General features: G+C 38.4%; 3 protein-coding genes and 1 non-coding gene across 5 annotated transcripts in view; 2 read left to right on the top strand and 2 right to left on the bottom strand.

Annotated features, from left to right (window-relative positions):
* The first annotated feature begins 13889 nt into the window (after positions 1 to 13889).
* Positions 13890 to 13996, top strand: LOC145782638 (U6 spliceosomal RNA). Its single transcript, XR_014290866.1, has one exon. It is a non-coding gene; the product is annotated as a U6 spliceosomal RNA (small nuclear RNA).
* A 1303-nt stretch (positions 13997 to 15299) lies between these two features.
* Positions 15300 to 33472, bottom strand: LOC145782142 (cyclin-dependent kinase 17-like). The gene is made up of 12 exons (XM_082593897.1): positions 33338 to 33472; positions 32404 to 32645; positions 30675 to 30731; positions 30335 to 30449; positions 24843 to 24937; positions 20617 to 20679; positions 20381 to 20442; positions 19591 to 19773; positions 18737 to 18886; positions 17739 to 17835; positions 17437 to 17527; positions 15300 to 17015 (listed from the first exon to the last, which is right to left on the bottom strand). Exons 1-12 carry the CDS (start codon positions 33444 to 33446, stop codon positions 16912 to 16914), a joined length of 1368 nt encoding a protein of 455 aa, XP_082450023.1. The 5' UTR covers positions 33447 to 33472; the 3' UTR covers positions 15300 to 16911.
* An 11922-nt stretch (positions 33473 to 45394) lies between these two features.
* LOC145782476 (WD repeat-containing and planar cell polarity effector protein fritz homolog) lies at positions 45395 to 58693 on the bottom strand. The gene is made up of 14 exons (XM_082594272.1): positions 58565 to 58693; positions 57388 to 57605; positions 57056 to 57167; positions 56648 to 56752; positions 56094 to 56238; positions 55050 to 55125; positions 54532 to 54674; positions 53925 to 54159; positions 53353 to 53514; positions 52789 to 52912; positions 51643 to 51733; positions 51238 to 51434; positions 49978 to 50079; positions 45395 to 48830 (listed from the first exon to the last, which is right to left on the bottom strand). The coding sequence occupies exons 1-14, from the start codon at positions 58620 to 58622 to the stop codon at positions 48775 to 48777; spliced, it is 1824 nt and encodes a 607-aa protein (XP_082450398.1). The 5' UTR covers positions 58623 to 58693; the 3' UTR covers positions 45395 to 48774.
* A 10383-nt stretch (positions 58694 to 69076) lies between these two features.
* LOC145782226 (uncharacterized) overlaps positions 69077 to 72089 on the top strand; it is a 4526-nt gene continuing 1513 nt past the window's right edge. The window contains exons 1-3 of one of the 2 annotated variants that reach the window (XM_082594002.1): positions 69077 to 69441; positions 70382 to 70436; positions 70598 to 70675. In XM_082594002.1, coding sequence (XP_082450128.1) covers positions 69119 to 69441; positions 70382 to 70436; positions 70598 to 70675 — 456 coding nt within the window. In that variant the 5' untranslated portion in view covers positions 69077 to 69118. The remainder of the gene's footprint in view (positions 69442 to 70381; positions 70437 to 70597; positions 70676 to 72089) is intronic. The other variant, XM_082594001.1, reaches the window with a different exon arrangement.

Here is a 72089-nt window from a genome sequence, read left to right as displayed (position 1 = left end):
TTTTTATTATTTCTATTGTAACTCCAACTGTGAACAATATCGATTGCGTACCTGAGTGATGAGGACGTTGTACCGCTCTTCAAAATGTCTCGGTTTGACACAGTGACGAATCCAGCTGGGGGGGGGAGGGGCATCACTCCCCGAAAACACAGAAAGTAAGTTTATTCATGGTGAATTTGCAAGGTCGGATTAATGGAAACCAACTCATCATTTTGCTTTGTTGAAATCGCTCCCATCTCCTAAGGCCACTCTCTGGATTCACTTCTGGTTCGACACCGCTCAAAAACACGTGCAAAACCCTGACAAGTCATCGTAAGTCGCAGCTGACTCGATGATTGCATTGCCTTTTGCTGCTTTCAGTTGTCTGATGCGTCGACTCTTTGATTCATTGATCTAGATGTCGTCACAATAGGCATAAAATAAAATTATTGCACAAAAAAAAAACTTTCTATCGAGCTATTTGTTGTTTCGATTGGTTTCGGTTTTGATATGACGTGGTGAAAACCTCATGCAGTTTCACAAAATTCTCGAGTGCACGTGCCTCGTGACTTCCGGGTTTCTAACGGCTATCGTGGCGTGTTAGCTTTGTTTCTTCTTGCCTGATCTAAAACAGGAAATTTTAAACTAAAATTTTGAAGGATATTTTTAGCTTAGGAATGCATTTGGTACTAAAAGGTATCACGCAATAAAAAATAAATTATGCTGGTATTATAGGCTTGGCGTCATGGTCTAAGTTTAGCCTTGTGCAAGTGAAACTATGTTTTAAATAAAAAGAATAATAGGGGATTTGTTGAATCATAAGTAAACCAACGAGCATCGTCATTAGTGACGTCACTTGAAAACCTCATGAGAGTGCATTCAGTGCTTCCTACACTTGATGCCAAGCAACGGTGGGAGTGAAGATAAGATTCAAATTCAGCCCATTAGCCTTTGGCATATCCACCCAATTTGTTACACTTTGGGTAGAGTGAATGTTTTTTTTTTCAAGAACCAGCTGATGGCGTGTGTCGAATCAGGTCAGTAGTGGGTTTGGAAAAGGGGGCAAATGGGGTGATTGCCCCCTAAAACATAAAAAAGTAACTGTATATACATTGTATTGGCAAATTTGGGTAAATGTAAACTACACATCATTGTGATATGTTGAAATCGCCCTCTCCTCCCATAGGATAATTGCAGGATCCGCCCCTGAACCCCTGAACCTGAACCAGGATCGCATGAGTGGAATGCGAGCGACGTAGCCGCTGCGTAATCCGAATAGGTAATCTATTTAAGTTGTAATTACTGTGGATGATTTTATTTTACAACAGAAACTAAAGTAAACCTGGAAAGAAAATATATGTAGTAATTCTGCGGATACTAAAGTAGCCTATTCATAGAATGTGACTAGAGCCAAAACTGTAAAAAAAATTTAATCTCATTTCTTTTTTTAAATATTTGTTGCAAATTTACTTTTGGATTAAATATAGATTTTTTCAAAACTATGGAAATTTAAATAAGTATTCCTGATTGGATTGAAAACTGGAACTTTTCTATCGTAATATTCCGTCAAGAAAGCTGTCGCACTGCGTGGTTGAATGAGCGTGCAATTTTGTATTCTTCTTCTAGTTGTTTGTTTGTTGAGCAATTTGACCTTCTTGACAGGATTGACGTTGAGAGCGTCTTGAATCACAATCAACAGTTTTGAATCACAATCAACAGTCTTGAATCACAATCAACAGTCTTAAATCACAATCAACAGTCTTAAATCACAATCGACAGTCTTGAATCCCAATCAACAGTCTTGAATTAACAGAATTGTCAACCAACAGCCGGGTTTTTGAAGGAGTCCTTCTTGTTGTCCGAACGCAACTCGTACTGAGATTGTGCAGCACGCAGGAGAGCGGGCTTATTCCCTGACACCGAGAGCAGAGTGTTCAGCGGTTGTGAACGACGTCGGGGAAGTACCTAAACCCATTCCTCTGCTGAGTACCAAGCAGAAATGAAGTTTAGCGCCAATTTTAAGGTGTTTGGTATGACCCTACAAAATTTCATGGAAGGATGAAATCACAAACGAGAGAGAGAGAAAGAAAGCGAGGCCCCTTTTATTTTGTCTGCTGCGAAAAATAGTATACTGTACAAATATAAACCGGTACAAATATATTCAACCACAGACAGGAAGCAGCGAAAGACTATATTAGTCATCGAGTCAGCTGCTTTACGTGTTTTTAATGTGACAAATGTCAAACATCGGCATTACGTTGAAACCAAGATATGCGTTAAAAACAGGATAAGCTTAAGTTCCGTAAAAATGTAAACAAAAAGTGAATTCCTGTGGTTTTATTTAAACATAAAAAAATATCATGCCCTACAAAAGTAGTAGGCCTATAAGAAAAAAACAAAAAAAAACAAAGAGGAAAAAAACACCTATGCAAAAACAACAACTGATAACTGTGCTAATATAAAGGAAGAAGCAAAAACACTAAAAACAGGCCTATCGTAGTTTATAACTTCATACTTTAACAAAATCAGGCAGTTTATAGGCTGACTTGAGTACAGTTAATAAGATTGCAGTCGTTAATAAGTAGTAGCCTATGTAGCATCAGTTTGTGAGTAGTAGGCCTACGTAGTAGGCTACCAACAATGTTCAATCCCAAACAGTCGTTAATGTTGTAACAATAAAAACAGTCACGGACCAAGTTTATTCATATAATAAATTTTAAGTTTTTTAGTAAAAGTTTTAATACTCGTAGCCCCAATTCTGAAGGTAAAGCATTCCTTTTTTTGGGCCTAACAATTTCAAACTGCCTTGACCTTTCTTCAGCTGACAGTACGTAAGTGGAAATTATTTTTTTGAGAAGCTCTCGCGCCATGGCAATGTACATCAGTAATTTCCTGAAAGTAAGGTTCAAAGTAGCCAGGTAATTGCATATTTTTAAATTTAGAGACAAATTTAGAAATTTCTAATTTATGCAAATTACTGATAGGAAGTATGTCGAGATCTTGGTACAGTAGTGAAAGTTTTGCTCTTCTGTTACTAAACGTTGTTGTGCGAATGATTCGATTTTGCATTGTTGAAATTTTCTTGAGCAGTTTTTGTGTGCTTGAACCCCAACATAAAATGCCATATTGTATTATTGAGCGTGCAAGAGCATAGTACAGTGTTAACATGCTTTGTTTGTTAGTGTAGATTCTAAGTTTATAAAATATTCCAGATATTTTCGCCAATCTCCCAGATATAGATCTTCAATGTGATAATTCCAACTTAATTTGTCATCAAAAAATATGCCAAGATATTTGATGTTTTTTGTTTTTTGAATTTTTGTGTTGTTTAAGACTACATTTAGTTTAGAAGTTGATCTCCCTTTTTGTTCAAGTAACTGGTAAAACGTCTTCGAGTAGTTGATGCATAATTTGTTTGTATTGAACCAATCAGTGATACGCTGCATCTCAATTTCAATGTTTTGTTGCAATTGCAAAATAGATGTTGCTGAAGTAAATAAAACAGTGTCATCAGCAAATAGCTGAGAATCGAAAGTTGTTATAAGAGGCAAATCATTTATGTGAAGCAGAAAAAACAATAGTCCAAGTACAGATCCTTGCGGAACACCACATGTAATATTTTCATGTTTTGATTTGAAGCTATCAGCAGAATGCACTATTAAACGAAGATGTACTAACTTATTTCGAATGCAAACCAACATGAAAATTCTAAAAACAATTAAAACAAGAAAACTAAAGTATTTTGGCCATATGATTCGCAATAATTCTATTTAAAGACAACTACTTGAAGGAAAAATGATTGAAAAAAAAAATTGGGGCAGACCACCAAGAACTTGGACTAATGATGTTAAAGATTGATGATGTCAGGATTTGATTACAAAACTGCAAAAGAAAAATCTCAAAACTTGGCGCTTCATTGCCTTCAACCCTCGACTAGAGAAAGGACCTTTATGATGATGATGGTATGACCCGATGGAGAATTAAACCAGGGGCAGATCTACCGGGTAGGCCTGATTGGTACAGGCCCACCCAGATTGACAGTGGGCCCACCCAAAATCAGATTCTTAAAAAACATATTAATGTTTAACGCTAGAACAACCAAGAGGCACTGAAATGTCTGTGGCATCACCATTTCACAGCATTTGCAAGAGATATTCGGTAACACTAAGATTTTGCATGCTTGCCCGCCGTAGCATAATTGGTGAAGACCCACCAAGATATTTCCTAGGCCCACCCATAAATTACGTTCTAAATCCGCCACTGAATTAACCCACATCTACGGACACAAAGGCGGGCACTCAAACCACCAGATTATTGAGCCGGTTACGCCACTGTAGCTTCGATGCACTGGTATTTAGGCTATGTCAATGCCAAAGATGTGATAAACATCGCAACAAAAACTATAAAATTAGTAAAAATTAGACTCAAAGAGAAATAAGTTTGCGAACCAAACTCGTTGCTAAATGAATTTGAATTCTGAAACATCGATTCTCAAAATAAGCATGTTGGCCGAAGTCGGGCCGCGCTTCTAACCTACTTATGGTCATTTGCCACAATGGGCAAGTGCGACAACATGTGACCCATTCGATAGTGAAGTAACTTTAACTGACCTAATTTTTTTAATAAAGTATGTTGGTGATACAGTTAGTAACGTTTATTTTGCGTTATGGTCATTGCCTAGTGCATTGCACCGGGTCACGTGCACTTAATTACGTCGTGCCGCCCTGTGGCTGTGAGTAGTTGGTAATTACGCCAGCAGGACTTCTTGGTAGCTACACAATGATTTGTCCTTAGTTCATTCTAGACCAGCTCAGTGGCCGAGTGGTTTCGCCTTCGGCTCTAGTGCTGGTAGATCTGAGATCGATTCCAGGTCGGGTCAAACCGAAGACTTTAAAAACGGTACCGATTGTGTTCTATCCTGCACAGCGCAGTGAGAATGAGTCGGGTAATAATGAGATAACATCGTAAACCTGATACAAATTAAAAATGAGCCCTGTCGCTAAAAGACCTTAGCTGTTGTAGAGCGACAATAAATAAAACCATAACATTATTATTATTGTGAAGAAAGGCGTTCTTCCCGGCTATCAGCACAAGGCTGATTACTCACTAGCACAGCGAGCAGTAATCAGCCTTGTGCATGATATGATTATCTGATAGCCGGGAAGAACGCCTTTCTTCACATTGACCTACCCCTGGCACGTGCTGGTTTTGTTGGCTCTTTCTTTCCACAAAGATAAGAGTTAAACTGACTGGTAAAGCGGCGGTCGATTACTCAAGTGGCAAGAATACGGTGCGATACTGATGAGCCCAGCCTCATGGGCGAAACACGTGTCTATCGCTGTCTATTCGATGCTACAATCGGCTGCCAAAAGCTTAAATTATTATTATTATTATTAGTTTATTCTAGCTCTACTCGTGTTGAGACCTCTTTTCAATTCCTTTACGTTTACCTACAAGCGTAACAGTGGTGTCAGAAGTAAAATAGAATCTACGTTGCAGTTTTCTGAAGTGAGAAGATTATTACATTGTCGCAGTGGTTCCTGCACAAATTAGTCATGGAAGAAACAGTCAACTTACTCCAAAATATCCTTATGTTTCTATGCAGAACATCGGACAGGCAACTTCTAAAGCAACGATCAGCGCACTTCAACAAATCTTTGCGATAGAAGGCTCTCCGGGCACGATTGTCTCAGACAACGGAAGCCAGTTTACGTCCGGAGTGTTCAAGACATTTTGCATCAAGTTAGGAATACATCACATCATTGCATTGAGTCCCGCGTTATTCAAAATCAACTCAGATGGTGCGGGCATGTAGTGCGAATGCCAGATCAGCGTCTCCCTAAGCAAATGTTCCACTCGGAATTGGCTAAGGGTAAACGTTCGGTAGGTGGACAAAAGAAGCGGTATAAAGACTCACTGAAGAGTAATCTTAAAATGTGTAACATCAATTATACAAACTGGGAGGAAACCGCAGAGGATAGGCTGCTTTGGAGATCTGCCACTCGTGAAGGTGTTGCCACGTTTGAGAAGAGCAGATCTAAAAGGTTAAAATAAAAATGAATGCAAAGAAAAGAACGACAATTACACCCACAACCAACTCTCCCAAAGGATCTTAAATGTACCAAATGTAACCAAACGTTTAAAGCCAGGATTGGACTCATTAGCCATTTAAGAACTCACCGTTAGCTTTTATTTTATTGCGAAGGCCATCATCCTCGAAGACGAGGGATAGCCATCATCATCACATCACATCACCTCGCCAGTGTTCCATCCTGCATCAAATGGCGAAGCGGAACGCTTCGTCCAAACCTTTAAAAGGGCGATAGAAAAAACTATAAGGGAGAAGTGAGCAAGCAAGATGCTCATCTCTTAGTAGTCACAACGTACAGAAGCACATCTCACCCATGCCTCGACTGGAAGACTCCAGCCGAAGTTCTTCATGGGCGCCAGCCGAAAACGCTATTGTCCTTGTTCTCGCCAAAGGAAAAAAAGTAATTCAAACCAAGAACCTGCATCTCATAAGCGAAGCTATGAAGAAGGTTCATTAGTTTATGCTCGAAACGATGCATCTGGTTCGAAGTGGCTACCGGGTACGGTAATTAAAAGACGGGGACGTGTCCTGTACATTGTACAACGTACGAACGGAACAAGGCGTTTGGAAGAGACACATAAATCATCTTCAGCCCAGGTTTCAAAACGTTCATACTGAAAATAAAAGTGATTTTTCTGATTCAAGTAAAGTTAAGGTTGCACCAAGTCCAAAGAAAGATTCAGAACCGACCGATACCAATGAACACTCTGGGCATAGTAAAGCTGTCCCACAGAGACGCTATCCAGTTCGAAACAGACGCAAACCTTATTTTTATCAGGCTTAGTCGATACGTTTGTTAGTCGTATGTGCTTCTGACCCTAATTGTAATATGACCATTATTGCAGTGATCTGTCAGAAGCACTATATATATTGTGTATGTTAAGTCGTAAATACTTGGTTAGTATCACCCTCCCTTAGCTGTAATGTTTTATTTCTACTGCTAAGTGTTAATTTATAAGGGAGGAGTGATACAGTTAGTAACGTTTATTTTGCGTTATGGTCATTGCCTAGTGCATTGCACCGGGTCACGTGCACTTGATTACGTCGTGCCGCCCTGTGGCTGTGAGTAGTTGGTAATTACGGCAGCAGGACTTCTTGGTAGCTACACAATGATTTGTCCTTAGTTCATTCTAGCTCTACTCGTGTTGAGACCTCTTTTCAATTCCTTTACGTTTACCTACAAGCGTAACAGTTGGTTTTACGACGATCCACATCGTGGCCATACAATCAGTCCAGCAAGCTCTTTGGGACTATCTAGCTAGCCTCATCTCAAAGCTCTCCGCCAACGAACAGGGGTGTGAAGCCGGGCAAAACATCTGCGACTCCAACATTTCGGTTAACAACTGGCCGATTTCGACTCTGGACACGCCAAAATCCCTCCGACTCCTCAGCAGCTCTGCATCAACTACTGACTAAAAACTAAAAGCGTTTATCACCCAAGGCCATCACAAATAAAAAAACATTATCAGAAAAATCCATCATTTTGACGTCATAACGTCAAAAAGAGGAACGTTTGAAAGTGAACATGCCACAAACTAAAAGAAAGAAAAGGATTGAAAAGGAAGCCAAAGTTTTATTTTTGTGAAATTCTATGGATAGGCAAGGTTGACACAACAGAAATTAGAAGGAAATAACCAAAGCAATATTTTAAGGTAGCAGGTATGCAGACGCAAACAACAGAATAAACGATGCCACTGTGCAGCCAAAACAGAAGATAAGGGATTAAGAGGCATTTGCTCCTAAGCAATATAACGTGTTCTTCTAAATCTACAAAGTAATGTCTACGTGCAATCACACCATCTTTGCTGCAGCTTACGAAAGTCGATCACTGGATGTGAGTTATAGGCAAATATCCCTTTTTTTTATCGGAATGGTCAGACGAAGCCAAACGCAGTGCAGTGAGCCATGAACTTCAAACTAACCAGGAAAGCAGTTTTAGGAGAAATGTTGTGAACTTTCGCTATGGTAGGAGGAGCGACACAAATACCAAAAGGAGCGACACAAAATACCATCGCCACGCGATTTTCTCGCTTCCGTCCCTATAGTATAACCTATGACGTCTGTCGATGAATTTTAAGTTTATTTTTTTTAAAGAGGAGTGGAATTATACAAACCTAAAAAGATGTAGGGCCTTATTTGCAACAAAATTTCAAAGCACCACCGTATAATATCAAGTTTCACTTTCTCTATGGGCGACAAATTGTGGTGACATTAGTGGCGAAGGGTGACCATTTGTTTAAGTGCTTACTTTATCAGTAAACTTTAAGCATATAGTTTACTTGAATTAAAAAACAAAAACAAGCAGTAGCCTACAACTGACTCGGTGGAACTGCACCTAGGGCATATTTTTAAATACAAGTAAACTAAATTTTGGGATGCCGCAGCGGATAAGGCGCTCGCTTTCCAATCATGCAATCCTAGTTCGACACCCAGCCTAAGCTGGTTGTTGATAAACACCGCTCACCTCTACCCAAGGGGGAATAAATTAGATTGGGCAAAGTTTCTGAAAGAAAGGCGGTCAAGAAAAGAAGCCCATTATCATCCAAATTCGGTTTTGTCCCCATCTAGTTGGGATGGCCAATTTTTTCCTTGTAGGCTAACTAGCTATCATATTTTTGTTAGTGTCGAAAGCTTGATATAACAACCTAATTTTCTTATTCGCATCATTCCGATGCTTGGATTCAAGTTTTGGACTCATCTTGACTAAAACGTGCTAAAAAACACATAAAAAATGGTCACGCTACACCACTGGGTGAAACCCATCAAGGCAGGCACATAGCCCACAGAGGCGGGGTAGTGGGTACTGATGATTCCCTTTAACCGGATTGGTCTTATTATTATAATAATGCGTGTTTTATACTGTATAGAGCTGAAGGCTATTTATCGCACATGCGTTGCTCTTCAGCGCTTTACAAAGCAGACAGTGTTAGTGCTGCCCCATGGTGGCCCAACTGAGTACATTATTATCCTGAATCTATTACTTTAGTTGAGTACATGCAGAAACATGATTCAGTACCACTTTTAAAAAGTTATTGGTATGATCTGACAGGGTATCGAACCCATGTTTATCGATTCAGAGGCGGACTCAGAGAATGGATTTCAGAAGTGCGCGATGGATTTGAATATAGATTAACTTCGTGTAGTGTGCGCTTTAGCAACGCATTTCAAGGACAGCTCCTCATTCACCGGCACCTAGTGGATGTAATTATTCACAAACAACAACTATCGGATAATTCACTCAGCCAACCTCGGCACCGGGTCTGCGTCAGTGGTTCAAAGCCGTTACAAAGCAAATCTGGAACTGTCAGAATGAAGGCTTTTTTCATTCTGAGAAAAAATATTTAAACCAACCAGCGTCATCAAACACATATGGACTACTTGCCGGTTGCGCGGTAAGAGCGTCTGCGGGACGATAGAAAAGACGTCAGTTCGATACCGCTCTCGAGCACGCGTTTGTGTCTGTGCAGGAAAATTAATGGCATGCTAAAATAAATGGGGGCAGCTGACTATTATTATGTCCCTGCTCTCTTTACTGTTGTATTGCGTTTATAATTGCAGTGTTGTATGTAGTCACAATGGGTGTAAAATGAAACATTATTTCCCGAAAAGTTTAACCTGCTTGCCTTTTTAGTCGTTGAAAAGCAATCACAGGCACTAAAGAATGCCAGCCGCCCGCAAAACACCACACGTAGCAGGCATAAGGAAAGAAACTAAACTGCATACGTGCGCAAAATATTGTTGTGTAGCAAGAGCAGGCAACGTCACCACACGAAGGTAGACTAAGTGCTCATTGTGATGGTATCATATGATGACACAACAACAGTGAAACTCATCGGAGAAGCCCCGCACTTTGCAAAAACATAATCCCAGACGCATATGACAAAGCGAGTGCAAAACTTCAAAAAAATATATTTAAGAAAAATGTGCGACAAGTCCAAATTAACATATATCAAGTTATTTTGTTGTGTAGGCTATCGCGATTTCGAATGTTAAATTCTCTTCAGCACAACTTTTTAACAGGCATAGTAAAATCTTCAGTAGGTCAGTTTAAGAATGCAGCAGTTACGTTTAGAAAAAAACCAAAAATAGTGTTTTTCGGTTGCTAAGAAACAAATAAATTTAGTCTGCGAGCAGTAGTTACAATATTATGTACATTATGAAGGGAATTAAGTCATACATTCGTAATACGGAGTGACAATGTTGTTCTTTTGCGTTATATTGCCTTTTTCATTATTTTTGCATAAAAAAAAATAGTTCAAACGGAGCCGAAAATGTAGAAACTCACGTTGAGTTTTAAGAAAAATGCACCACATCCAAAGAATACACGGCATTGTTTTCAATTCAATTCAGTTTTCTTTGTCAGAATCATGGGCGCCGATCGCTCTCTAAAATTGGTGGGGACATTTACAAGGAAAGGTAGGAAGAGGCGACGAGCGAAGCGAGCTAGGAAGATGGGGTCTGTTCTGACAAACAAACAATTACAGTAGGTAGGCTACAAGTCTAATGCGATGTAAGCTATATATTATATTTTATTTGTCAGTGCGAATTTAAAACTTTGATGTGCACATGGCAGACCATTGTATGATTTAGCTGTTTCTGTGTCATGGTACATCGTAACCAAGTTTTGATACGTCAGAAAGTTGAAAATGACCGTTCAGCTGAACACGAGCTGGCTGGTGAAATGAGCAAAAGTCGTACAAAAAGTTCCACTTGCGGAAACACATGCTGAAGAGCGGATGGCATCTTCTTGAATACCATTCGAAAATCTTCCACAGACTTTCCATTGTACTGCTTTCGAAAAAAGCATAGTTTGGTTGGTTTGGTTTTGAATCTTTATCCTCGGACTGACAAAGCCTTGATAGGTTATTCCTGGTACTTGTTCGCATACTTGTAGAGGCACTTGACGCAGGGCCGGTTACCGAGATTGGCAGAGTGAAGTTTTCCGATTGTTGAAGTCTTGTTGCCGAGAAATTATTCCATTCACTAGGTGCCGCTGAATGGAGAGCAGTCCTGAAATGCGTTGCTCAAGCGCACACCCCGAGAGTCGAACCAGCGCCGTGTGATCTTGAGCCCGGCGCGTAACCACTGTTCTTGTGCAAGGGACTCGTGTCAGAGAACTCAAGATAATCGTCTACCACTCTACCATATGTGATTGTACAGTAGCTTTCCACTGAAGAGTAAACCTTGTAGAATTTTGTAGTGCTCAAGATCGGTTGACTTGAAATAGTCAGTAAGATTTTGTTGCGCGCTGTCAATGACTGCAAATACTCTGACCGATATTTCGTCTCTGGTGTTTGAAGTTGAGGAGGCTGACCATGGCCATATTCATTATCCATCCTGAAGACGATTTGGGATCTTTTTGAGACGTGTCAGTTTCAATGACTCAAGGTTGCAATCCTCCATTAGCCTCTCAGGCTTTACAAAGACACGATGAACTTCTTCTTCACTGCGTAGATGGCGGAGTTCAGCACTATAACGTTTAGCACCTTCAAGCATGCCAGCCACAGTCACCGCGCAACCGTGCAAGGCTTTGTTAAAACGTTCCAGACACTGAATGATAGACAATGCCGCTAATTATCCAAGTACACTCGAACCACGACAAAAGATTTCATAAGCCAATTAATAGTTGTTGCTACATTTGAATCAAATTGACTCACGGCTGCTTCCAAGGCTTCCAATACTGACTTAAAATTATCAAGCACTGCTTTTACAGCAGCTGCACGTGTGAGCCATCTTGTTGGACAAATTGGTTTCAGTTTTAATGCAGCCTGAGGCAAAGACTCTTCAGAATAAAGATTCAGGTACAGGTGCTTGAATTTCCCAGAAACTTTGCATAGCTTTCCAAGTTCTTGTGTGGAACTTAAAGCATCTCCAATAAATGGCGAAGCTACAATAGCTTTTGATATAGGCTAGTTGGATTAGTAATATGTGCATAACATTTCTACTACGGTTGGGGTTTCTTCGCATAAAACAAAAATGTTGTAGGCTACCCTCCTTTCAATAGATTTTAAACGTCTAACTAATAAAATTGTGACATTCGGTTAATATTTTCCCTTTTACGTTGTAAAAATAATGTAAAAAGATGGTGGGGGCATGTCCCCACTGTCCTGTAGGGATCGGCACCCATGGTCAGAACGCATAAAAAATGATATTGTGAAAAAGAAATACAGTAACAAAACCAACAAAAGAAAAAGGTGGCAAAGACGTGCATGAAAAGATCTAATTCTATGGTATATGCATCGATTGATATAGTTAAGCACGGCCACCAAACCTGATACTTTAGTTAAGAATTTTCAAGTTCTCGGTCCCTTTGGACAGGTTACGGGCCTCTAAATGATCTCGGCCGCGGATCTAAAAGTACCTCCGTGTCAACGCTATTGTGAACATGAGTTTAGTGCCTACTACATTTTGGGCTCTTTATTTTTTGAGCTGTAGAAGGTTGTGGGGAATCGGGAGCCGAAATTGACTGAACGGATGATGATATGTCTGACTATTTTGCTTCGAAGGTAGGGGTGGTAGAAGTAGGGGATTGCTCACTCAAAAAGAAGGTGGACAACTGAAGGGTCATAATGTTATGACAAAATTTGGTGCAACTACAGCTTGAGGTCTACCGCCATATGTCGCATACCCAGGTGCAGCGCATGTGATCTGCCTGCATGTGTACAAAGTGCGTACGGTATTGCCAAAATAAATGCATGAAAATATATGATATCATGTTTATGTAATGCTATACTGGTCATAATAATGCAGCAATAGATTTCACGCTGCAGTGGTAACAGTAGTTAGCCTCACACTGCAGTAGCAAGGTTCTGCCGATGTTCTAGCATCCCAAACCTCAGGTAAAATATAGCATTTCATTTGTTAAAAACGAATTTACCCAAAAGCAAAGAAAACTTTTTGCAGTTCTGCCAATTTTTAAATTTCGCAGTGACCCTCCAGCTGTCCATATTGTAAGAAAAATCAATAAAGCGAGTCGTCCCTATCCGAAGGTCAATTGTTCTTCCAACTTTACATGTTTTGCAGTATCCTTGTGTGAAAGTAGAAAGATTTTTAAGCGTTGTTTAGCAACAAGGGCACAGTTGAAGAATGTCATTTTCATACAGATCATGTTTAGCCAACAAAAAAATCGTGTCTAAGTCAGGGGTCACCAACCTTTTTTGCATGCGGGCCACTTTGGCACTAAGGAGAGCTGTGGCGGGCCGCACTATTAAAATGATAGGTAGGTTGACGCTTATGCTAGAAAAGAACGCATTTCGTACCCAGTATCTAGCGTTACATGTTGTTCATACTTATGTTCGAATACCGCAGCAACAAAATTAATCGAACAACGCTAATGCCAGGCCAAGCTCTTTTTACAACACTTTTGACTTTTTTAACAATGCCTAATAAACGAGGCCACTTGTTTTGTGCACTTATAGCGAGGCGAGCGGTTTCATGAGAATATTCATCGCCAAGCAAGAGTGGTGTTGTTACTTTATTTCGCAAAAGGTATCTTGCAATTAACAGTTTCAGTGAACAAGGAAATGGTTGACACATCGCAATACAGGCAACAATAGTGACCTGCAAACATATCAGTGAAAAATAGGCTGCAATAACACGGAAAAAGAAACCAGGTACCATGAAACAAATGCTTGTGGAAATCACCGAAAAATCGTAATTCTATCGTAATTCATGAACAGTCTTTCCTCTAAAAAAGCAATGAGTTGGTTTTTCATCCTTTTTGTGAGAGTCTATAAAACCGTCTTTATTTTATTATTGACAACTCTCACTTACGGTGCTTATCAGCATGGCAAGAATTGTTGATTAACAACATTTTGCAGTACTTGCTTCGGCAGAACATATACTAAAATTGAAACGATACAGAGAAGATTAGCATGGCCCGCGCGCAAGGATGACACGCAAAATCGTGAAACGTTCCATATTTCTTTAAAGAAAAAAAAATTTTTGCAGTACTAAGCTAAATATTTTCATAATACAATCAGAAAAAGTTTTTAAATTTATATATAATATTTTGCCAATTTATTATAAATTGAGTTGGCACACAGACCTATTTTGCCAACAAAAACTTGCATAAAGGGAATACTACTCGTGAAACACAATAACGGTGAAACGCACATTAGTGTTTACAGGACATTTGCAAACTTAAAATAAGCAACCCTATGCTCACAGACAATTTCAAAATTCGAAAACAGACGTTTTAATCAACCACCGGGACAGTGTGGCTGGACATCGCATTGGAATAACTTTAAGCAACCCCCACCTAGAACTATAATCTGATTGGTCGGTCTGTGGAATCGTATGCAATGCGAAAATATGCTTCCCGGAAAGTATTTTTTGCCTTCATGCTCATTAACTCCTCAAGAAAAGTATTTTTTGTTTTACTTGTACGCTGATACCTTTCGCGGGCCGCAGCGATACAGCGTGGCGGGCCGCATGCGGCCCGCCATTTGGTGACCCCTGGTCTAAGTGAACTGATATTACAAGCGGCTCATCAGACCAATGTTCCAAAACTTGTTGGCAGAAAATTGCCCAGTTAGGTAAATGCAACTATCCGTTACACGGATGCAACTATCCGTTACACGGATGCAACTATCCGTTACTCGGACGGTTTTATTTATTGAAATCTGAACTACTGTAATTCTCGTTCCAAACAGGATCAGTGAATTTCCTTCATTGCCAAAACGCCATAACCGTTGTACGGGAGGTTATAGAATATAAGATCAAAAGCAGTTATCCAGACAAAATGTAAAAAGCGTAGAAAAGCTTAAACCAGGGGTCAGGCTATTTTGACGACCGCAACTGACTCGCTAAAAGTTTTATCTTAACTTTTCATTACAATTTAAAGCTGAAAATACGCTCAGAATGCACAAAATTAAATGTAATTTTTCAGGGGGAGGTCCGCCCAGACCCTCTGCTGTTTTTCCCGTCTTCATCGAATACGTGGTCCCACTTTTATGACTCATCACCTGCCACTACATCTTAGTTGCTTTAAGTGTTAAAGCATTATATGGCCCTCACGGAAATACATTTCCAAAAATTTAGCTTTTTAGGCTCTCTCATTTAAAAAGGTTCCTGGCCCTGGCTTTAACAATCTTCCAGTCTGCCAAAAACAAGAAAAAGTTGCAAAAATTTTATACTTTAAATAGAAGAAGGCTGGTCTAACGGTTCAACAAAACGTTTTTTTGAGATATTCCTCTTGTCCATGAAGCGCAACAGAGAAAGATATCGGGGCGTACTTTATTACATCATAAAAAGCATTATGCACCAAGCATCAAGTAAAGATCTAACTAACACAGCTAGTGCGATATTTTTGCGTTGATTCTACATACAAACAGCGCAATTACAACAAAACATGTTCGCTGGGCGATCTCTGTCGGCAAATGACGTCACAATTTGATGAAAGCACTCAGTGACGTTACAATCCGCCGACAGGGTTGAAGGACAGTGGTGAAGGAATTGGCGGTGATTGCAAGTGAAAGCATATCAGGCAGCAAATTTTACCATTTTTACGTCGTTTTAACGTCAGAAGATGCAATTTTTAAATTATTTCAACGTCGTTAAGTGCCATTTTTATATGTTTATTGTCAGATGTAATTGTACATCATTCACAAACGACGTGTGTAACAGTATAAAAATGGAAAATATTTGCTGGCTGAAATATAATTTTAATTATTCAAACAGCACTGAGAGATAGACATAAAACATTAAAACAAACAAAGTGATTTATGTTTACGATTATGTTGCAAAAAATGAAAAAAATAAGTTGGAGCACTTAAGCGTACGATTAAAAATAACATTTGGAAAATCACACACTTATGATAGCACCTGAAGAATAATTTGACTTTTAATAACTTTTTCATTCTTTTACTGAGGTAAAAAGAAGATGCTCAACAAAACATTGAAAAAAAAACAAGACTTTTATATAAATAAAGTAACTAAAACCTTAAAGGTGAAAGAACAGAAAAACATTCGTAAAAATCACGACGTCACGTGATAAGACAACTTCGCTACAGCGATTGAAGAAGGCAAGTAAACTTCATTAAAGTTTTCTTGCTAGCAAGGAGCTAAGTGTTGGCGCAACCCTTAAGTATTAAACCTTTGCCCCCTTTTTGGGCCTACGCGTCATATACATTTTGAGGCAGGATGCTGAATACTATTAAAACGACACCGCTCGCATATATTACACTTGAATCGATGTAGTTCTTGAAGTGTCGAAGGCGTTTAATAATACCCGAAAATGATCGACAATTATGTAAAAAAAAAACAGTAACAAGGTGACAACCCTGCTCTATGACGTCACAGTACAAAACAAACACGACAAATCCATCCGCCCTATGTTGCTACGTCATATCCGGTCAGATCGCACTTGAGAAGCATCATAATTGGGAAGCGACGCATCGATTCTGACGTGACGACATCCACAGCATAAGGTTGGAAATGAAATGATTGCATTCCCAGACACCATAATCCGTCAGTTTTACATTGATTCAACGTCTGCAGACGTTGAATCAATGTAAAACTGACGGATTATGGTGTCTGACTTGATTGGCAAACTATAAGAGATTGAAGACAAGTCATTTCATTGGTTTGTGATTAGACGCAGAGTCAAAACAGTGACGTTCAAAAAGTCAGCATGTCAGTTGTTTTTAAAGTTGATTTAACGTTTGTAGACAGTGAATCAATGTAAAAATAACTCGTTTTTTATTTAGACAACTAGAATAGCCCAAGAGCGAAGGCTCCAAGAACACATTTTGCATCGCTGAAAAAAGTCAAAGAATGGCAATGCTGAACTTTGACCCGTGCCACGTCACGATTGCGTCATGGCGATCCATACAAAAGTTTTAAAACAGCATCGACTGGCGACGTCCTTTTTGACCAGACATGTAAGTCCGGCTGCCCGGGTTCTTTGTCAGCAGCACACCAGGCAAAGTGAAGATGGACGTGCCTAAAAAATGAATGAGGCGGTTAACTTTGTCCAACTCAAGCTGCTTCTGTCGCATTTAAGCGTAAGCCCAGTTGGAGATTCTCAATAGATTGAGCGAAAGACAAAGAAACCATTTTAGTGTCCACCTTTAGGTGTGTCATTGTCATTAAGTGTCTTAAAAAATACACGACCGTATGCTCTCGAGCGGGTTCAAACTGGCGTCTTTGGAGCGTCGTACAAGAACACTCATTATTTGGTCATGTGGTCGACCATGACAGAAGACAAGAGAGTCAGTTCGTGTCTTTTCAAGAATATTTACCAAAATTATAGCACTAAAACTCATGTGATTGAAGATAGATTTTATAATACTTTTTCCCGGGGGTCACGCTCACAATTTTTGCAAAAGACAAAAAAGATTTGTAAATTCATCATAAACACTCACTGTCCGGCAGCTTGTGAACGTTTGGTCCCAAAACTCTAAAAAACTTGTGGTGCAACGCTTCAGCAGCTGTCATTCGGTTTTTCGGATTAAACTGAAACATAATTGAGCTATAATTTATCGATAATAAATCTAATAAATTTATTTAATCTTCTTAGAGCAATGTATCTAATGTTCCTGTAAGTTCTACACTTATGTGAGCCAACCGCAATATGCAGACAGTTTGCCTGGATTAGGCTCTCAAGGCAACAGGTACTATTAAGTTATTCCAGCAGGAATGTGAAGTACCCGATCAATGGTCTCACCTCAAGAAGTCCAGATAACAGTTCGACACCATCCTGCTCCAGCCTAGGGGCGATGCTTCGGAAGGACTCACCGGGGTAGATGCGAGTTGAGTGGTTTCTGGAGAGATAAGCGATTACAGCTAATAGTTATCGTGTTACAGTTATACCATTGTTATATTATTATTACATTACAACTGATAGCGCGGTCGAAACTTCGACACCAAAAGAAACAAGCCTTGGAAAAAGACGGTTGTGATACATGTATTATCATACAATGATATTAATTGCTGTGTGTTTGAACTTCATAATGCAGGCTCATCAAAAGCTACATGTTGGATTTATTTCTTACCCTGCCGCGTAATTTCAAGTTTGTGGTACAATAAAGTAAAACCTATGCAACGGATTAATCTAAGATTAGATGTTCGGTAGACATGGACAATCGTATATTCAGGTTAAGTATCATCCAAAGAAAGTACCGTGTGATTGAATGAATTCGAAGTGAGTAAATCGATAAAAATTAATAATTTAAAACGTATACTTCACATTGCGCAGATTGAATGTGATCAGACAAAAGTTCTCAGGTGGCTGAGATCAAGCAGACAGGAAGTCAATGGAGTGTTTTTATTTGTATGTTGCCAAGGTACCCCGGAGGCACGATTGAAAGGTGTGAACGTCCCTCTGGCAAACTGAGCAAAGGCGTTTTCCTCTTCTTCGCGTATACGCTGTGTCAAAACTTTTATCAAAATGAAGCTAGTAGCAGTTTTAACTGCTTAGCTCCTTGGCCAGCTTCCAGTGCTGTCACTATGCAGTTCTAGTCAGCATAGAACCGACAAATATGCGCACTCTGCTGCCATCATTCGGCAATCCAAGTTATTTTTGTCTTATTCTGGCATACGTTCGGTGGTTGGAGATTTAGATTAAGTGGACAGAATGCAAGGAAGGCAATCTTTGTGTACATTATATGCTCTTGGGCGGTGTCGAACCTGCGCCCTTCTGTGTGCCCTACTTATACAACTTACTTATACAGAGAGAGCTGCGATACGCCTTTCCATGAATCTTCTGTTGGGGTTCCTAAGGTCTTGAAGATCAACTGTAATTGGTCATTGACTGTCGACCCTGGGAACAAGGGGCGACCTGTGGCCATTTCAAAGAAGATACACCCGACCCCCCTGGAAAGTAAGAAGTGCAATTAAATAAACAATCTCAATCTCAGAATAAATTAAACAAAAACAAATGGTATAATTTTTAATAGGTGCCAGCATTCCGAGAATGGCAGGTGGATCCACACTTTGGCTGCACATAAACTTACTAGTACAGTACTCAGAATATGGACACCTAACCCTTTTCCCTGTATGTGAGTCGATGACCACTGATTAACTCGATCAAGAAGTCCTATTTTTGACTGAACAACAATGATCTAACGTCAAAATATGTTTTTATTGCGTTATATCCGGGTTAAGAACGTCTATCAAAGCCCATATCTATCTTGGGGGAGTAAAATTTATTACAAAAAGATAGTGGAGCATTTGTATTACTATCTACTGGAAGGGTCTTGATTGATTGATTGTGGCAATTTTTATGTTAGGACTGAGAAAGCCTTTTCAGAAGTTCAATCCTGGCACCTTCGCATACTTGTGGAATGTAGAGGCTTTGAACCACTGACGCAGGCCGGTCGCCGAGTTAGTTTCCTCTTGTTGAAGTGTTGTCTTGCACCGGGTACCGCTGAACGAAGAACTGTGCTTGGAGTGCGCTGTTTGAACGCACATGCTGAGAGTTAAACCAGAGTTTCTTGTTCATTCGATTGTTTCGACCTTGTAGCCTGGTGAATTCCAGCTGAAAACAACCACAAACAATTGATGCATGCAACACCCACCACATATCTATGGACGCGTTGTATTCTGTTGACCCAAGGAGGACATCTGGGGGACGGTACCACAGCGTCACTACTTCGTTGGAATAAGTCTTGGTAGGAACTGACTTCGCTCTAGCGAGTCCAAAATCGGCGAGTTTTAATTCTCCTTTGTCGTTGATTAGTAGATTTTGTGGTTTTAAGTCTCTGCAACAAACAATAGACGTCAGATCAGATATGACACTGAAGGCCAACAATGCTTAAAGTGTTACTCTAAAGACCACGTTGCGTTTAACAAAGCTCAAATAAAATGAAAAATTTATTAAGAACTATTATTAAATTTGTTGGCAAATTCAAAATAAAAGAAATAAAAAAAAATTCCAGCAAAATTAATAATACTTGGAAAGATAATGTTTATATTGTGCCATTAATCTCAGTGGACAAACCCCAGTTCCACAAGAAGGAAGGCGAAAGATCAACGCACGACAGTTCGACTCCCGGGGAGTGCAGTTGGAAAGTCCAAACAACAGACTACTCCCCATGCAGTGGCACCGAGTAGGCACTAGGTGAAATTGCTTATACTTTCACTCCACTGAAGAAACTTCAAACTGTCTAAGTCGGTGACCGAACCTGAGTCAGTGGTTCAAAGCTTCTCAAGTTGATGGAAGCTAAACCACCTCGATCATACAAATAAGGTCTCTTCAGTCAGAGAATGATTATTCCTTTAATCAATATTCCACATAATCAAATTGAAAACTTATTTATTTTAATGCTAAATTGAGATTCAAACAATGGAATCATCGGTACAACTCACCTATGCAGCACCCTTCGTTTGTGGCAATAGGATATCCCTCGGAGTAATTGGAAGAGGAACAACTGTAAGATAAGGGGTTGGTCAATGGTGATGTTCCAGTGAGCAGGCCACTGTACGAAAAATGACCATTGTACAGTAAGTAAAGCCTCTGTCTCAGTCTGCAAAATTGGTCCTTTTTTACTTTGATTTAACGTCTGCAGACGAAATCGTTGATATGGTGAAAACTATCTACTCACCCGTACGTTGGCCATACTCAGAATATTCCCACAATTTTCCATGTATTGCTTTAAATCTCGGTCCTGAAGAAAAACACGATGACAGCTTAATACAAATTCAATGTCCACTGACGTCATATAAGCATGTACAATGCACATACGTTTAGATTCTTTTCATACGTTCTTTAGCGAACAAAGCATTCTTTATAGTTACCTTAGCAGCCTGCTTCACCTTTAACGGGGTCATCAGAAAGTGGGATACCGTCCCATATATCACATTATACGTAGCCTTCGCTTATATACGTAGGCTACACCTTTCGAAGATGACACCAAGGGTGAAACAGACTGTTAAACTTATTTTAAAACAATATTAACTATATTTGCTTTAATTTGATTTGCATAGTTTTTGCTTGGCACTGAAACCTCGTTGTGTGGTGCTGATAATATTCATTGTTTGTATTTATGAAGTATATACGTATATGACGTAATATACGATTGTTCAGTTTGTAACAATCTCTTTCTATCTATTCTTGCGTTTAAAGGATATCCTAGATAAGCTGTGGGTGCAGAGTTCTGGGTATGTAGGATGTGAGGAAGTTCAAACGCAATAGTGACAAAACAAGCGGGTGTTCTAAGCCACATAAATCAACTGTGAAAAATGTAAAGCACAAAACTTTTTAGTACATCAATTCAACGTTCATTGCAATGAGTAATCGAAACTGATAGTTATTTTATTTTTATTGGCAAATTTTTGTTCACTTTTTGCAAATCTGAATCATTTCAATCAACAAAGTACGTGGCGGAAGCTTAAATACTTCACTTTGGAATAAATTTAACCTTTCAGATTCAATACCAACACTTTTAGCCATTTAAATAGCTCCATCACTGTGCATGCTTTAATAATTTATAGTCGGCAAGTTGTTGTAACCCACGTACGCTATGAACGAATGAATGCGGGGTATGCGTCAGGAGTCAGCGGCAAAGCATAAAAAGTACAATGATGATTATCAAGGCCATTGACTTTAAACCAGTGGTCGCTTCGTCTGGTGAAAAGCGGCGTTCGTCAAACCGCAAAAGATTTCTTCGCGGAGTTAGCAACAAACTCTACATGGGTATGTTGGCTAGATCAGGATTTCCCAAACTTTTTTGGGCTATGGACCACTATTTGTGAATTTTTTTGGGCCACGGACCACTAATTTTTCGTAAACAACATTTTAACTGCAACAAAGGTGCAACAAGTAAGATTTACGATACTGGATATAGCAAAAATTTTCGCAATCATTTAAGTTGTAAAGAACTGCGGCAATTATCTTTGACAGGGTACGTAACTGTACAACGTAACTTATATGTGTGACTTTTTAATTTCTTGTCATATCACCACGGACTACCTGTGCAGTCGTCGTGGACCACCAATGGTCCGCGGACAACAGTTTGGGAAACCCTGGGCTAGATGATTGGTTGTTGAATAGCCTAAGTGACACACTTTGAATCAGCTGTTGGGTTGTTTTATTCAGAAAAGGCTAGCTTAAATATTCTGTGTTTAAAAGTGAATGTTATTGCCCAAATCTGCTTTTTGAACAACCCTATGATTAGTTATCATTATAAACGACAATTAGCAAATAAAATCACAAAAATTGTATTCTAGAAAATTTGTATCAAACAACACCCATCGCTTTTTGGTAAAACCGACATAACTATTATACAGAGCAAGCAATGCACTGAAAATATGAATAATCCTTGTCGGCTGCACGAAGGTGGTGAGGAGTGAGGACCCTTGTTCAACGCCGTTCAAAAGCATAAGTGTCTTTGGCAGGACGCTCAAAGACATGCCTGATGGTGGACAGTAAACACGGTTTGGCTTCCTTGCTTTCCCGTCCACTTAATCCAAACCTTTAAACCAGTGGTGTCCAAACTAAGGCTGCGGTCTAGTTTTTACTGGATGACGGTAATTTTTAAAATATATACAATTGAATATGGCCCGCACAAGAAGCTTGCAAATCTGTTGCACTTCTCACTTTTAACACCTGATGAAGCCAGCCATGAAACAGTGCTTCGTAACTGTTGCCGCAACTAAACAAAATTAAGCAGAAAAAAGCTTTTACCGCGAATCACCAGAAATGGCAGCATCCAAAAAACGAAAATTAGCGAGCGTCCTTTATCGGTCATTGATCGATTTTTTAGCAAAATGTCCAAAAAAATATAGTCAATTCGGTCAAAATGTCCGAAAAAAACAATGTTTCTCAGCCAAACTTAATGTTGTAGCTAGTCACTTAGTCAAGAAGCGCAAATTTTGGTTTGTATCAGCTACTTGAAAGGAAATATTTTCATCAGAAAAAATGACCGAAATAAATAAACAATGACCGAATTTTTTCAAGTCATTTCGGACAAATGACCGAAAAGTCTTAGCGAAAAAAAACCCGAGGTACTAGCGAAAAATGCTCCGATTAAGCGGCGTTGATCGTGTATACCTAAAAACGTTTCGTGACTGCCTTCCCTACAATGTACAGTCTTGAAGCTAAGACTGAATTTTAAGGACAAAAATGAGTGAAAAATGTAATGCGGCCCGCCAAGACTCACGAATAGCAAAATGTGGCTAGTGGCTAAAAAAAACTTTGGGCACCTTTGCTTTAAACAAACGCTCGTATAAAAGCATTAACCACAATAAGCGATATACCAGCACGTCAATGAAAGAGGCAAGAGGGGTAACGAGATTTGAAAGTGAGACAATTTCATGTAAAAAAAACAGATATCGATTGTTTGTGCAATGAAGAACCTAAAGAAAACCGTTGATCGACAAACCGCGATTGATCAAACGTTATGTGCTGCGATGGCAGGTGATGTCGCATTGTCGCAAGGACAATGGACGAAGAACTACAGTGCACCTTGAGATTGGTTGATTTTCGTGTGTACATTATTTAGCCCATAAAATATTTAATTGAAAGTAAAAGAAAATCCAAACTAGTAAATTATTGATTCCTGACATTTTCCCGCTGGAGAGCTGAAGAGCATTGTGGGTAATGAGGCATGGGAAGAAATACCTAGACAGCACAATCCATCATTTTGCATCAATTCAACGTCTGCAGACATTGAATCAATATAAAAAGGATTTTGCTGTCTGGGCTGAGCTTGGAATGTCACAAATAAGGCAACACAATGTCTTCATAATGTAAACCAATGTAAACTGGAAGTTTAAACTACTTTGGGTACTTAAAAATAACTATATCGGATAATCCTCACTTTCCAAACATCAGAAAGACACCGAGCGCCATATTCTTGCCACACAAATAAAGAAAATTCCCCGCCCAATAATTATGATTCAGTAAGAAATTCGAAGGCTATGTCAATTACATTGCCTTCGTGCAAGTGCATTAGCTTAAGAAATGAAACTTCCTTGTAAGCTTAAAGAATTGAACGCCGAGACATATTTAATTAAATGACAATCTTGAACTTGCGGCAATGGAAATGTTTGACTTAAGTAGTTAAATATCTATTGACAATTTGAACTTAATTCATGAGCAAATATTGATACTGTTGAAATAAGTTCAGACAATTCCATAAGTTAGTTTGTGCAAACTGATTGGATGGTACGTTTAATAAGCGGAATGGCCCGTTTCGGTGAGTCCGATCCCTTAACAGGGGATTTTTTCAATTTTTTTTTTAAATTATTGGGTACCGTAGCCTAATTATCATTGCCGTTTTAGGGTTAGGGGTTAGAGGTTAGGAACTCAACGAATCGGACTCACCGAATAGTAGCAGACCCTTTAATAAGCGTCATCTCAATAGACGGCTTCACCGTATTACCAGGCAATAGAAAGTTAAGTGCAGCCAACCAGTGCAACATTGTGTCACAATATTTCTTGTGGCTACTGTTAAAATTATCCACAACCATTAATTGATCATTAATAATTAATAGATTATAATAATAAAAGATCATTATTAATTATTAAACAGTCTATAATGTTCTTGCATTCTAGGGCAGATTAGAAAAACGAAGCCGGCGACAACAGACCCACATTCTAATTTCTAAGTGTGACAAATCAAGTCCTCTCGTCTTCAATGAATTGTGGACCATTTTGACGCAACAGTTGTACTACTGAAGATGTTTTACCGACGAAAACAGAACTTTTTGCGTTGTGTATATTGTTTGAGCAAACATCACAAAATCTTGAAACACTAGTGTAAAAGTATGCACTAAAACTTCAAAATTGTGTGATTTTAAAAGCTACAGAATCGTATTCATGACTCACCAAGTATTCGAAAACGAGAGTCAAGGTCTTTTCGGTGTGGACGATATCGTGCAAAGTCACTATGTTGGCTTGTTTCAAATCTTTCAGAAGTGAAACTGCAACAAACATAAGCTCAGCACGTGGAGGTTGTGCCACTGTACCATAGTGGATGAAACTTCAAACAACATTGACAATTGCACCCAGACAAATAGCTGATCCACTTGTGGTGCGAGTTTCACCAAACACAATGACTGGTTGTATCTACAAAGCAACTACAGGTCTGAAGATGTTTTTGATTCTCGAGGTTTTAAGCTCAAGATAGATGCAGAGGAGTAGCAGGATAAATCAAGCAAAAGCATTGAACACACAATGCTGCATAAAAAAATATATATTATCGACGTTTACCCTTAAAAAAAAATATGAAACGTTTTGTTGCACGAATCGAGCGTAAGAACTTACTGAGATGACAATAAAAATGGCGTGCAGACAGATAGTAAGAGAACTATAGAGAAGATGATCATTAGGGTGTGGCTGATGCCCTTATGTTATTCAAATCAGCTCTTCTTTTAGTATACTCTGTGGATGGGTGATACAAACTCACCTGCAAATTTTCAGCTGATTTCGACAACATTTAGGTGTAGCACACGGGATTTAAAGATTGCACAATCACGCAGCACCAAAAATAGTCAAAAATCGCTTCTTTTTTCAATAATACAAGCATATTTTCAACTATAAAATGTATTATTAGCCTATGTCAAATAGGGTGGTCCTTAGTTGTACACTAAAAAAATTATTTGGGAAAATTGTTGGTCTGACCCTGCAAAAACGTTCCTTTTGGTTAAAAAACACCATGTGTTAAATTTCATTGATATTCATTAATGTTTAGAGGTGGCTCAATGGATCCAAAATTCCACCCAAATGAGGTATAGAACACATAAGCACTTCCAAAGTTGCTCTCTGCCCAACGCTCGCATGCCTGGGTCCTCCCCATGTGTTCCTTAACAGTGGATATTAGCTGCTCATAGGCAGGGGTGTCATGATGGCAAATATCACTTGATGTTGCCCAGTAAGGTCTGCTTTAGGATGTAAGGGAACTTTTTACGGTGGTCAGCAACAACTCTCAATGCAAACTGCAGTTGCTCCTCGTCATTTGTGAGAGGGCCACAGAAATCCTTAACTAAGGCAACGCCACGTTCAACGTGGTTATTGGTGACAGCCAATGTGCTGATGAAGCTTTTTGCAGCAATGAAGCTAGGCTGATCCTTCCACTGAGCTACCAGATATTCAAGGAAACCAACCAACCAAGTTCTTAAAAAGAAGTGTTGAGTTCCTCATCGTAAAGTCGATTACAGTCTTCTCTTGAATGAGTCTTAAGTCGATAATTGCACGCTTAAATGGCTCTTTCTCCACTTCTTTCTCTTTCTTAGCCAAAACCATGTTGTCCAAGCCATTGTCCAAAACGTCATCAAACAACGCCAAGCCAACCAACTGCTCAGAAAGGAACCACAGTTGGCTTGCAATCTTTTTCACTGTAGTGTTGGATATGTCAGCATTTATCGTTTGATACTTCTGCAATTGCTTCAGCAGCTTTAGGTCCTTTCTTGGGGCCTTTACAGCAATGCTCGCTGTTGCCCGTGCTTCAACGTAGATGTGGGAAAAGAATATGCAGACTGCAGAGTTCCTGCAGTCCTCTATGCTGGCGTGCTGTCAATTTAAACTGTGAAAGAATAATCCAGACTTTGAAAGTGTAGATCCCATTTGCCATCCATTGGCGCATGGCTCCGGGAGCTACAAAGTGGATGCCTTGAGGAGGGACAGCTCAAATAAAAATAATTACCAGCTCCAGTAGTTCTATGTCATCTCTTGGCTGAGTGACTTTCACAGCCGTCTCCAAGACCTTCACCATCTCATTGTTGATGTCAACCACAACACTGGCTGTATAATCATCAGTTGACGAGTCTTCAAATGCAGCCTGGTCAATAAACTGCCATCTTGTTTTGAAGCGCTTGAACAAGAGAACATTAGGAGCTGATGAAGTCCCCATGGCTTCAGAAAAGGCTAAAGCAGCAATCAGAAGCATTCAGAGGACCAAATTACACTTTATTTAATCGCTTTAGAACAAACTGGGACAGAATTACAAGTCAGGATTTTGCGGAATTGAATGTTTTCAATCGGAAAGATGTTAATAATGCAGATTTTTTATACGACTGTAAAGCACAACCAATTGAAACAGCTAGGGGAAGGTATGAACTGATGAGCCACTTTTTCACATTAAAAGCTATAGTTGGTTAACTAATCACTCTATGATGACGAAACTTCCACACAACATAGTGTGATCACTTCAGTATATTGTGTAAAAAATTCAACCACATATAATTATAGGATCAACAAAAATATTTGACAACATTGACGGTGATCAGAGTGGTTCAAGGGTGCAAACGCGTTTGGACCCTTGAACCACCAGGTATGGACCCTTGAACCACTCTGATAAGTTTGACCTTAAAGATGTTTAGAGCAAACTTTTATGATACAATAAATACACTGTCAAATGCGCACACTGCTAACAGTTTGCAGAAATAGATTAAGCAATATTAAACTGCGAAAAGTCGGTTCAAAACTTTTTAATGTTAACTGTTTGTTTTGTCGTTCCTGCAAGTGGTGGGGGGAGGACAAAAACAATTGATGAGGCATCACCAGCTTCGCTAGTCATTTTATAATGCTTTACACTCCACTTACAATACACAATAATTTCTAAAATAAAAAATAAATGAAACATGTCTATTGTCCCTCAATTAGGCATTGTGCTAACCCATGAACTATGTGGTTCAAGGGACAACACTTTTGGTGGATCATGGGTCAGAACTGTTGGTGACAAAGTTCCATCTTAGCTTTACTTAATTAGAATGAAGTAAAGTCTAAATGAACTGTACTAAATCCTGCACTATATAGCCCATTACAATTTCTGAATTTTATATCTTGATGCTAGCTGTATTTAAGTTTCTGTAAAGCTCCAAACGCAAATGAGAAATTTTACTAAAACACCTCAAAATCACACCCCGCCCTCTAACTTGCAAAATTTTAAAAGATTCAATCTAATACTTTCCAAGAAATACTATTGAACTAAATGCAACTTATTTAATTGATAAAAAATCTACTATAAGGTTTTATTTGAATTTGGAAGGGAGTGGTTCATGGGTCAGGTATGGTCATGGGTCCATACCTTCCCCTACCCATCTCTATGATGGCTGCGAATATGAGGTTTCGGTGCAGGGATGACTACAGAGAGATGTTGCATCTTTCATTGATATACGCTAGGCGCTGGCTCAAACTTAGTGGAACTTGATAATTACACAATGCTAAAGCCTGGTGCACTCCATCAGGCATAGTGTAGGATGGGGCACGAGTTTTGTATGCAATTAAGATTGTTCTTTTTGAAAACAAGATTAAAACTGAATTGAAAAAAAAATGTAATTTTGTCATCATCACAATTTTTAAAGTTGAAACGATTTGTAAATTTCATATTGTTTGTATATGTGCCATGGTGGTTTACTTGTCAAATTGCAGTTGATGCACCTTACAATGACCTGGAACTAATAAGTAAATTTTTGCATATAAAGATGTTGATGAAGAAATTTCCACTATCGCAATCGCGTCATTTGCAAAGCATCACTGGTACCTTACAGAAGATTTGATACCATTTTCTCTGTTTAGTTCAAAGGTTAACTTGTCCTCAAAGGAAAAAATTGCAACAAAACTTTAAGAGCTTTGATAAAGCTACAAAATTCATCAACCGAATTGGTTTCGCTGCTGAAAAAGGTTATGTATAACCCCAAGTTTCGCAAGGAGGGATCATCGTCATCTCCTTTAGATCAATTTGTCGGCGCTGCTTTATGGATTTTTTTTTGATGTGTTTAAAATTGATACAGCATTCCTTGAAGTTCCCGTTGAAAGTTGGGAGTCTGATGCTTCTTATCAACAAAGAGGCTGCATAGCCGAGTGGTGAGAGCCCTGGAACGGCAATCAAATGGGTGCCGGTTTGACACCGCTCAAGAGCATGCGGCTGTGTCTTTAGCAGGACACTTAAAGGCATGCCTGAAGGACTGAAGGTGGACACTGGACATGAAGATTGGCTTCTTTGCCTTCCCGCCCACTTAATCTAAATCTAACCACCAGGTGTGTAAGCCTGGATACGACAAACAAAGTATAAAAAGCTATTATCAACAGTGAATGTTTCAAATGATACTGCTGAAAGAAAAGTGAAGCTTGCTCCAGATTTCTTACATCACTCCAAAACTGAAGAAAAGTATCAGAACATTCTCCAAGTTGTTAAAAACGATCGAAAGGTTCTTCCTAACCAGCGTGAACGTTCCTCTGGGGATAGTTTAAAAACCTGGTTTCTGTAGGCTATACATCATAAACATTGTTGCTATGCTAATGTGTATTATATTTACTAGCCTATTGGTTTTAACTGTGTTTGTGTAGTATTATACTGTGTCTGCATGAAATGACAAATTTTTAAAAATCAAAGTTTTTCGTTGCTTCGACGAAAAAAATACCAAAAATTTATGGAAATTAGGAGAAAAAGCCAATAAATTATCACAATAATACCCAAATATTATAATGCAAACAATACTTACTTTGACATAGGCCATTAATACATTTTATAGTTGAAAATATGCTTGTATTATTGAAAAATGTTGAAAAAATAAGCGATTTTTGACTATTTTCGGTGCCGTGTGATTGCGCAATCTTTAAATCCCCTGTGCTACACCTACATGTTGCCGAAATCAGCTGAAATTTTGCAGGTGAGTTTGTATCACCCATCCACAGAGTATACCAAAAGAAGAGCTGATTTAGTAAAGTATTTAATTTTAGTAGGCACCAGCCACACCCTAATGATCATGGGTTTGTTGAACACCAACACCACCGAAGTAAACCTTGACTAAGGTCATCATTTTGGGGTTAAAAACATACCAACAACTCAAAATAGATAGCATACCAAGGTAAACAAACCCTGTAACATGTAGAGAACGATGATTGAACATTGAACAAACAGCGTCTACAATACCAACCTTCATTAATTGCAATCACTATTGCATAAAAAAAAATCGAGCAAAGTTTATTGGTATTTGACTACTATTCCAATATATTCATAAAGTTTAGTGACCACAAAGTAAGATATCTGTGGCTGGATAGTGGATACTGGTTTTCGTCAACCATTCCAAGATGTAGTCACAGAAAATAAGCTTCCAAATCGCTGACTCATCCCACTATGTTCAATTGTTCATGCATGACTTGCAAATGGACTAGCTTTTTTTTCTATTGTACCGCAGAAATGAATCAATGGACACAAAACCTAAATGCTACTTTGAGAAGCTGGTCTGTTGTTAAAGCGTTTAAACCATTGTGACGTCAGAGCGCGCTACAATGCCACACGTTTGTAGTGAAAATGGGACCTGGTAATATCCTAGCCGTTAAATGACAGCTTGTCTTAGCTGGGCAGCGTAGCGTACCTTCTCTTATAGCAGTGCAAGGTGCTCCCTCCTCGTGCTCAAGTCTGATCTCTTTCAGCGCGACAAGGTTGTCGGTGAGCTTGCTTCGGCCTTTGTAAACAGTTGCATATGTACCCTGCAAGATAAAACGCAAAAAAACTGAACTAAAATAAATGCAGTGTATGAAACTTAATGTACAAACTTGAAAAATATTATTCAATTTAAGTGAAGTTGGCAACAAGGTGTTGGGACATCACAAAACTTTCGAAGCATTCACAACGCTCTTAGAATTTAACAAACATGTGGATAAGAAACACTCTTGTATTTATCAAACAAGTCATCGAAAATATAAACACGTTACCTCTCCCAGCTTGTCTAGTTTGGTATAAGATTCTAATTTTCCGAAACCAATTTCAGACTGTAAATAAAAAATAAGATGGCTTGAGTGATCAATCTGAAGAAAATGGACAAACATATACTAAGTAAATATTTGCAATTTTTGATGTGTTTGAACCATTCTTTAACATACCGATCGAATTGAAAGCCAATTCAAGGCTGAACACACTCAGGACATACAAGTGAGAGGTGGAGAACACATCAATCTCTAACATGCTGTTGCAAGATTACTTCCTCGGTTAACTCAGCATCATTCAAGTGTGATGATATAAAAACATCTAAGTTTAAACTTAGGCTGCTGGCCTGCTGCAATGAAGTTTATTGTGGTTTTGGAATCCATTTGCATTGTTCTATAAAGTTTATTGCTTGATAGATTCGCTAGAAAGAAGAAATGACAGTTGTCATAATATTTTTGTTGTAAAGTTGTTGATTTGGCTTTGAATCTTTATCCTCGGACTGACAGGGTCTGCTACTATTCGGTGAGTCCGATTCGGTGAGTCTGATTCGGTGAGTTCCTAACCTCTAACCCTTAACCCTAACCCTAAAACGGCAATGATAATTAGGCTACGGTACCCGATAATTAAAAAAAAAATGAAAAAATCCCCGTTAAGGGATCGGACTCACCGAATCGGACTCACCGAAACGGGCCATTCCGGACTGACAAAGCCTTGATTGGTTATTCCTGGTTGTTTCGCATACTTGTAGAGGCTTTTGACGCAGGGCCGGTTACCGAGATTGATAGCTCTAGTGAAGTTTCCGATTGTTGAAGTGTTGTTGCCGGGGAATTATTCCATCCATTAAGCGCCGCTGAATGAAGAGCAGTCCTTCTATGGGTTGCTCAACCACACATCCTGATTCCAGAGAGTCAAACCAACACCGCTTGATCTTGAAGCTTCTTCGTTCACGAAGTCACGCGCTAACCAACTGAGCTATCGGCCCGTATCGGGGCATACAACTAGAGCATTTCTGTCATATATACTTCCTTCTGGTGACACTCAGTGACTCAAGATGAAGTAGGTTAGTTAAGCAATGATTTAACAATTGTATGGTAGAGAATCCATTGGGATCAACTTTTTCTCTATCAATGTTAATAACTCAAAATTTCTAAAAAATTGCATCATTATTGTGCATGCATATAATTCAGTGTTTCTTAGCTGGGGAGCATTAACACTTAACAGTTTCCAAGCAAACCAGAGCATAGTAAACAGTAAGTTTTTGTCAACAAAATAATAAAATTGTAATTTCTGAATAATTTTGGTTTAAAACTAAGACGGAGTAAATAACCCTAATGGGATAGCAAGTCATGCAACTTTCAATCCATGTTATGTCCACCCCAATAGGTCATAGCTCGATTCGTTGAGCAGTTAAGCACCCTATCGTATGTAATGATGAAACTTCAAGGTCAAGCGACATTGATTTGGCTCTGGAGGTGTGCAATGCTTTGAGCAATGCATTTTAAGGACAGTTTTCCGGACAACAACACTATAACAATCGAAAACTTCACTCTGTCAATCTTGGTGCCCAACCTACATCAGTGGTTCAAAGCCTTTACAAATATTCAAAATCAAAACTGCACTGTCAAAGCTCTAGGCTTTCTCAGTGTGAGGATAAAAATTCCCATAATTAATCATCACGTCCATGTAAATGGAAACGTTGAGGAACACTTGTTGATTTAAATATGACAGCTGTCTAACCAGTGATGCACGTCGCAATCTTCGTGACATTCGTTGTTCTGTAGAAGGGGGCGATTGATGGGGAAAGTACGCTGGAAATTGTACATCAGCAGGAAGGGAAAGTCGTTTGTTCACTTGCTTTGGAGCTACATGCGACTGATGTCGCAGAGTCACAGTTGGAGTAAAAACTTCATCAGAAGAAGCATTCTCCCATTCACCATCAGAACCAATTCCAATTAAACTCGAAGTCGCATTGACAATTCCTGATTCAAAATAGGTAAACATTTAAAAAACTTAACAAAAATGTCTAAAAAAAGAGACGGGTGCTCCAATTCTCATTGACAGATCTGAACATTTATCCTAATGTGATGAGCTTACTACAGTTTCAACATAGAAACCAGAAGACTATACAGTAGATAAGAAATCAATCTTAAAAGATCATTTGCACTTTTTCAATTTAACTTAATTTTCGGGAAAACCTTATGGCTGCATTTTGAAATGACAAAAAAGAAACATTTAAAACAGTGTAAATCACATTTATGTTTTTTGGCAGCTGATTGTAGCAAGGATTGACAGCAACTGATGGGCAAAACACATAAAATGTGTTTTGTCCATCAGTATTACACCACCATCAACCAGCTCATGCTACAGACTATCGATCATCATCTTCACCAGTCAATTGAATTTTTAATACTGTGGAAAGAAAACAACCAACCAGCAAGAGCCAAGAATACACATTATGTAGAAAGGAGTGTTCTTTGTGGCTTTAAGGAAGAATACTATATTCTTCAGAGAAAGACACACAACATTCTTTTGCATATGCACTCCACTTTAAAAAGAGGTATATAAATTAGACTGATAAACTACAACAATTACCACTTTCCTTCACTTTAAATGCTTTTGGTTCAATTTCAAATTTCAAAACATCATTAAATATATGTAATAAAGCACTTACCATTCCTTCCACCTGGTGTGTGCTCTGAATGTTCTGAAATAGATTCATCTGCGAGGCTACTCCTACTTTTGCGAATTGACAAGGATAATCTTCTCTTTATACTTTTCATAGTTCAGCTAAGGATGCTTATAAGGCTCAAATAGAAAATAAGTGTGCAACAAAGGCTATGTCATCATAAGACAAAAAAATAAACTAAAAAAGAATGAATGTAGAAGAAAAATGTGTAACAAATATTGTAGTTGATGACCAAAAATGTCAGTGACTGTGATTGAGATGCAGACGAAATCTTCACTTTGCTTTTGCACAAGGCAGACAGTTATGCAAAAGAAAAAAGGATTATATAATACTCCTTTCGCTTTTCAGTGAACGTTTGTCACGAGTCACGACACTCGTTGTCTTTGTACAGATGTTTGTAAGCAAAGACATGATGCAATTAAATGAATGAAGTATGCAAAAAAAGCAAACCCTGATACATTTATCCGATATATTCTTTTAAGTGAGATACGTTAAACCAATAGTTTTACTTAACATTAGATAGGACTTGGTTTAAGATTTCATATTTTGATACAACAAAATGATTGGTACATTTAAGCAGTATGTACTTATCCAATTTCGTCTGTATCATGTAAACGACATGATGAATAGATAACATTATAAGCAATAAAACAGAATGGATCATGTATAATTTATAATATATAGAGAAAAACTCTAACTTACAAACCAGTATAATCTCATACCGGTAACTTAACTTCATGTGAAAAACAAAAACATGACCGTATGTAAAAGATTAAATTTTAGTACAATACTATCCAACACTTTAAGTAATATCTCTATACAGCACAACTACCTCATCAGACACAAAAATCAACAAGTTGAAAGCTGCATGACTTACTGTGGCGTCAGGATATTTAGGTGCGGAGCACTGTGACGCTCGTTCATTTAGGTGCTATTCCTAGTAAAGTCTGCAGATTGTATCAGCTTGGCAGGTAGGGCAATGTTTTTCACACTAAATGTTATATTGAACAAAAAAATATGTTGTTTTGTTAATGCGCGTGTGCATTTATTTGTTGTTAGTCATGGCTTCAGTGAGTGAAGCTGCTTTATCCGACAATGCTTTTCACACAAAATGTTATATTGAACAGAAAAATATATTGTTTTTTTAATGCAAGTGTTTGGCATTTATTTGTTGTTAGTCCAGGTTTGTGTCGGCAAAAGCTTTATCAATAAATTATTCAAGTTTCTGAACATGACTGAGTTCACTTTTAGTTAAGTCAAATAATTACACTACCCTATATTCAAGCGAGTGGTAGGCTTGAGTAAAGAGTAATTTAGTTTTCCGTCAAAACCCCGACTAGGTTTTGACAAAGCTGAGCTGATACAGTCTGCAGACTTAACTGGGAATAGCACCCAACTGAACGGGCGCCACAGTGTTCCGCACCTAAATATCCTGACGCTACAGCCTATTTGACCGGCGCCTAACTGTCTGCGCCTAAAAGACGTGGACCTAAATTACATGATGTAGGACAAATTGAAACAAATTTTATATATTGTGTATTATTTAATTAAGCGTTATGTGTACTGCTTGGCTTTGTGTGTATGTGGTTTTATTGAAGCAGGCCGCTTAGCTCCCAGCAGCCATGGCCGTCGAGACGTCATTAAATGGCCTCCAAAACTACCACACCGGTAGGCCATGTTTGGTTAGTACCGCCTTCCACGAGCTAACATTTCTCCATTCCGTTAGAATTTGATATGTTTTTCTTATTATTTGCAATCATTTTTTTCAAACAAGGCAAAGTATAAACAGACATAACTAAGCAACAACACTACATTTAACATTATAAAAACAAAAAACAACAAGCGAACGTTTTCGGCTAGTCATATAGCCCTTTTCAAGCCTATAAGAAAAATACATTATTGAAAGAAATGCTAAAGAATCATATAGTATCACAGCAAAAATATGGTCAAATTTAAAACATTTGAGAAACTGCCTCGCTCACACAAAATGATAACTGAAAATTACACAGCGCAACGGGTCAAGTATTTCAGAGGTAAAAATAATTGATTGTTCAGACAAGGACTCAGGCAGATTACGCAAGAAAGACAGAAGCACAAGAGATAGTGGCACAAAACAAAGTAATGCGAAAAGCACAAGACGTGATAATTTAATCAAAAAACTGTTAAAAGGTAAGAAGCTCCTCAAGCAAATAATTGCCTGTTGAGCCCTGGGTTTAAAGATTTGATGATCAATGCCTCATGAATTTTGGTTTCGAATTCGGACAAACACTTACGTACAATTTTGAAAGACTGCAATGACGGTTTATTATTTGAGCACGATTGGCAGTTTCTAATATGGTCTTTAATTGCACTGTTTTTATTAAAATTAGCCAAATTCAAATGCTCAACCACTCTCGTCACCAAATGTCGCGTGGTCATACCAATGTATGACGATCTCGCATCATGCGAGCAAGTGAACTTATACACGACGTTAAAACATAAGCGGAAAGGAGTTTTGGACTTTAACTGAAAATAATAACCAGCTTTAAATGTTTTATAAACGGGAAAAATCTTAACGTTAAACTTCAATGCAATAAATCTGGACAAACTTGTGGCAAAACGTTTGGATTCCTTGCCAACAAACGGGATTGTTAGAAAGTTTTTGAAATCAGGCTCCTCAACTGGAGACATAGTGGAAACCGAATTCAAAAACCCTCCAAGAACCTTATTAAAAAACCAAGTCGGATAATGATTAGCACGAAAGTATGAGCGTAATTTATTAATTTCATTATTGAAACAGTCATTGTTCGAGCAAATGTCTCGAGCTCGCGAGATAAGGCACTTGATCAAAGCAGATTTGTAATTAGACGGGCAAACAGCGCTGAAATTAAGGAAAAGATTAGTGTTTGTCGGTTTACGCCAGACCCAAGTATCAAATCCATTACCATTTATTTTGATTTCTACATCCAAAAAAGGTATAGTCTCCGTGGCTTTTTCTACAGTAAAATTTATGTTTTGATGTTGCGTATTGAGTACTTCAAGAAACTGTGAACAAGAATTATCGTCATCAAATATGGCAAAAATGTCGTCAATATAACGTAAGTAAAGCTTGGGAAAGAATTGGGAAGTATTTTCAGGAAAAATCTTATTTTCAAGGTGGGCTAGAAAGAAATTGGCAAGAGTGGGACCCAGAGGCGAACCCATAGCCACTCCGTCAATTTGCTTGTACAATTTATCTTTGTATAGAAACATGCCCTCTGTGGCTAAATGCATCAATTTGATAAAAATGTCTTTTTTGATGAGCGGGTGGTTTGGCTGGTCTTCTGCATATATGTAATTCGCGATAATGTCGATCGTTTCTTTTAAAGGGACGTTAGTGAATAGCGATTGTACATCAAAACTGACCATTACTTGATTTGGAGCACATTGAAAATCTTTCAGCTTGTCCAGAAAATCGTTGGTTGAGTCGAGCATGTACTTTTTTGGCATGTAAGGTTTAATAATATTGTCTAAGAATTTAGCCAGAGCATATTCCGGAGTCGAAATCATTGACACAACTGGACGGGCTGGATTGTCCTTTTTATGTACTTTAATCAAACCATACAGCTTACCTGGGCTGCTGCCCGAGGGAATCAGTTTTTGAGTTACTTCTTTTCCAAATTTCTTGAGATATCTTTTTACATAATACTCGATGGACCTTTCTTTTGAAATAATTGGATGAACTTTAGTATTCTCATTGATTATAGCAAATTTAGTTACATCGCTCACAATTTTGTCCAATTTTGAAAAATAATCTGCAGTGTCCAAAATTGCCGTTCCTTTTCCTTTATCAAATTTGCATACTTTAATAGACTGATTTAAAGACAGGGACTTTAGTGTGCGATGAATTGCTTGATTTCTTTTGGATGAACAAACTCTTTTAGCATTACACATAAAACGTTTTACAATAAATTTAACTTCGTCTTTATCATCAGAGTTGATTGAAATATCTCCATTTGTTTTCAGAGAACTCATAAGTTGTTCTATACTCGCTTTCATATTGTTTGAATCAATTTGTTTTGGAAGAATTGGGTGGTTTAGGCCGAATCGTAAGACTTCTTCTTCTAGCAAACTGAGCTTTATTGAACTAAGGTTAGTGATACATCTAGGACTTCGTATTCTCTGTCTTCTCCAAAGGTTTGTAAGTTTTGACTGATGAGTTTTGATGGTATTGGTTGCTAACTTCTTAAACTCTTGGGTAAGCAAACAAATTAAACAGGTCTTTTCACAAAAAGTAAGTTTAGCCAAAATTTGTCTTTTTAGTTCTTCATATTTTCGCTCTGCGATACGCAGCTCTCTTCGCGTTTCTGTCAACTTCCCTTTTAGTAGAATTTGAAATATTGTATCTGCGTTCTTCCATACGCTAAGATTTGGCGTCTTAAATTTTAAAAATTCTGGGCAGATGTTCAAATCAATACATGTTTCAAAATATCTGTTGTCAAGCTTTAATTTTACAAGTTTCTTTCCAAACGTTTCCAATTTCCGAAAATCCTTAATCGGTATTCCTTCTCTGTTGCTAACTTTATAACACAATTTGGGTAGAGAGGTAACTCTTTTAACCATAAACAGACATAACTAAGCAACAACACTACATTTAACATTATAAAAACAAAAAACAACAAGCGAACGTTTTCGGCTAGTCATATAGCCCTTTTCAAGCCTATAAGAAAAATACATTATTGAAAGAAATGCTAAAGAATCATATAGTATCACAGCAAAAATATGGTCAAATCTAAACATTTGAGAAACTGCCTCGCTCACACAAAATGATAACTGAAAATTACACAGCGCAACGGGTCAAGTATTTCAGAGGTAAAAATAATTGATTGTTCAGACAAGGACTCAGGCAGATTACGCAAGAAAGACAGAAGCACAAGAGATAGTGGCACAAAACAAAGTAATGCGAAAAGCACAAGACGTGATAATTTAATCAAAAAACTGTTAAAAGGTAAGAAGCTCCGCAAGAAAATAATTCTGTTGAGCCCTGGGTTTAAAGATTTGATGATCAGGAGACATTTGGTGATGAGAGTGGGAGAGCATTTGAATTTGGCTAATTTTAATAAAAACAGTGCAATTAAAGACCATATTAGAAACTGCCAATCGTGCTCAAATAATAAACCGTCATTGCAGTCTTTCAAAATTGTACGTAAGTGTTTGTCCGAATTCGAAACCAAAATTCATGAGGCATTGATCATCAAATCTTTAAACCCAGGGCTCAACAGGCAATTATTTGCTTGAGGAGCTTCTTACCTTTTAACAGTTTTTTGATTAAATTATCACGTCTTGTGCTTTCTTCTTGTGCTTCTTTTCCCGACGGCTTTTTCCAAATTTACTTTGATGGAAGTCATCGCAATTCGAAGTCCATTTTCCAAGTGTTTGTCTGTCAGAACCGATCAATAGGGAGATTTTATGACGCCCGTTTTAGAAAAAAATGTTCGCACAAATACGTTGAGCCAAAAAGTGCCATTTTTGAAGCCATGTATTTTTCAAATGTGGAAAGTCATCTCAGTTGAAATGTTTTTGGTAAAAATCGCCAAGATTCATTTTTAAACTTTGCTTTGAAATCCGTTTTCTCTTGAAGATCAATCAGTTCAAGTTATATCTTCTGGTGCTTTGTTAATGTCTGTGTTGAATGGCGAAGCGAATATATCAAACAAATGTTCATGAGATTTGAAGTCCTTGAAACGAGCCAAAAGTTCAAACAACAATTGTTCAAGTTGGTCCGCAAATTCAGTTTTCTTCTCAGGATATATACATTCCATAGTCTCTTAAAGTTTGAAAGTGGAAAAGATTTCCTGTCTGTACGTGAGCTTTCCAAAGTCGTAATTTGTTCATAATGCCTTTTATGTGACCATAGCCTACATTTTTACGTTCCAAATAATTAAATACAACGGATTAGCGGTGGCCGGTGGGAGACTTCTAAAATGGTTAACAGAAGGTGCGAAATCTACAATAATCCACTCCACAATGAATTGTTCAAACGTACCAGACTAAACTAAATTACCGTATAAACATGTTTCGAGGGCCGCACACAATTCAAAATTGGCACACCTTCGCGGGCCACATAATTTTTCTTCGCGGGCCGCACGTTGCACACCCCTGGTTTAGAATGTAAGGAATATTTTGTAAACGAAACCGGTTTTTCCAAAAGTTTTGGTCATTTGAAGTGTGTTTAAAATGGGTCTGCTACTATTCGGTGAGTCCGATTCGGTGAGTCCGATTCGGTGAGTTCCTAACCTCTAACCCCTAACCCTAAAACGGCAATGATAATTAGGCTACGGTACCCGATAATTAAAAAAAAAAATTGAAAAAATCCCCCGTTAAGGGATCGGACTTACCGAATCGGCCTCACTGAAACAGGCCATTCCGGTTTAAAATACCTATATATGCTTTGGCTCCTTTTTGGGCTACTTGCAAAAGAAATTGGTTTGAAACGTGTTTTTGGCTGAGTAATTTTGTGGAATCTGGCAACTCTACAAGGTGTAGGATTTTGACGCGAATTCTACGTTAAGAATATCTTTCTCACTGGCGCCAAACAGTGGATCGGATTATTATATGCGTCGCTTAGTTAATACGGTTTTGGGACCTACAACAGACAGATAAACAAGCCAAGTTGATTGAATCTCAACACGGTCTTGAGTTCTGTTAGTTTATTATGGCAGAAAGGTTGCAAGATCACAGGTCAGAAAATCACAAGTTGCAGGTCACAAGTTTACGGGGTTGCAGGTCGCAAGTTCACAAGTCACAGGATCACAAGTTGCAGGTCGCAAGTTCACGGGGTTGCAGGTCGCAAGTTCACAAGATTACAAGTTGCAGGTCGCAAGTTCATTTAACAAACTTGGTGCGCAGATAAGCTATAGGCTACTTCAATCCTAGATAGAGCTGGTGGTTACAGTTCAGACTCACCGAGACAGCAATCAGGGCTTGAAGTGATATTCCGTATAATACAAATAATAATCCAAATGATGATAAGTCGTAACAGTCATACAGCAATTGATTCTACTAGTGCATCTTATTCAAATAGAATAGAATACAAAATTTACAATTAGTAAATGGTCAAGAAATACTTTACATAACGTTTCTCAATTTATGCTTAAGAACTAAGATTGAACAGCTCGCTTTACAAAATGCAGCTCATACAAAACTCATAAGAATTTCTGGTCTATGTTTTCACAAGTAGACAAGCGTTCGCTTTGCTAGCTTTTTATGCTGATTGCAGTAAAACACAGAGGAACTGTGTTATTTAAAGACAGCGAGAAGAAGAAATAACTTCAAATAATATGCCTAGGTTGAAGCAAGCAAGCGGATAACAATCGTTCACTAATGTTGATACAACATTTTTCAAGATGCGGCAAAAGCTTCGAAGAAATATTGTGCTACACCAAATATTTATAGTCACATACAGACAAACGGCATTTATACGTTGAATTAACGTTGAATTAACGTTGGCCATGCTATGCCAACGTTTAAATCAGGGGTGGGGAACCTTTTTAGCATTGCGGGCCACATAAAATGAGAAATAACACAGGTGGGCCACTAAAAATTTCGAAATTTTGTTCAATCTTTCTGGAACATTCTGTCTTCATCACCAATCTTTCTTTTCTTTCCAGAAGCCATTATACAACGTTAAATTTTGCTAATTTGAGAAGTAGGCCACTAACTTTGCAAAACACTTTTCACGAATGGCATAACTGGCCGATTAACAATAACTGGTCACATTGGGACGGCCACATTGTGACGTACACATTGTGACGTACACATTGTTGTTACAAATGGCCTTTTATGATGGATTACTAGTCACAGAAGGCCATTTGCAATATACCGAGAATGCAGAGCCTACTCTTTTTTGAGCTGTTGTTTTAATATATTTTGGGTAAAGAAATTTTGACGCGGGCCACATGGAACAGTCACGCGGGCCGCATTCGGCCCGCGGGCCGCAGGTTCCCCACCCCTGGTTTAAATGGATGATGAAAAACACCGATTAATTTTCAGCCCACAAGATGACATAAAATTGTTTTTTTACGGCAGTAGAAGTTAAAAATAGTGTTTTAAAACAACAAACTACAGATACTCTGGCGCCCTCTTATGAGTCAAGCTTTTGAAAATCCAGTTCTTTGTCTAAAAACTGACAGCAATTATTTAAACTTGTTTTTCGGAAAGAATAAAGAATTGCTAAAAATGGAATTGTTTTTTGTACAATTCGATAGACTACCAACTCCGTGAAAAGAGATATATGATTTTAAGTAAACACAAGCTTTATGTCTGTAAAAGTAACGTAATAATTCTATCAACACAAAGACGCGATTGACGTTTCAGAGGTGTTTCTTAAAACAACAAGCATCGCTTGGTCTGGCTGATGCTTGACATAACACTCAAGGCGATTATAAAATTAAGGCAGTGGCTATTTGACCGGCTCCGGTCTTTGAATCTGAAACACTATTTGACCGGTCATGACGTCACTACATAAGCACTTTTTTCTTTCAAAGCAAAAGACGATAAGCGCCTTAAGTTTTAAATTCAACACCCTTTCTTCAACTGAGTCCGTGGCGCATACGTAACGTCTCGAGCTGCCGTTTTAGAGGGAATGAGTTCGATACTATCCGGAAGCGTTCTTTTTTTTTTTTTTTTTTTTTTAACTACAAAAGGATACAAACTGATATGAATGAATCAACAAGTGAATAAAAAAGTTTTAAAACGAATTAAAAAAGTTTTTTCTAGTCTTTATTTTTAACAACTTCCTTTCATTTCTTAGCACAAATTCTCTGAAAAAATCACACCTTCTAATAGGCTGTAAGATTACGTTTCGCTGAAGTCCGAAGTTAAAAATTAAATCCAGTCTCATTGTCGCACAACAATCAGTCAAGTTTCAAATCATCATCTCAACCAACCCTTCAAGACAACTTTCCACTTTCAAAAATTTAGTTAAAAAAAAAAAAAAAAAGAACGCTTCCGCATAGAATCGAACTCATTCCCTCTAGAATGGCAGCCCGAGACGTTACGTATGCGCCCCGGACTCAGTTGAAAAAAACGTGTTGAATTTAAAACTTAAGGCGCTTATCGTCTTTTGCTTTGAAAGAGAAAAAGAAAAAAGTGCTTATGTAGTGACGTCATGACCGGTCAAATAGTGTTTCTGATTCAAAGACCGGAGCCGGTCAAATAGCCACTGCCAAAAAAATACAATAAAAAATACCATCTGGCAACCTTGTGGTTTGCGAGGTTTGCTACCTTTAAAGACAGCCCTCCAAAGCCCTGGTCGAAGGGCGTCACTTTGCAATTGACGGTATGCCTTTAGATGTCTTGCCAAAGACACAGCCACATGTTAATCGGTGGCCTTTCGAACGTCAAAGCTAGGCTGTACTCGACTATGCAGCCAGTGGCAAGAGCCACGTAGCCTATATTTCAACATAGACATGACAAAATCATAGATCTACATAACTCTTGCAGTGTGTAGGCTACTTGAGCAACACACTTTAAGCACAGCGCTAGAGTGTCTACCATAAGCCTAGGGAATGCGATAATTTGCAAACAATATATATACAAACAACGAAACAACTCATCTTGTCAGTCTCCACGGATTCAGTGGTTCAAAGCTTTTGCTAATTTAACCTACAAAACTGCAGGGATTAACTTCAGAAAAGGCTTCTTTAGTCTGATGAAAAGATTCCGACAATATTCTATTTAGGACTAGGTATGTGTACAAACAACCACAAGATATACTGGTACATTATAGCCTACAAGCTCCCTTGACTGCAAGACTGAAAATCTGAAATCCGATCGGATAGTCGGATACCACAAAGTTGTGCATAAAGGCACTCAAGCGAGAAAGTTGTTGCATCCGCTAAATGGCGCATATAGCAATAAAAAGTATTGAGAAATGCACTGGCCCAAAGCAATAGTTGGTTCAGATCAGAACTGACGATGCACTAGCAAGTGCGAAATATATTTTCTGTTACATCTACTGACTACTGATCCCTGTTACCTTAGCAATTGAGGTTTTAGCTTTCTAGATATAGAACAGGGATCGTGTCAGAACAAGACTAGGTCAGAAAGCGAGGCAGACTCCGACTCAGCTCAGCAGCAGCCTAGAGCAGTTAGCTACAAAGGTTGGTTTGGTAGGTTTTTGAATCTTCAATCAGCAGAAAACGAGACGTCGCATCAGTTTTGAAAACAAGTGAGAACAATCAATATCAAGCTATATGGAACCTGATCAGTTAGGTTTGTTTTTATTTCTAACCATTACAACGAAAAGCAATATAATATAGGCTATGCCAAACATTAGAGGTCTGGAAAAACGTAGAAGCGACAACACACAGACATTATAACGTGCTCAGACTACATCACCGCCAATGTGTGACACTGTCAGCTTTGTAAAGCGCTGGGAGCAATGTATGGTAGGCTATAACTGCGATAAATGCAACGCTGTATCAAAACAAACACTATTATCATAGTTTTTAAATTTAAACGTGAAAGTCGGTTGCAAGGAGGCACAAATGTACAAGCATAAACTTTAACCTATAGACTAGGGATGCGTAACTTCATCCGCTTTTGGCTTATCCGCAACACTAGAAGGGTTACGTTTTTTCCTAATTTACAAAATATTTTACTTTTTATGGGTTATATAAGAAGAGTTAAGTTGGTTTTAAAGTAATTTAAGGTTTTTAGTTGAAAGCAAGCCTGCAGTAAAGCGTAAAAAATGTCAAATTGGCAATTGACCCTTCTAATGTTGAAGAAACAACGGAGTTGCGCGTCCCGTAATGTAGGCTACCGTCCCTACTATAGACCTACGTGCTTCACTTCACAAGCACATAATATTTGTGTAAGGGCAGTGGAATACAAGAAAGACTCGCTTTAGCAATTTTCTTGATGACTAAGGTAGTCCTCACTTCTCACACCCGTTGCCTTATTTTTTTGGTGCTTTACATGTGAGCCCCCGATATATATTGGGTTGCTCAGCGAATGCAAGTCGAGTGTTTGTGATACTGAAATAGAGCAGAATCCCGCAAGCGGATTTACTGTAGCTGCTTCGTGCCTCATAACAGTTGTCCACCTTTTTTCGGAGTGAGCAATGCCCCACCACCCCTATTTTTTTGTGCTCGCAACCTAGGCTACTTAAGCGTTTCGAACTCAGCGGCATGGATAGAAACACAGCAAAATTAACTTCATTCATGGTGTATTTTGAATGTCGGATTAATGTAGACCTAGCCTACACATCATTGTGTTTTATTTGCGCCCCTAAATCTACGTGTTGGATCCGCTCCTGTTCAAACCAAATGCACAGTAGGCTGTCTTATATTATTCTTGTTATATTAAGCTACATTGAACTATTTGTTTCAAGCCTCATTCTTGCTGAAAATGTTACAGCCTTCCGAAATAAATTGGTGTAATCTAAATATGGCCGCCAATTAAGTTATGCCATCTCGCAAAAAAAACGTAAAATTAATATTTTAATACCTTTAAAAACCAGGCTACAAAACTATGCAAAAACGGCCCCTACCCTTTGAATATACCTCATGCCCAATTAAAATTATTTCTGTTGCTAAATGCTGACGTCACTTTTCGCATCCTCGAAAATAGAGTTCTCGCTCTTCCCGCGTTGAAGTGGCGCATAGCTAGCGTTTGGATTGAGATAGTTTTTCCAAAAGGGTACAAAACAATCTGTTCAACAACCAGCTAACTAGGTCACGTATACCAATTCCCACTACCGTACTGCAACATGTCAAATGGACCCGGAAGTCCGCCCCGTTAGCTCAGTGGTTACGCGCCCGGCTCAAGATCACGCGGCGCTGGTTCGACTCTCGGGGTGTGCGCTTGAGCAACGCACTGTCAGGACTGCTCTCCATTTACTCTGCCAATCTCGGTAACCGGCATTGCGTCAAGAGCCTCTACAAGTACGGTATGCGTAACTATCAGGAATAACCTAACAAGGCTTTGTCAGTCCGAGGATAAAGATTCAAAACCAACCAACCGAGTGCTACAAGTGACACATGAAAAAATGATCGAATCAGCTATGAGCCGAATCAGGTAGCCTACTAAGTTTATTGCAAAACATGAAAGCATTGGTTCTAATAGATTCCGTAGCTTAATCAAGCTCAAGTGATACCAAATAATAAGGAAAAGTAGGTTCGATAGTTGGCTTCAGAGCCACAAGAGGTAAAAACCTGCTCAATATCGCATCAAAAAAAGGCACAACATAACATGCCGTATTGCCAAAACCAATCTGTCGTGTCTATTCAAAATACACTGACAACGGCTAATATTCAAACATTAGCCGGGTCTTTTGGAGTCTTGGGCAGGGATGCAGCCACGGAAAAATCGCTCCCTCAAAAAATCGTTTTTAATAACTTACTATTGTAACGTTTTGATGACATTGAATTACATGTTGGATTGCGTTTTATAGATGTTTGGCTACATTCAATAGCTATATTTTTAAACAAATCATTTTATTTCAAACATTAAATATTTGCAGCCCACCAGTTGCTTTTGCCCTTCTAAAATTTGCTTTTTAGCTAGGTCACTTTTCACTGGTTTTATTGACATCTCCAATTGGGCTGCGGTGGCCTACAAAATGATTTCGTGTGTGCTATAAAACCTATTGTTAGTCACAATAACAGTTCGAGGCAACAGAAACCAAGCAATGTTGCGGTGTTTATCGTGACACGGACGTAAAAGGGCAAACGTTTTCGGCCGTATTAAGATAATCGCCGAGGTTTTGTTTATGGTTATGGTTCAACAAAGCATAAACCTTTCAAACACAACAACAATCTGAAAAAAAAACAGGTTTACTACACAGTTTGTGCAAAAGTTCAACATAGTTTTCTGCTGGTAATTATTGTACGTTCAATGTTCGATTGTTCATGACACAGTTCCATCACTGGCATGCGCTTTATGCGACAGCAATAGTTAGTCACGTGGTTACATGGTTCTTGGCGATTCTTCGTATGGTGTTCAGTCACAGTGTCAAGTGCTCTTCGTAAAATGTTTCACTCTAACAGCTACACTTTACACAATAGGTTCATCTTTATAGAAGGTAATTAAGAAACCAAGTACTGGACTGCAAAACTAGGACAACTCACCCCAATAACTTGTAGAACCCAACAACATGACTTTCAATCAACTTGAATGTAATCGGTAACAAAAAATCACATATGAAAATAGATCACAATTCATCACTTGCAAAAAGTACCAAGTAAAAACTTTAGAAACAATAGAAAATTTAAGCCACAGCACACTTTTGATAGAAATATTTTGCACCAGAAACAGGAGTTAAACCATAGGCATACGAAGCCGAGCAACTTTGTTAAGTTTAACATATTCAAGTTTATTACATTTACAGAAACACAAGTGGAGCCTATATCGTTGAGTTTGAGGTAGTCAGAAGTACTGTGCAGTTTTTGTTTTTTCCTGCTTATAGATTTAATAAACCATTGTATTTTATTCAGATGTAGTTAAATTGTGCATGTATGTTATTCCTGAAGAAGACATCTTGTGATGTCGAAAACGTTCGATATTTAATTTGTTGCGTAGTTTTGTGTTTCTGTAAATGTAATAAACTTGAATATGTTAAACTTGATCACGTTGCTCGGCTTTGTATGCCTAATTGCCTATGGTTCAACAAAACAAACTCTCTACCCAGGGGCGCCGGAAGCGGGGGGGCAGCGGATGTCCCCCTGCCCTCAATTTTTCTGCAGATGGAGGGGCAGGGGGGGCAATGGTGCCCTTTTAAAGTCATGTAAGCAACTGCACACTTTGCAATATAACAATTTCTGCTATTCGCTTTTAGCCTAATAATAATCTTTCATTTTTGCCTCAAAATAATATTTACGGCAGAAAATTTTGCAACACAGTACAGGCCTTAAAACTCGTTTTTTTTCGGGAGCTCCTTCTCGGCGGCCAAATCTGCGTGCTTGGAGGCCAAAATAAAAAATAACGATGGCACAAGTAAATAGAATTAAACTTGCAACAATTCTAAAATGATCACTTAGCGTTGTTGAAGTCTGGGCCTGGGCGACGTCCTACAATAGAATCGTTGCACCACGCAGTAACTGCTTTATCGGAATTGCAATCCAGTACTGCGGGACCATCTAACGACACTCGCACGAGTGTCTCCAATGTGGCTGATTTTAAAGAAGTTTGCCGCTCCCTTAGAATTCTTTTTAGCAACGAAAAACAACGTTCGACATGTGTTGACGATGACGACAAGGTAATAAAATAAGTATTTCAATGATGTGAAGGACATTACTAAAAGAAGCATAATTTTTGCAAAATATGATTAAAAAATGTTTTCTCCTTGGATGTCAACTAACCTAGTTCTCCTTTTTAACAACGATTCAATGTCCGACAATATCGAATCGACATAAAAACGACAATATTGCCAGCCGATGTAATTTAGCACTTCGGATTAAGACTTTGTTAAAATAAACGTCGAGAATTACAAACAAGACTTACAGCGCTGGTGATCGCAGATGCAAAACCCTAGAAAGAAAGCAAAACCAGAAAGCAAAACCCTACAGATATATTCCATCAATAACAAATATTCCCGCACAATGCAACAGTGGCGATTATGACGCGCTGACCTAAGTTTGCGTCACTCTTTGACACTACAAACTTTCGACAGTTAATTCACGATCATTCTATTGCGAAATTAAATAATTGGCTAGAAGAGACCGTCGCCCAAACTTGGCCGATTGAGGAGGTAGCACCGGCGGTCATTCAAGCACTACTTAGCGGCCATGGCCGCAGGCTGCTTTAAGGCTTGACAGTAGGTTACATCATTATAACATAGCATGATGCCCTTCTTTGTATACCGGACACTTGTAGGCTATCATTACTCAATAGCCTACATAGTGAGCTGATGGATTAGCATTATCGCTATATCTTATTTTAAAACTTGAAAAAAATTTGCCTTTGCCCTTTTTTCGTAATCTTGCCCCCCCCCAGTCAAAAATCGTTCCGGCGCCCCTGTCTCTACCGAAGCTCAAACATAAGTTACAATACAAAAGAGCACTTTGGCAAAAAGTCCGCTTTCCTGTATCGCCAACATATAAATAACATTCTGGATTTAATATATTTAATATATTTCTGGAATTAAGAATAGTTTATTTGGACATAAAAACCAAATATAAATCGAACATTATCAGTGCAGCACTTTGGTGCAACAACTGTGAAGTGAAAGAGGCTATTTTGCGTTTAAAATCATGTCGCAGCAAATTTCTGTGATTTGTTTTGCAAATAAAACTGATAAAATCTTCTGCCTTGGAAAAACAACACTTTAATATATGAATTTAAAATTCAACTTAAAACTACTGTACATTATAGAAACGCAAAAATATCATTAGTTTTTGATAAATTGCGTCAACTAAAATCTCTTGAACTGCAATGAACCATACAGCAACCGCTAGAGGCGCTCACACATATCCAAGATTGGTCACCTTCAAAGTACTTGAACTTCCACTTGAGGCAACTAAAAAGAAAAAGAAAAAAAAACTCAATAGCCCTTCTTGTGTATGCACACAGCACAATTGCAATTAAAAAATGCAAGTTCAGTTCAGTTTGTTATTTCTGACTATCACAACGAAAAACAATACATGACAAACACCGCAAAGGTCTAAATAAGGTAGAAGCGACAAAAGCGCGAACGATATAACGTGCTTGATACCGAAACAGGACAATCAGTTTAAAATATGGCACAGTCGCAACACTTTAAAAGCATGTGCCTCGTAGTTCCTATGCAATATGCATATTACTAATTTAACCAGCTTCTGCTACAGAGGTTTGGTTTGGTTTTGAATCTTTATCCTCGGACTGGCAAAGCCTTGATAGGTTATTTCTGGTTGTTTCGCATACTTGTAGAGGCTCTTGACGCAGAACCGGTTGCCGAGATTGGCAAAGTGAAGTTTCCGATTGTTGAAGTCTTGTTGCCGGGGAATTATTCCATCCACTAGATGCCGCTGAATGGAGAGCAATCCTTAACGTGCGTTGCTCAAGCGCACACCCCGAGAGTCGAACCAGCGTTGCGTGATCTTAAGCCGGGAGAGTAACCACTGAGTTAACGAGGCAAACAGAGCTTTAAATATATCCTCAAAAGATGTATTTCGCTTTGAAATCAGGGCACCGTTAGCTCTTGAAGTTGACAAGTTGCTTGGGCTAGGTTTTCAGTACCAAGAAAGATTCATCAGAACCTTTTAAAATTGTTGCTTGTAATTATTCTCATTGTGATGGCTTCCACCAAAGTGTAAAAGCTCAGACCCGGATCAACTGATAGAGGAAACTTTTTATAATAATACTGTAGTAGTGTTTTTATATGGCGCTGTATCAAATCGCAGATATACATTGCTCCTCGGCGCTTTACAAAGCCGACAGTGCCAGTGCAGCCATTCAGCAGGCTCCTACCACTTGTATCGCGACCATGCCTACCGGTTCGGAAGGAGACACACTAAAGACCAACCACTAAGCCATCGGGTTGGTTTTCATTGTGAATGCCTTTTAATCAAAGACGAAAACTAGGTAAGATGAAAAAGTTGTCGCTTTGCTGAATTCGATAAATGGAGTCTTTGCATTTATTGTAAAATCTTTAAAACTTTTCAAACTCTCACAATTGGCATACTCACATTCCTGCTCTAGAGCAGCGGCTAGGTGACCTTGATCGTTGTCGGTGGGAATAAGGTTGGACAACTGCTGCTCAGCCAATTTTCCCCATTCATCAGCGGAGTCTGTAATAGAAAAAGCAGTAAAAAATAATTCCATGAAGATTTTTGGCAGTGCATCTACTTTGCAAATAACAAACAGAAGTAAATTGTGGCAAATCAACGGAAGCGCCTGTGTCCTGAAATTGATACAAAACACAAGGCCAACGGTTTGAAGGCAAAATATGACGAAATTCGGAAGCACGAGCACACTACTCGACTCATTATTGCGACCTAGTTTGTTTCATCAAATAAAGTCGCTTTGACGAGGTGGTCCTATCCCACCTACATCAAAATTATTAATTTGTTTGACAGGTTTCACAAAGTCGGGTATCTCAATTGTTGTGTGGCAAGCTTATCTGGTTACATTGAAGTTGCTCCGATATTGAGTCCGCCCCGATAGCTCAGTTGGTTAGCGCGTGACTTCTAGAACGAAGAAGCTTCAAGATCAAGCGGCGCTGGTTCGACTCTCGGGGTGTGCGCTTGAGAAACACACGTTAAGGACTGCTCACCATTCAGCGGCATCTAATGGATGGAATAATTCTACGGCAACAAGACTTCAACAATCGGAAACTACACTCTGTCAATCTCGGTGACCGGGCCTGCGTCAGTGATTCAAATCCTCTACAAGTAAGCGGAACTACCAGGAACAAGCTCTGCAAGAAGCTTTTCCAGTCCGAGGATAAAGTATCAATCAACCAAATGGCCGCCCGCATGACCGGGTTGGTGAGCGTCTGAGTTTGTAAACGAAGAAGCTTCACGATCAAGCGATGCTGACTCGCCTCTCGGGGTGAGCGCTTGAGTAACGCATTTCAACGCTGCTCTCCATTCAGCGGGACCTACTGAATGGAATAACTCACAAATAACAACACTTTGCTTTGTCAACCGCCGTGACCGAGCTCAGTGGTTCAAAGGCTCAACAAATATGCAAAATTGCAAGGATTGAGCTTCCAAAAAAGGTTTCTCAGTCCGAGGATAAAGATTTCAACAATCAGTTATATCAGTGCCAGATAAAACAGCCTAAATGTAAATTTTACTAAAGAAATTTTGTTAACAATTAATTTTCCTCTATCCGCCGGATAGTGGAAATCACAATTGTCCAAGATGTGATCTACGATCTGGTTTGGTCTCACATGGACAGAATTGTTAATGTATTTGAATGTACCACGGACAACACTGTCTCACCATTTTCAGAGGATTCTGCTGCAATTATTTCGTCTGCTTTGAGTTTAGCAACTTTAGCAAGCTGGAGTTCGCCGAGATCTTTAGCGGCAAAGTAAATATCGAAAAAAAGATCTGATGAATTGATGTCCTTGGCTAGCAAGAAAGCCTTCTCGAATCTCTGGTAACGCAACAAGTGGTGAAAGAATCTTCTCGCGTAACTGAAACAGTAAAAATGAAGTTACTCAGAAAGATGTAAAAAATTCTCCACAGAATCGTACATATAAATACAACAATGATTAAATGGTTTAAAATGCGTGTATCCCGTGCGGTTTCACATTAAGCTGTAAAATTTTGCAGAGTTCTTGAATAAAAAGTCCTTGTTTACTTTAAAAGGTCCTGTTGAATTGAATAAAAACTCCATCTCACCATCCAACTGTGGTTCTGCATTTCAGTACAATTGGGTCTGAGAGTTGGTGCTTTGAAGAGTAAAACGAAGCAAATGTGGCCTCCAATTGCCCTGAAAATTAATCAACATATAGAAAAACTGTGTTACATCACAATACGACATTTCCTAGAGACATCTTCCTGAGAGTGTGACAGCGCGAAAGAGAACGTGAACAATATCATGGACACCTGTACCTCCTCCAACTGACAGGTAGAGCAAGACTGCGCGTTTCGGTCGATAACATAATCGATCAATCAAGCTCATTTCAAGTACTTCAAAATAAAATAAATTCCGTTTAGTTTTCACAGGTTCTAAATTTAAAAATAAATTTCATTTGATTTTTACAGGTTATAAATTTCAAACTAAATTTTATTTGATTTTTACAGGTTTTTAAAAAAATTAAATTTCGTTTAATTTGTTCAGGTTACTTTATCCTTATGGCATTTTGCTTCATTGTGATGTCACAGGTGTTGGCATCAATTTGCTGGATTTTAAGCTGAACATTCTAATTGAGGCTTTGTGGTTACGGATGGAGGTAGCTCTTTGTAATTCTGTTTTTTTTTTTTTTGCCGATTGGATTATGGTTATAATATTTAATATCTTTTCAGGAATTACGGGTTTAAAAGTTTTTGCAGATTAAATCACAGCTACAATATTTAATATCTCTTCAAGAATTACCGATTTATTGTTTTTGCATGTTTTTCAGACCCTTCTGATGATCCGTTAAAGGTGAAACAGGCTGTTAAGGATTCAGATAGTATATAATAACTATATTATATTTGATTTAATTCGCTCTGCTTTGCTTTTTTGCTTAGCATTGAGCACTTTTTGTAGTATTAATAGTTTTTATTGTTTTTAATATGTTCCTTGTATTTATGTTGAAGCTACATCGTGAAGGCACCGTAAGAAAAAGCACGCGGTCAAAATCATCCAAACCAAACCACTGGCCAATCTAGTAGCCTCTCGCTGTAGTCGAGGAAACATCAACGCCAGGGGTGGTGAGCGGTTAGACCCTCGGCGATAAAGGCTCTGGCTCACATAACAATTACTTTGATGTATGCTGGATTTTAAAAGCGAAGTCAACTGCGAAAGTTATACAAAAATTATCGTATTTTTCACATAAATACCTTCTCTTTCATGGTTGAGCGGTTTCGACAGCAACCAATCAGCGATTGCTAACAAACCGTGATACGCTTGGTCGCATTCGTGGTTCCAGTTGATGGAACCCAATAAAGCAACGGCTTCTGTGACCTGAAGAGATGCAGCAAAGCAAGATGTAAGATCTTTGCTAAACTTTTCAACTACCTGGCTAATAAAATCCCAAACAATTCGGTCATTTTTTAACATTGATTCAACTTCTGCCAGTTTGCAATGACAGTTGGCAAAATCCATGACGTCACAAACGATGACGCTTAAAATGGTCGAATATTGTCAGATAAAATGCAAAAAAGCGGCCATAAGCCTAAAATTACAAGCAGCTGATGATTAATTAGCGGATTCCAAGAATTCTTTGGGAAACCGCTGAAGGCTTTGGAGCTCCATTCACTACGACTGGAGAATGGAGATAAGTTCACAGAGAAGAACTTTCCATTTAAAGAAGTCTGCTGAATGTATAAAACGTTAAAAATTGACATGGCAGTAGCAACCGAGGTAAAATCGGCAGCGCCCGGCTACCCAGCCCAGAGCCCTACCTTGTTTGTGCGCAGATGTTGTTGCATTATGGAAAGAGAAGTAGGTTTCCCTAGGATGAATAGCAAGGACAACGGACCCCCATTGAACGCCAGCATCACATTAGTTGGCGAACAAGCCACTATCTTGATGAGGCTGTTACCAGATGTTAAGTATTCAGAAAGCTGCAAGATAAAGTTTTAGCTGGGTAGATGTTGTCAAAAGCGGAATTCATGTCATCTGCTTCCATTTCCTCCTCACATCTTAATTCTTGTGCTACGTAATTTAGTATCAAGCATATTTCCTTCATGATTGCGCTTTTTTAGTCCTATTTGATCAGTGTTTTCTTTTTTTTCTACATCTTACGCAAAGTTTTGCACTGAAAAAGCGCTTGTATTTGTAGCTAAAGGTCATTGCGAGACAAGCTACTTTCACTGGACTTGGAAGAAAATACTATAGTCACAGCGAAACTTTTAATATGCCCTCATAATGACTTGTAAGTGTACGAGAGGTGCAACAAACAATACGGGCCAAAGCACGAAGATTATTATGTTTCAAGCAACAGGGTGTATTACACCAGAGATGTCTTTTTTACCTGAAGGGATGGATACTCGTTCTCGTCCATATCAAACAAGGAAATACTATTCAAAGCTGAGTCGAAGACCCTCAGACCCCCTTGTGCACTCCCGACAATTAGCAATGAGCCGAGCCAGGCGGTAATCGTCGGTACTAACGATATTCGAGCGACGGAGGCAAGCTGCTTTCGTATGGTGAGGTCACAAATCGCTATAGAGCCGTCGCTAAGACCAACAACCAATTTATCTTCAGTGCTGAAATATTATAAAAACGAGATAAATAAAAATAAATTATGAATATTATTTAATAACAGATATAAAGATGTGAGGATTAGTAGAAGTCCGTGAAACCACAATCTTCATCAAGTTGGAAGTTCGATTCCCGCTCAAAATAACATGGATGCATCACTGATGATGCTAAACAAGGGTGAAACTCGAGTATGGAGTCTTGTATTTTCGTTTGATCGTGGCCTCAATAACATGAAATACCAAACGTCAGAAAGTTCGCAACATGTCCAATTTAGTGGTAAAACATCAAACTACAAACAAGATATGGTGGGACGAAATATCTATTGTAAAGATAATGCCGAAACGGCATCGTTTCGGTACAGTTTATATAAAGCGCACCTGTTTCTTGCGTAGGATAAAACACCACTTTTTACAGGAAACGAGACAACATCCAATCGATGTATTTTGTCTCTTACGCATTCGTATACCACGGAATCAATCTGGCTCTCTCCTTCGTTGTATGATTTCTCCAAGGTCAATATCTAAATTGAAATTTCCAAATCAGCAAGATAGCTTTCTTGTGAAAAATTGGTTTCAATCGACGTTAATAATGTTGAAGTGACGTTGCTACTGGTAGTTTTGTGGTTAAGTATTATAAAATCGACAATAAGAAAAGGAAGACCTAAGAAAATTTGGAAAGACACCGTGAAGAATGATCTGACCAACAACTTAAAAACTGAAGATACTAATGATGGAGAGAAGTGGAGTAGCTACTGCAGACAACTGGTCGACCCTGATGTGTCGAGGTAAAAACCAGGCTTGTTGAAGCAGAATGGAGAAGTAGATGTTAATGGGCGTTTCGTTTTTTTTTTTTTGTTCCTTTGGATTTACCCAACGACCATCACAAAAGAACTTACCTGGTTTGAGTTTATTTTGCTGAATTCAACCCGAATGATGTCGTTCTGGGTTTCTATAGAACCTGCCACCTCCAACCTGGGGAAACAAATACTTTTCATAGAAACTCAGAAGTTCCAGGCAATGTAGGAGGCCAGTAGCCACGACAGTTTCAAGAATAAGTAGGTGAAGATCTTTTGAAAGAATTCATAGACTACCAGCAACTTCATTTAACTTCCTATTTCACATACACTCCACCATATCGTATCGCTCATAAGGACTTAGCCTATATTATCAATTTTATTTTGTTTGTCGTATCCAGGCTTACACCCGGTGGTTGAAGATTTAGATTAAGTGGACGGGAAAGCAAGGAAGCCAATCTTCGTGTCCACCTTCAGGCATGTCTTGCCACAGCCACAGTCAGGCATGTCCTGCCACAGACACATGCTCGAGCGGTGTCGAACCGGCGCCCTTTCGATTGCCGTTCCAGGGTTCTCACCACTCGGCTATGCAGCCGATCAATTTTATAATTTTACGTGACAAGTTATTAGGAAGTTATTCACAGAAGGGGCTTTGCAAATGTACACGGTGAATGGGTGATGCTTCGTTGAGTATAATGAACTACTGAAATAGGATGGCAGCAAAGTACAGACATTGGCATAAATAGCTAACTGACTCAGGGTTTTTTTTGCTGAGACTTTTCAGACATTTGTCCGAAATGACTTGAAAAAATTCGGTCATTTTTAGTCATTTTTGGTCATATATACTATTGTCAATCGACCATATATTTTTTCGGACATTTTGCTAAATAATAATCGGTCAATAACCGATAAATGACCGAAAAAAAAAAAAACAGAACTGTTGCCACTGAGCCTCCAACTTATAGAATATATGAAAGTATTAAAGGGATGCAAACATACACCAATGTCAAAGACGTCGATTACGCTAGAGCAGGGAGCGGAGCCCTCTTGGGACTGAGTATTGTCTCATGCTCTTGGGATTACCTTTCTTCAGTGAAAAGTCGACGCCAATGACCAATGCCAATGTAAAAGCATATAAGAACATACTTGCCAAATGAACACTTCAGCAATACAAGGTTGATGCGTTCGTGCTCGCGTGCGGTTTGCATCCAGGCACCAAACTGCCACCAGCAAGCCATCAAGTCTTCATTGCCATTTACACACAAATGCCGGTGGACTCTTGCTTGTGGTCCTTGCAACAAAAATTCAAAAAACTTTAAACTTTGAGTACATTCGACCATGCTCTTCTCTTTCAATCAAGAAAAATATCTTCTGGAAGGTGTCAAAACCACAACGATGCTTGATATGAGAGTCTAGGATCCATGTCTTGTAAATAGGAAACTAAATTTCTTAGTCAGTTCAGTCCTATATGTACTATGTAGCTAGATCATCTTCAGCCAAATGTATTTAAATAGAATACTCAAGACAAATAGCGGGAGAAAAATAAACTAGGGAAATACCTCCCCTTTAAAATGTAGCAACAAATGCTTGGGCAGTGTAAGTATACGGGCATGCTTTCACACATCTGTGGCTAGAAAAACTAAAAAACATTCTTGCTTTAGTAGGCCCATGAAATAGTTTTCAAATTTAATACCCCTCACCTGGCAAATCCACTGAGATTATTTTGTAATCAGGCTTTAAAGTGAAGAAAGTAAGCTTGGTTTGATTTTGAAACGCAAAGCAGACAAACTGCTGACCGAGAGTGCCTGGAAGTGTTTGGACAAATTAATAATATTATATATATAAAAGATATTACAAAAAACAAACAACGCAGACTTTTTTCTCAACCTTGTGCCTTACCACGTTATAAATATAACACCTTGGTCTATAAACACACATTTTTCCATCCAGTAACTTGGATAAGAAAACACACTTTTTCAGTGCTTCTAATGTTTTTAAAGGAATCAGAAGAGCAATGTATAATTTGTATATATAAGTAATGAACCAAACCAAATACATATGATGAAAGTAAATTTACAGTTACAAAGTTACAAAAAAGGAACAATTACCTGATGATGCATTTGAAACTTTACCAACAAAATACTTTTCAAAATTTATTTTTGTGATGTCATTTGTATCCGATAGAAAGACAGTTGCAATCAGTCCAGAATTGAACACAATCTAAAAAATATCAATTGGAATACAGTAATGTAAATGATTTGTTTAGGTCAGTTGATTGGTTAAACTGAAGGCGTAGAACTCTTGCAGGGAATTGTTGCTCATCCAGACTGAAAACTTTTATCTGAATTAAGGAGGTCTGGAAAAACGAGAGCCAAACTTACAATTACAATATTGACCTACTTTGTCCTGAATTTTATTGAAAAAAAAAAAAACTACTCACCTCAATAGAATCAAACTTTTTCCATTGAATACATATAGCTTCATTTGATTTCAGGACTTCTTCAAATACTTTGATAGATTCACGCAGCTTGTCAGGTCGCTTATTCCTCGGCGTCCACACCTTACCTCGACTGACCACAAATGACTTTTTAAGATCATGATATTCACCATCAGTTATTGCATCTTTTCCATAATATTGATGCAGTGTCACATTTTTTTCTAAAAATTTGATTTGGTGTATCAGTTTAAGTCCTATATAACTAATTGTCTTTTAAAAATATTGTAAAAGTTATTGTGAAATCATTTGTGTCAATTTTTAATCACCACAAATGGATAGAACAGAAATCGATGCCAAAAATCGACACTGCCATAAACAACACTTTGCGTATTGTGACAGGATGCCTGCGACCTACACCATCGGACAATCTCCCTGTCCTTGCAGGCATCCAACCAGCAAAGAAGCCATCCTGTCGCTTTCTCGCCGCGCTATGAACCCCAACCACTTACCCCACTCAAGTCTCTACAAGTCTGTGAGCGTGCAACCTCGGCAACTGAAATCGAGACATCCATTTGTACATGCCACACAACTCCTGATGAAAACCGCTGAAAACCAATCCATCAGTGCGGCTACCTGGGCGGACCACCAATGGAGCTCGGAGTGGAAGAAGAACTCCTCCAGACTTCAAAGTTTTATTTCCGACACCAGCCCCCACCCAACCGGAATGCATTTGCCAAGGAAGGCCTGGGTGCGGCTCAACTGCCTGCGTACTGGCGTCGGACTATTCTGCTCCAACATGCACAAATGGGGGATGGCTCCATCCGCGATCTGTGAGTGTGGCAAGGAGGGACAAGCCGCAGACCACACCATCTGTAACTGCGCCATCTACCATGCGCCTAATGGTGTGCGTGGTCTGCAAGAACTGGATGATAAATCAATTTCATGGCTGCTCGACACCTGCCCAAACATCTAAACCGAGCCGCCGCCACTGCCCAAGGGTGGTAAAAGCCAGAGCCCCTCGACCCTTGAAGTGGCGAAGAAGGTTCAAACAAAGAAGATGCCAAAAAAAGGCTTTCAGTTTTAAAGTTAAATATTGAACAAGAAATAAAACTTTTGATAAAACAATCAAATCTTAAACTGAACAAGTAGGCTACTGTACTTTGACACAAATTCCTCATACCTGAAATGGTGTTTTGTTGTAAAGTCAAAAATTTTAAATTGAATCCAAATCCAGCCATTTGAAACTCTATGGATTTTTATTTCTTTTCAATGGTAAGACAGACTATAATTCACACATCGCGCTGTTAAAAGTCAGGCCTATATACAAAATCAATCTTTATCTACTATCTATGTTTATATATTTTATTCTTAAGTCCAAAAATTAATAATAGTATATACTGTGAAACACCCCAGACTGCAAATAAAATGATTGATTATTATTATTACTAAAGCTTTGGTAGAGAGTTTGCTTTGTTGAACCATAGAGAAATAAAACAGAGTAATCTTAGCGGGTTTAACATTCTCTAACATAAGTCTTAGAAAAGAAACTAAACTTCCACTTAGGAATAACCTCTAATATTTTTTTTCATCTTAATTAAAATTGCCATAAAAAAATGTTTACATCGCAAGTTTGAATACCACTACAATATCTTGATGGCATGAAAAACATTTCTTCTTTTACAGTATTGTTGTATCAGCTATTTAAAATTCTTTGCTTGTGATTGCTCGCTTTCAGAAATAGGCTCGAATTATATAATGCGTAATATCTGTGACACCATAGGTGCTTTGTTCACTCTTTCCTTTACCTATTGATACTCTCAACTTTTGAGTGAGAAATATGAAGTCGCAAAGGTTTAGTTACTGTGTGAAAACATGTTAATTCAAAAATGATTTGAACACGCTCTAGTGTAGGCCAACTTACTAGCTAGACTTAAAAAGCTTTACAAACCTACAACCAAATTTCCCCCTAAAAATTGCAAAATTCCCCCCAAGTGGATAATTTCTCCTTGGTTGGGAACCACTGGCCTAGTGGTTTAACAGCTTGCCTGAACATCCTAGCCTACGTCGATAAGTGTGGGATCCATTCTGCATCAGGTCATACCAAAGAGACCTTTTAAAAATGGCACTAAACTTTACTCTTGCTTGGCACTAAACAAAAGAGTGGGTTTGGGACACTAACTTACGTTTCTGATATTGTTTGCAATCACTGAGCACTCTGCTCTCAGTTTCAAGGGATACTAAGCCACAACGAGAACCTCTTCAAAAAATTTGGCAGATAACTGATTCAAGACGCTCCCAGCCAGGGTTGATCGGTTTAAACCGCCCGGTTAAAACCTGGTTTAAACCGGGCAGTTTTGACCACCTATTACTGGTCAAAACCGCTTTAGTGTATTAATCAAGTTGCTTTTCAATTGATTTAAAAATATTACCCTTCATGTTTAGTAATGATGTTCAACGAGCAACACTAAAAGGCGGAAATAAGCCGGGCGTGAGATGGCGTATTGCCCAGACCCCAGACTACGAGCGCTTTAACACCGATGTAGAAAACGCGGAAGTACGATCTTGGATTTCTAAACTAGAAAAAGGTGGAAATGCGATTTTTAACAACAACTCAATATCGAACATTTTCTTATGTTGAAATATCATTGAAAGATATTGTTTAGAATCAATTGTGAGGTCATTAAATATTTTGACTGTTATAATTCCACAGCTATTGGAGTAAATTTCAAAATTTAATTGAATTTATTGAAATATAGGAAAAAGGCGGAAATGCGATTTTTAGTCACAACTCAATACCGAACATTTTCTTATGTTGAAATATCATTGAGTTATCGCTATGTTAAACAATATGGACGCCAAGATCGTATTTCCGCGTTTTTTACATCAGCATTAAATCGCTACTTCTGCGGACAATACACCATTTCACGCCCGGCTTATTTCCGCGTTTCCGCATTTCCACCTTTTAGTGTTGCCCATGTTCAACTATATTTTGTTTTGATCAACAATAACCTAAATGCTGGATTTGGAACAAAAAATTTTCAATTTCTCTGTTTATTTTTGATATTTCAATCAGTTGGTTATTTTAATTATTGAGAAAATTCAAATTCTAAAAATAAGTTTCTGATGAACCAAAAAATGCTTAGTAGAACGATGAACAATTTGCATAGCCAACTGAAGTAGGCCTACAAGAATTTATTCCAACAAAAATTCAAATTCTAAAAATAAGTTTCTGATAAACCAAAAAATGCTTGGTAGAACGATGAACAATTTGCACAGCCAACTGAAGTACAAGAATTTATTCCAACAAATTTTGACTGCCTGACAGGCCGGTATTGGCGACCATTAATGAAAGTTCAGGCGGCCATGGCCGCCAGCTATTTCGAGGCCTGCATATCAAAATGGTGATTACTCACAACTGCTTTTATATTTCCTAAATAGCCAATAGCCCAGGTAGCCGACCATTCACTACATAAAAATACTTTTCTGAGTTTTGACAGGTTTAAACCTAGTTTTCACCGGTTAAAACTAGGTTTAAACTACTTAGTGGTGAAAACCAGTTTTGACTACTTAGAGATCAACCCTGCTCCCAGCGCTAGTCCTGGGAAAGATGGTACTGCTATTTTGCATTCATCAAATGCTGGCATTTGCACAACAATCTAACCTCTTAGTGTAATCCAAAAGAAAGAATCAAAACCTGTGATAGCGTGGACCTTTTAATTGCAGTAACATATTATTAAAAAACAAGCAGTGTAATGAGCAAAGCAGCCAGTCTAAGGCAGTGGAGCTGGACACTGGACAGGCCAAAAAATTTATCAGCAACTTACAACTCAACAACATCATCATCAACAATGAAAATGAAAAACAAAAACTGTTCAAATAATCAAAATTTGTGGTAATCGTGTTTCCAAGTCAAATATTTCTTTTGTATTTGTAAACTGTTTTCAAACATTACACATCTTCTTTTATCATCGTATTTGATTCCAAGCATTGATTGCCTCCTGGCCTCCTGTATTAAAAGTTTCCAAAATTGTTGGTCTTTTCCTGTGTGTAGAAATAAATAACTATTCTTATTAAGCAAAGACCGCCCCGATAGTTCAGTTGGTTAGCGCGTAGCTTCTGGAACGAAGAAGCTTCAGGATCAAGCGGCGCTGGTTCGACTCTCGGGTCATCGGCGCTCGTTTCGACTCGAATTTATGTCATCACTTGATTGTGGTTACAGTTTGTAGTTATAATATCTAATTGTCCAAGGCAATGATATTGCTGTGCATTATTTTTGTTTTGTGTGCATGCTAGCCAAGTTATAAATGCACAATGCAGTGATAGTCGTTGTTTTTCTTATTTTGTACGTTCTCCATGTAACTTTATTATGTAATAGTCAGTGGCGTAGCTAAGGGGGGCGTGGACCGCCCCGGGCGATACGTCTGGGGGCGGCACGTTCACACTACGATTTTTGATTTTGATTATAATCTGATAAAAAAACGCATTTCATTTTCACATGCTTTTTCTTGAAGGGGCGGCAAAATCTAAATCCGCCACGAGCGGCACATTTCCTAGCTACGCCACTGGTAATAGGCAATAAACTTATGAAATATTGATACTTTTGTAAAAAAACATAACAAATACCACTTTAATCAAACGATCAAGTGAAAACAGCCAGTGCAAAACAAACATTCTAATGCAGTGACACCGCATTGCGCAATACAATGTAGACAGCATAGTTAGCCCTTCAGATGGACGGGCAGATTTCGAGGTTCGCATGCCATATTGCCATAGTGCCAAGATATCCTTGGTGGAATTCTAAGCTCTTAATTATTTTGCTGTCTATAGCCTATAGATGATAAAGCTTTGGTAGAGAGTTTGCATTTTTAAACCATAGACAAGCGAAACAAAGTAGCCTGACCTTAGCTGGTTTAACATAGGCTAATGTATTACCGGTAGCCTACATACAGTAGGTAGCTACAAAGGTAGCTATGTAACGCTTCTGTGTTGGTGAGATGACGCTGCTGAGTTTGAAGTAAGGCTTCTGAGTTGGGGAGTAACGCGGCTGGTTGGATTGACTTGAAAGCAACACTAGATTTGGGAAATCATCTTGTATTGCGTCAGTTGTTGCAGCAGCGATCAGAGCAAATTCAGAAAGCGTCACGTCTTGCCGTAAGAAACGTGTTGATCGAAAAAGAATAATAATAATAATAATGTTATGGTTTTATTTATTGTCGCTCTACAACAGCTAAGGTCTTTTAGCGACAGGGCTCATTTTCAATTTATATCAGGTTTACGATGTTATCACATTATTACCCGACTCACTCTCACTGCGCTATGCAGGATAGAACACAATCGGTACCGTTTTTAAAGTCTTCGGTTTGACCCGACCTGGAATCGATCTCAGATCTACCAGCACCAGAGCCGAAGGCGAAACCACTCGGCCACTGAGCTATCGAAAAAGAAAGATTCATACCTAGTCTCTTAATTTATATGCGAAACAATATTCATCCGCGGGTTGCAAGGCGCAAGGCTAATTAAATAATAATTGAAACTTGAAAGGGCTAAACAATTGAATTATGAGAGCGTTGGACTGCACTGCAGAATAATGGCTGGTGACGAATATAAGACAGCAGTCGGTACATACGTTGGCCCCAGTCAAAACGACGTTGAAGCGTAGATGAAACGTCGTGAATGACGAATAATTAGGTTATGATGTAGTGACTGAAATTGAATGCTGGGGCGCAACTGTAAATGAAAATGCAATGATAGTAAAATTTACAAGTGTGGTGGACAAATTAAGTAGGCTACACAAGCAGGTAAGCTTCCATGGCTGTCCATGCCCCGCCTCCGAAGAGATAGGAGTTGACATCCATGGAAGCAAACCAGAAAAGTACATAGGCTAAGCGGTGCGCGCGCAGGGTTGTGCGAGACATGAATGTCCGAGAGTCATACTATTAGTTCGAGTTTTTTTTTTTGATGAGGGAGGACGAGACGACAGCAGTTGATTTGGAAGTTCGGTGATGTATATGATGAGCACGACAGCAGCTGATAAGCAGTTCAGTTAGTAGTCCATTGATGGATGACAAGCACGACAGCAGCTGAGTAGTGAGTCCGTTGATATAGGACGAATATGACAGGAAAGAGGCCAGCTTGTATAGTTGCAAGCTGTGTGACATGCAGCCATTGCATGTCGAAAGTGGCGCAAAATAGCGGCACTGGTTGGGTTGACGTCGCGGTGTGCTTCTGACGCAGAGAAGGCTTGAAGGATGGACAATGCAGCAATTGCATGTCGAAGGTTGTGTCGCAAGTAGCGGCAGACATGGGGTTTACCATGTTAGAGTTGCGTCGGCGGCTGTGGATAGCCGTATTGAGGGTCATCTCCGTGGAGGCATCTCGTGGTTGAGGCATCTCATGTTGAGGTATGTGATGAGGGACTGTTCAACGCAGTGCAAGTCGTGAAGAACATGGGGTGCTGTGGTGCCATGTTGAAGTGGTCTCATCAGTGAGCTTGTCGTGTCATCATCGTGGTGTTGAATTGAAGTTCCTTGAAGTCTCGCATCAACCTCTCGCAGCAACCGTGTTGATAGGCAGGTCTGAAACGAAATTGATACAAAGTAGCGACCGCTAGAAAGTTACACATAAGCAGTTCAGACACATTAAAAAAAGCGATACATGCGGGGATAAAAGTAGTTACAATATGGCAGTGCCATAGGCGGCAGACGCCGGCTGATGATGGGACACATAATGAAAAAGAATAGCGATACATGCAGGGATACAAGTAGTTGCAATATGGCAGTGCCATAGGCGGCAGACGCCGGCTGATGATGGGACACATAATGAAAAAAGAATAGCGATACATGCAGGGATACAAGTTATTAAATTGGTAAGGCATGGCAAGGCAATGCCGGCTGGATGGGTAGGAAACGAGACAAGAAACTATGAGAGTCGTAGTATAAGTACGGAGTAGGCTCAGCACTCATTAAAAAAAAAGCGACAAACACGAGCATAAAAAGTAGTTACAACGTCACATGACTGTAGTTAAGCGAGTGATTATAAAATGAATGAATGGATGCAGTTTTCATGTCTTGCTCAGGACGGTAAGCTACAGAATGGATGCAGTTTTGACGTCTTGCTCAGGACGGTAAGCTACAGAATGGATGCAGTTTTGACGTCTTGCTCAGGACGGTAGGCTACAGAATGAATGCAGTTTTGACGTCTTGCTCAGGACGGTAGCTACAGAATGAATGCAGTTTTGACGTCTTGCTCAGGACGGTAGCTACAGAATGGATGCAGTTTTGACGTCTTGCTCAGGACGGTAAGCTACAGAATGGATGCAGTTTTGACGTCTTGCTCAGGACGGTAAGCTACAGAATGGATGCAGTTTTGACGTCTTGCTCAGGACGGTAAATTGCTGTGATAAAAGTAGCGACAAGCGCAAGCTGAAACCGTGTGCGAGGCTGTGATGTAGGCTACAAACCGAGATACAATCGGTAGGCTGACAAGTGGGTTTGCAGCATGTGAAACAATACAGTAGGTGTATGGCGGTTGCTTATGTAAACACAGAAATATTTGCGCTGGCAGTTGACCAGCGCGCAATGAGACATCATGACGTAGTTAGTTGACATTGCAGTGGTTAGGCTACGTCATGAAGGCGATAAACTTGATTATAAAGACACAGAGGTGGATCCGTCACCCTTACATTGATGCAACGTCAGCAAACGTTGAAGCAATGTAAGTATGACGAATACCGTTGTATGGGGAGTGACGCCACGAGAAACTGTAGGAAAACGAGGCATAGTGGGGAAATGAAAGAGGAATAAGGGCGGCAATAAGCTACTTGCAATTAGTTAAAAAAAAATTATGCAGTGGTTTTATAGCAACAGTAAAGATAAGGTACCGTAGAAAAAAATGAAAGTTATAAACGATGCATAAAGACTACCGTAGATAATTACATAAGGTTAAAAGTTTTAGCATGCAGTGGTCTGTATGGCAACCACAAGGTTAAGGTACCGTAGAAATAGAAGTTAGAAACTATGCATGTAGAGTACAGGAGATAATTACAAAAGTTTAAAAAAAATTTGGCAAGCGGTGGTTTCTATGGCAACCACAAGGATAAGGTATCTAGGAATAGAAGTTAGAAACTATGCATGTAGACTACAGGAGATAATTACAAAAAGTTAAAAAAATTATTTGAAAAAAACGTGGTACATTACCAGGTGGCGTGGATGTCGTTGTTGCAGGTCGTGAGTTCGAAAAATGTACTCGGGGTCACCATTGTAACGCTTCTGTGTTGGTGAGATGACGCTGCTGAGTTTGAAGTAAGGCTTCTGAGTTGGGGAGTAACGCGGCTGGTTGGATTGACTTGAAAGCAACACTAGATTTGGGAAATCATCTTGTATTGCGTCAGTTGTTGCAGCAGCGATCAGAGCAAATTCAGAAAGCGTCACGTCTTGCCGTAAGAAACGTGTTGATCGAAAAAGAAAGATTCATACCTAGTCTCTTAATTTATATGCGAAACAATATTCATCCGCGGGTTGCAAGGCGCAAGGCTAATTAAATAATAATTGAAACTTGAAAGGGCTAAACAATTGAATTATGAGAGCGTTGGACTGCACTGCAGAATAATGGCTGGTGACGAATATAAGACAGCAGTCGGTACAGCTATACAAAAGAAAATATATAACATAATGACTCAAACGTTTTTGATACGTAGCCCACGTGTGTCTTCATCAGGAATTAAATCTGCAATAGATAGCCTACATAAAATGAAAAATCGTAAGATGAATTTGATTTGCATTATAACTGTAACGACACTCTGGACTGAAAAGCACAAACTGAACAAATGATGCAACAATGATCACGAGTAAATTGTACGGTGGGAAACAGATCACATGAGGTGTAGGCTAAACTACAGGCATTGGACAAACTATTAGAACACACACAAAAGGAACGATAAGCTACAGGCGAATAACTGCCGGTTGAGAGATGGATGGTTACTTTTGATTCTTAAGGCTTCTATGATCTTAGTCTGAAAATCAGATCTGCCTCGAGAGATGATTTTTAATTGGTCGATCGAGACATTGTCAGTGCACGTTTCACAAGGGGCGATGTGCTCTTTAATTGCACTTTTGGTTGATAAGTTTGAGTTTAAGTGCTCCCCGGCCCTTGTCAACAAATGTTTCGTTGACATTCATGTCATTCATGTACTACTGGTAGGCTACAGTCAGCTACAGCAGACAGTTAGCTAATGTTATGTAGAACATATTCAAAGAATACCCGTTTGAAAAGAGAGTTGAAAAGTTACCAGTAGGCTAATCTTATTTTTCTTAACAAAGCGTTTGCAGTAGGCTTGGTGCAAAGCAAACAGTTGATAGGTAGTTGAATTAACAAGTAATTATGATCATTCAGTGAATATCTGTAGGCGTTGTGCTTGATGGTAATAACTAGGGCCCGCAAAAGTCAATAAAGTCAAAATTTTTTAAGGACTTTGTCTGTCCACGAATTAAAGAATAAAGTTGTTTTCAGCACTTAGGGGACTGTTTCTAAGAAGTTTATAGGTTAAAATAAAGTCAAAATTTTCATTAAATTCAAAATTTGTCAAATTATGGCTTTTGACAAACTTTTTGTGTTTCTTGAGAGTATTTTTTGTCAAAATCCTTGTAGAAGCATTGTCAATCAGGAACTGCGACACAATTAAACCATATTAACCCATAAAAGATCCTTGAAGACCAACTCCACTTCCTCGTAGTAAGGATCGGAAAACGCTGGGGCAAAGTCCTAGTAGGCCAACGGAGCTCTGGCACTAGCAATGGCCTGTGCTAGTCAAATCATGGCTCAACATACCTCATGAATATTACAAAAGATAAGGTATAACACATCTGAGGCCGTCGATGCCTGGTTCAGGCAAGGCAATTGAAGAAGAAGAACCTATAAAAGCAGGAAATATGTCACAAAGCCCACTTGGATCAGCAGTAGGCCTAACTTTTATCGCAGATTGTCCATTATTTATTCATTGTTAGGGGAGACTGGGGTAAAGTGTGCAATGGGGTAACATGAGCAACCCCTGTTTTTGGAAAAACGAGTTGGCGGAATTATTATTTTGTTTATTCTGGATATGTCACTAATAATGCCACTTCATTCAATGTATTTGTTATGTCCACTGCGAATTGCATTTTACAATGGCACGCAATTATATTGTTTATGTCGAAAAGACGAAATTTTTATTTTTTTGCCAAAAACTGAATAACTTTATTGTTACACTATGTAAATCAAATCTGTTTTTTTGTATTGGTAAGTATAAAGTGTGAGGATATTCAATAAAACGTTCAGGTTGGTTAGTCTTGTAGTTTTTTAAATATTTGTAATTTTGTCACAAAAATCATGATGGGGTAAAATGTGCAATGCTAGTTGAAGTATCTTGGAGCAGTTGCTCAACTTACCCCAAAAGAAATAGCTTTAGCTTATTTAATGTTTGAACTGTTGAATTTATGTCTTTTTAGGTTCGAATTGGATAAAAAAAACAGTGTTGTGTTGTAAAGCATAATGCCTCGCAATTATACAAACAAACTGACAGGAGAATGCTTCAACTTAATCGAATTGCTCAACTTACCCCAAGTCATTGCTCAATTTACCCCATACAATTTTTGCCGGGGTAAGTTGAGCAACACGCGAATAAGTATCAATATAAAAAAATATAAAATCGCAAGGTGATAAAACTCAATCTAAAATGTAGCTGATTCACTGGTGCTTTAAGTTAACCCTATTAAAATTTTCCAAAACAAACCGTTGTTTTGTAAAAGCGACTTAAGCAAAAAGGTGCTCATCTTACCCCACCCTCTCCTACATATTTAAATAATTCTTATAAAACACTTCCTCTTTACAAACATAGTTTTTTCTGAGATCAACAGTTTGAATTTTAGGAATAGCTTACTGACATTCTGTAGTACAAAAACGCCTAAGCAAGCTAAATCGTCTTCAGCAAAGGTTAGACAGATTTGTCGAGATTTTCCTGATGAATTCAATGCAACTCTCGGGGGTGATATAAGGTGCGATTTTTGCGAGTTTATAGTGAAGTGCGATAAAAAGTATTTTGTTGAAAGCCACAGGAAAAGTAAACGGCATCAAGCTGGATTAGAGCGACAACAAGCAGCGCAATCAAGGCAAACATTTATTGTACAAGCCCCTTTTATTGAACACGTTTGGGTCTGAAATCGACAAAATAGGCTATTATGTTTGGGTAACTGGTATCAGTTCAAGGAAGAACAGTGACCTCCTCAAATAAGCAATTTCGTTAGGTCAAAACAAAGGCAAAATTTGATAAAAATTAAGTCAAAAATTTTTTTTTTCAAAGTCAAAATAAAAATGGCCCTAGTAGCCTAATGACGCAACGTAGGTTATCATAACAAGGTTTCTTAGATTACTATCGGTGCCAATTGTGATTTTACGATCAGAGATTATTCAGGATAGATAGAGGCCCTCCTATTGTCAGATGTAATAAAGGCCTTCGTATCCCCTTTTTTAGATATCCCCGATATAGCCAAACAATCGTCTTGTACTTTGGTGAGTGCAGAAAAGTATGAGATTGGGACCCTCACGCCTTGGCGTAAAAACTAATGTTAAATGTCCTTTGTGACGTTTCTTAATTCGTATTGTTTCATAATTTCGACTATGACATCACAAGACAAAAAAATTTTCCAGTTGGTATTTTTAAAATTATTGGAAAAACCAAAGTGATTTGGCAGAATAAACAATAATGTCCTTTCAAGATTTTATTCCTTTTTATGACTATATCTTTGGTCATGAAAAACTAGAACACAAACCTGAAGTATTTGATTTATTTGCGTGGCTGTTTGGAGAAGAAGCCCCAAAACGTCACATCCCCGATGACCCTTATTTTGCTGGAATTTTTTCTGTCAAGGAATCCTACGACATAACTGTGGATGAAGTGCTGAGATTGTATGGACCAGAAGAAGCTGAAAAACAAGTTCAGCGACTTCACTTGAATTTGTGTTTGGCTCCCTTTGTAGCAACGCTGATTTTTCTCACTTTTACATACGCTACCAAACTTGCATACAGGTAAGCTATGAACTTGCAAAAGCTTCAAACGGTTTCAAAAGTATTCTATTTGAATAAGATTATACTGAAGAAGCCACACTTGTGTGGTGAAAGCTCTATATATATTAATAAATTTATTTTTCTTGATTTAGTGTGATATTGTTTACTTAGTTACAAAAGTGTGTGTAAATTATTGTGAATGTGTGAATTAGGGAATCCTTTTTCAAAAGCAAGTGTGAATTAGGCCACTCAAAAATATTCAAAATTTTAAGAGCCTAAAGTCACTTATTTTTTTGAAAAAGTAGGCAGTAGACAATTTTGTGTTTATGAAACTTTTGTTTTAAATTAATTAGCAAAGCTAACTCACTGAAAATTAAAAGCTTTTTTTTTAAACAAAATAAAAATAAAAAAAACAATTCAAAACGAAATAACAGTACAACGAAATTTTATTTTGTTTGGAAAATAATTTTTACACGTTCAACTTTTAAATAACAAGAAGTTAAGTAATTCTTAGAAAATGTCTAGGCTGCCCACTTTAAATTGAAATGTGATCAATGTGTTCGAATATTGTAGTGCTTTTGTTTTCGTTTCAGATTAACAACAAAAATGATTTTAATTCAAACCCAAACAAACTTACTTTTTTTAATGAAAAATTCGAAATGAAACTAAAAATGAGCGATGTTGTTTTAAAAAGAAGTAACTCAAAACTTAAAAGTAGTTACGGTATCACCGCCAATGGGGTACGCAAAGAGGGGGTCTTTTGACTTATAAAAAAATTTGACGAATAATTTTCAAAATACCAGTTTGACTGGTGTAAACTAACGATAAGTATGGACCATAGTCTATGCTCGCTGTAATAAGCAAAAGAGTGTTTTTCTAAAAAAAAGCCCCTTAAAAAATCTTGCGTACTTCATTGAACACCTTTTATTGGCTCAACATAAAATTTTTTATTTTTATCCAGGGGAATTAAACCTCTTCTACTTGGAGTGACAAATATCATTCAAAAAGTTCTACAAGTAAGAAATTTTTATTAACTTATTTTTAAAATATTGTAATACTGTTCAAATAATATTATTATGTACCTCCATAATAAATATACGTTGAGCTATCACTTCAAAAATTCCATCTAGATTAAAAATTCCAAAAACATTAATTTTTTCACATTTTTATTACGTAGGGAGATGTCAAATCTGTAATGGAGCAAAGGATGGATTTATTGGAGAAGGCGTTGGTAGAAAATATCAAATGCGAGAAGGTGATCACCCGGACTGCAAAATCCTTCATGTGTACTTTGATTCAACGTCTGCAGACATTAAATCAATGCAAAACTGACGGATTTTGTTGTATGGGCATTTTAGGTTTATAAGAAAAGCTTGTTTTTTGTAACTATCACAAACAAATTTTAGGTAAAAACATCTTCTTCACTAAGTTTCTTAGGCAGAGGTCTTAGAAGTTTTATTTACCACCCCTTGATTCTCATGTTTGTTGAGATTTCACTGACAGGCCATTAAACAGCAGCCAAACTTTAGCCTCATCTTAGCCAAATTACATTGATTTGATTTTTTTTTACATAGTTACAAAAAATTAGTTACAAAAAAAAAAAAATTGATTTGATGTTTGTAGACGATAAATCAAAGTAAAAGGGCTGATTATTTAGTTGAGATTTTCCAAGTCGCGCAAGATTTAACAATTTATTGAATATTCAGAACATGTCAGGTTGATTTCATCTAGGAAATTTAACCGTAGAACAACAGGCTATTGATTTTTGCTAAATATAAGAAAACGAAACTAATTTCTAACATCAGTGAATAAAAACAATTAGATTTGGTAACTATTGCAATTACAGTATTTAGACTATAAAGCTTTTGCCGCATTTTACCAGTTTCTTCATTGCTTTTATTCAAATAAAAATTATTTTAATATTATGTATAAGTATTATATTAATGCCATTATTATTATTATAGTAATTTAAATTCTGTTTGAATAAGAAAACTAAACAATCCGCTTTCCGATGGCGAAAGCTTTATTACTAATTTTTGTTAGTTTCCAAATCTTACTGTTTTTATTTACTGATATCCATCGTTTGAAAGTATTTTGTAATCGATGGATCTTCGCATAATTTGCAAACCGCAGTTTTTTCAACACCGAGAAGTCAGAACAGAGGTTTAGAAACATCAGGATCAGTTATTGCAAAGATTTATAACATTTTCTTGCAAAATTCTTAAAAGTCGTCATAATATCCCGTGTGACGCAATAATAGAAAACAATGTGCTTTTATACTTCACAGCAACAGCAGGAGAGTCTTTTTCAAGTTCTTATGTAAAAATGATATAGCGCATAAAAAAATAATAATCAGAAACCGTATGCTATTCCTGTCCTTCCTAAACTTGGGTCGCAAGCTTTGAAAGTCCTTGAAAAGTTTCAAATGCCTAGAAATGTGCTGACGTTAGAGAAAAGTAGTGTAGGCTACTAAGTTACTCAAATGGCGGAGATGGCTCATCGGATAAGACGCTCAATTTCGAATCATGCAAATCCCGGCTGAACTCGACACTTTGCGTGTGTTAACAGTAGGGTACGCTTGATTTTCTTATGGAGCATTTGCGGTGGGGCATTTCATGTTTTTTCCTTTGTAATAAAAATGTATATTTACTAATAATAGCCAACACATT

This window comes from Aplidium turbinatum, chromosome 13 (assembly GCF_918807975.1).
Source record: "Aplidium turbinatum chromosome 13, kaAplTurb1.1, whole genome shotgun sequence".
Taxonomy (NCBI): domain Eukaryota; kingdom Metazoa; phylum Chordata; class Ascidiacea; order Aplousobranchia; family Polyclinidae; genus Aplidium; species Aplidium turbinatum.
The sequence above is the reverse complement of the archived record's forward strand: the minus strand, read 5'-3'. Positions and strand labels throughout refer to the sequence as shown.

Coding starts and splice junctions, on each gene's coding strand:
- LOC145782142 (XM_082593897.1), bottom strand. CDS start 33,446: ATGAAAAGTATAAAGAGAAGATTATCCTTGTCAATTCGCAAAAGTAGG. Junction 24,938..30,334: donor TTGCACTGCTATAAGAGAAG/GTACGCTACGCT, acceptor TGTTTGTTGCAG/TTTCACTTCTGAAAGATTTG. Junction 20,443..20,616: donor TGAGTATGGCCAACGTACGG/GTGAGTAGATAG, acceptor CTTATCTTACAG/TTGTTCCTCTTCCAATTACT.
- LOC145782476 (XM_082594272.1), bottom strand. CDS start 58,622: ATGGCTGGATTTGGATTCAATTTAAAATTTTTGACTTTACAACAAAAC. Junction 54,675..55,049: donor GCAAAATAAACTCAAACCAG/GTAAGTTCTTTT, acceptor ATTTCAATTTAG/ATATTGACCTTGGAGAAATC. Junction 54,160..54,531: donor TTATCCTACGCAAGAAACAG/GTGCGCTTTATA, acceptor ATAATATTTCAG/CACTGAAGATAAATTGGTTG.